The 72,089-nt window shown below is 40.0% G+C and overlaps 4 protein-coding genes and 1 long non-coding RNA gene across 8 annotated transcripts; 3 read left to right on the forward strand and 2 right to left on the reverse strand.

Moving 5' to 3' along the window:
• The first annotated feature begins 14,457 nt into the window (after positions 1-14,457).
• On the forward strand, positions 14,458-16,554 carry LOC123450985 (non-specific lipid-transfer protein EPAD1-like). The gene is made up of 3 exons (XM_045127996.1): positions 14,458-14,794; positions 15,869-15,952; positions 16,059-16,554. Exons 1-3 carry the CDS (start codon positions 14,458-14,460, stop codon positions 16,283-16,285), a joined length of 648 nt encoding a protein of 215 aa, XP_044983931.1. The 3' UTR covers positions 16,286-16,554.
• Positions 16,555-20,017: 3,463 nt separating this feature from the next.
• LOC123450986 (non-specific lipid transfer protein GPI-anchored 15-like) lies at positions 20,018-20,966 on the forward strand. Its single transcript, XM_045127997.1, has 2 exons — positions 20,018-20,445; positions 20,563-20,966. The coding sequence occupies exons 1-2, from the start codon at positions 20,103-20,105 to the stop codon at positions 20,805-20,807; spliced, it is 588 nt and encodes a 195-aa protein (XP_044983932.1). The 5' UTR covers positions 20,018-20,102; the 3' UTR covers positions 20,808-20,966.
• Positions 20,967-22,024: 1,058 nt separating this feature from the next.
• LOC123446978 lies at positions 22,025-22,505 on the reverse strand. Its single transcript, XR_006631461.1, has 2 exons — positions 22,413-22,505; positions 22,025-22,317 (listed from the first exon to the last, which is right to left on the reverse strand). It is a non-coding gene; the product is annotated as an uncharacterized LOC123446978 (long non-coding RNA).
• On the forward strand, positions 22,504-23,611 carry LOC123446977 (non-specific lipid transfer protein GPI-anchored 5-like). Its single transcript, XM_045123527.1, has 2 exons — positions 22,504-23,023; positions 23,118-23,611. Exons 1-2 carry the CDS (start codon positions 22,696-22,698, stop codon positions 23,480-23,482), a joined length of 693 nt encoding a protein of 230 aa, XP_044979462.1. The 5' UTR covers positions 22,504-22,695; the 3' UTR covers positions 23,483-23,611.
• A 10-nt stretch (positions 23,612-23,621) lies between these two features.
• LOC123446975 (protein CDC73 homolog) lies at positions 23,622-28,717 on the reverse strand. Of its 4 annotated transcripts, none has more exons than XM_045123526.1 (4): positions 27,665-28,712; positions 27,140-27,222; positions 26,942-27,038; positions 23,622-24,034 (listed from the first exon to the last, which is right to left on the reverse strand). In XM_045123526.1, exons 1-3 carry the CDS (start codon positions 28,626-28,628, stop codon positions 26,952-26,954), a joined length of 1,134 nt encoding a protein of 377 aa, XP_044979461.1. In that variant the 5' UTR covers positions 28,629-28,712; the 3' UTR covers positions 23,622-24,034; positions 26,942-26,951. The 4 variants fall into 4 exon arrangements, with proteins under 4 accessions (XP_044979461.1, XP_044979460.1, XP_044979459.1 ...); XM_045123525.1 differs by having other exon boundaries at positions 26,918-27,038; XM_045123524.1 differs by lacking the exon at positions 23,622-24,034 and having other exon boundaries at positions 26,818-27,038.
• Between the last annotated feature and the right edge of the window lie 43,372 nt (positions 28,718-72,089).

Below are 72,089 nucleotides of genomic sequence, written 5' to 3' on the forward strand. Positions count from 1 at the left end.
GGACTCCGTTTTCGATGAACTCGAGCTTGTCACTAAGATGACCATAAGCTCTAAAACTCACAAAGAGAAACACCAAACAAGAACCAAGAAGTATGATGCAAGGATGCAAATGGTTTGAGCTCTCAACGAATGATACGATCAAGCTACTCACTTGAGAGCCCCCTTGATAGTACATCAATCTATCCTAAACAGAAAACCTATCAAGGGCAAACCTATACCTTGCACCTCGTCCTCTTGAGCTAGATGATGATGATCTTGGCTTCCTCAAGATGGACCGCCATTCTTGATTGTGTTGGCTTGATGAAGACTAGTTGATTGCTCCCCCATACTCACTATGGGTGAGCCACTCTTCAGCATATCTTCACAAGTACATTGCCATCACAATGGATGGCAAGCTTCAAGCATGATATCTTCGTGCTGATCCACTTGAACTTGCACATCGCAATCTTGATGATGATCACAACTTGACGTCATACTTCATGGGTTGTATGAGATCTTCCCTTTGACGCAAGCTCATGGAAACACACCTAACCCCCACATAGAACTCTCACGAAGACCATGGGTTAGTACACAAATACGTAATGGACAATGCTTACCATACCATGGGATCACTTGATCCCTCTCGGTACATCTTGTACGCTTTGTGTATTGATCATCTTGATTTACTCTTTGTCTGAGATCTTGATCAACCATGTGTCTCTATGACCATTCTTTGGATAATACCTTGAATACCATCTTGGTCATCATATAAACTCCTTGAACCCAACAGATGGACTTCAAGAAGTGCCTATGGACAAATCCTATAAATGTAACTTAAGGCAACCATTAGTCCATAGGAATTGTCATCAATTACCAAAACCACATATGGAGATATATGCTCTAACACGTAGGAATTTTTTTGTTTCACATGCCCCATTCCCCAACATTAGGACAACGTAGGGAATTTGTATATCAATATTGTGTAAACAATCCAGACACTTGACGTTTCTGTGATATTTAGGATTTTTTTCTACTGGATGCAAAAGTTTCAGTTTTTCAACAGGGTTAAAGCAACTAACACCCCACATGATCCAAAAGGCTTTACTTGGCACAAACACTAAATAAAACACAAAAAACACAATTATAACATTAGCATAATTGTGCAAACACTCAAGAATAGAAGGCAAACCTGAAAATAAATTTTATTCATTAGGTTGCCTCCCAACAAGCACTATCGTTTTACGCCCGTAGCTAGGCATACAACGTAGATTCAAGTAATATGGGCCTTAGTGATTGACCCATAGGTTGCCCTCATGATTGATTAATATGATAATTTAATCTTAGTTCTAGGGAAGTGTTCCATGCCTTTTGTTAGTGTAAACTAAAATTTAATATTCCCTTCTTTCATATCAATCATGACCCCTACAGTTCGCAAGAATGGTCTACAAAGAATTATTGGACAAGACGGATTGCAATCAATTCTTCCCATAGGTTTTTTAATAGTACAATCCGCCAAGTGTAAATTGAGAGAGCATTCTTCAATATTGGTAAGACCAAGCACATCACAAAGAGATTTTGGAATTGTGAAAACACTAGCACCCAAATCACATAAAGCATAGCACTCAAAATTCTTAATTTTGATCTTAATGGTGTGTCCCCATTCATCATGTAATTATCTAGGAATTGAAATATCTAGTTATAAATTTTCTTCCAAAGCTTTTATTACCGCATCCGAAATATGTTTAGTAAAAGCTTTATTTTTTTCATAGACATTGGGTGAAGTTATCACAAATTGCAATGTAGACATACACTCAATCAAAGAACATCTATCAAAATTAAAGTCTTTGCAATCCGAAATAGTGGGTGCATCACTAGCTAAATTTTGACCTCTTCAATTCCACTTTTATCGATTTTCTCAATAAGATTTTCACCATTCAAACCATGGGAACACCCTCTAGTTAAAGTTGACTCTTCTTCGGTTCCCTCATCATTAATTTTAATATTACTAAATAGGGAATCAATAGAAGAAACACCGATCATTTTAATCTCTTCATCATTTTTATGAAAGCAATCGGGAAAGCTATTTCTAGAAATACTCTTTTAGCTCTATGCATAGGGGTTCTTTTCTTACTTTCATCTGTGGAAACATATAAAGCCTTAATTGATTCATTAATATCAACCTTAGGAAAATTTTATTCTTGAGATTTTCTACATCATGCAAAATTTTACCAATGCTTCTAGACATATCATCAATCTTATTCAAATTTTCTTCTATCTTAGTATTTGAGGATTTTTTGTGCATTGATAAATTCCTTAATGTTACACTCAAGATCAGAGGGTATCCTAGCATTATTATGAGAATTACCATAGGAATTACCAAAATTAATTTAAGAACTTCCAGAATACGGCCTAGGATTAAAATTGTTCATATAAGCATTATTGTTAAAGTTGTTTCGCGAGACAAATTTCACATCTACGGGATAATTATTCTGCTCAATCAAAGTAGGCAAAGGAACGTCATTAGGATCAATAGGAGCATGCTTACTAGCAACCAATTTCATAAGAGCATCAACTTTTTCACTCAAAGCATCAATTTCTTCAATAGAATTAACTTTTTTATTAGTAGGAGCTCTTTCTGTATGCCATTGTGAATAATTAGCCATATTGTTATCAAGAAATTTAGTAGCATCACCGAAAGTAATTTCCATAAAACTACCACCCGTGGCGGAACCTTAAAGATTTCTAGAAACAAAATTCAACCCCGCATAAAAAATTGTATGATCGTCTACTAATTCAAACCATGAGTTTCGTAATTTCTTATCATCAATTTCATCCTTTTCCAAGATAGGGCAACATGCTCATGCTCAAGTTGTTTAAAATTCATAATATGATTTCTAAGAGAAATAATTTTCATGGGAGGAAAATACTTTGTGATAAAAGCATCTTTGCACTTGTTCCAAGAATCAATACTATTTCGTGGCAAAGATGAAACCAAATTTTAGCACGATCGGACAAAGAGAACGGAAATAATTTCAACTTGACAATATCATTGTCCACACCTTTCTTATTTTGCATATCACACAATTCTCCGATAACAATGCATTCAGGTGACTTTATCATTGTCAAGTTGACAATATCATTGTCCACATCTTTCTTATTTTTGGAAGAGTTTGCAATGGAGACACGGACTTGATTTAGAATAGTTAACTAGTCCCAATATATTCAGGTGAGAGGCAATGGTGAGAAGGATTCACAAAGCAAGCTATCATGATTCGAATTCAGGTGACAGGGGGCACCGATTGGGTGGCTTCCAACTTTTCGTGAACATGACAACAATTTTCCATCTAGTGCTACATATATCTCTAGATAATATAATCTAAGAGTGAAGAACCGATGTTGCCATAAGTTAAACTAGAACCAATTAAACTAGAGCCATATAGACTAGATTTCAAATATAACTACTCTGCCAACAATGAAATTAGGAATACAAGTGAGCACGCATATCTCAACTGAAAATTCAGTTACCACACAACACTAAACTGAACATTCAGTAGACAAACACTAAAAATTCAGTACACTAATTCAGTTACCACGCAACACTGAACTAGATTGTGAATATACAACGGTCTGAATACTGAACCAGAGCATTAACATTGAAAATTTAGTACACTAAAAATTGAGGATCAGTGGGCTGAAACTGAACTTACATTGCTGACATACAAAAGCAGAAACACATGGCAAAGATCAGTGCAAGCACTTGCTATTCTAAATCAGATCACAGACTGAAGAAATCACAAACAACATAATGCATCGTTATTCTAAATCGTATATTAGTTTGCATTCCGATCCATTGGCGCTAGAACTCGTAGACAACATACAACTAGGCCAGGCATGGCCGCGTTCAGTTGAGAAGAGTAAAAAGCCAGCGTTCAATTCATATGATACAGAACCACGACTTGTTGGCGACCTAGGAGGAGATGAACTTGGTGACGGCCTAGGTGCCCTCGGAGACATCGTGCTTGGTGAGCTCGCCGGGGAGGACGAGGCGGTCGCCATGGACGGGGTGCAAAGAAACCTAGATGCGAGGGGAAAGGAGGGGAGGGGAGGGAAGGGGAGTACTTACAGCCGGGGTATCAGTTTGCACACCGGCGTCGAGGCATTGGGCGGCGGCGTCTTAAGGAGGAGTCGGGCGATGCCTTATGTTGAGAGAGCAGCAGCGGCCTGTTGAGAGAGCATTGTCCGCGTCGTCTCCTCCGAGTGCTCGAGGGGGGGCTCGAGGGCTGAAAACCGCGTGGAAAGGGGGGTTCTGTGCGAGGAAAATCCTCAGAAAACCCTCCCGATTCACTTCTATCAAACAAGGCCTTAAGTTGATATCCTCACTAACATAGTCGAAAAAATGCTTGTGATCTTTTACTCCAAAAATACATAGTCCTGGCCCAAAGTCATGTGATTAATTCATATATACGAAAGGTTCTCCCGTTCGTTAGGGGGAAGGGCAACCCTTGCTCGCCTTCTTGTATCTACAACTTCTTCACGCCCAAGGTCGCCTCTCTTGAGTCCGCGTGCCATATAGAAACTTATTTACCAAACCGACCACCTTAATTGAGTTTACGGAGCCGCATGTTGTACCTATGAGATTGTCAACTAAAATGAGCATGGAAGAGAAGTTCGTGTACCAGTTGGCTAACTAACTCAAAGTAGAAAAAAAGAAAAAGAAGAAGTCAGTATTGCCATGCTATGACCGAGCTGATTGGAATGAAGATTGTAGGAACTTAAAATCGAACAATATTGTGTTTAAAAATAGAAAATGAATGAGTACGTAAAAAACTAAAAGTAATATTATTTTTTAGAATAACGTGCACACTCTTCCCAAAAAAGATAAGATTTTTTTTGAGAGGTAAGGCCAACTTTACTCATCAAAAGCCACAGACAGTGGGATACAATGAGGATCATGGGGTTGACCCAGCCATATATGGCGGCCCGGACCCAACCCTAGTGAAAACTTAGCTAATTTATGTGCTTCAAAATTTGCAGCACGGCCTTCAAAAGAAAAATTACAATTAAAAAGGGAAACTCTAAGTGAAATTTCAAGGACTATGGAACCGTTTCGCCCTCCTGCGCCCTTCTTAATATCCACGATAGTTTGTTTGGAATCAGAGGCTATGGCGATGTTTGTTATGTTGAGATCATCTGCTAGTGCCAAGGCCTCATGGCAAGCGATGGTTTCTAGAATTGTTGGGTCCTTCAAGCCTGCAATCACAAGCGCCGAACTCCCCATGTAATTTCCTTGCCTATCCCAACAAACAGCTGCAGCTGAGCCTCCTCTTCCCTTTCTGACGGCAGCATCGACATGTATCTTGGCATAGCCAACCGGAGGCGCTCTTGATCGAGGGACCCTTATAGACGACACACCCCTTGCTGGTGGTTGTTGCTCAATGGATTGCAGCTCCAATATATACCTTTTAATAAAGGTATTAGGCTCTGTTTGAAACCACAATAGATTATGATAATCTGGATTATGAAGATAGATTATACAATCTGGTTTATAAAAATAATCTAGGTGGACATGTTTGAAGACCAGATTATATAAACTATAATCCAGTTTTTACATTGCATAATGACCTATCCGCCCTCTGTTTTTTTAGAAAAGAGGAGGGTGACGGTGGTAGGAATGTAATTATCTCCAACTTTACAAGGGTAATGGGTCATTAGCAATCCATAATCTGATTTTAGTTGATGTAGAGTAGATTATGAGTTTTTAATAATCTGTTCATCTAGTTTTTATAATCTACATCATAATCTGTCCTGTTTGAAGACAGAATAGATTATAAAAACTGAATTATATAATCTGGGTGGTTCCAAACAGGGCCTTAGGCCCTGTTTGTTTCAGAAGTCCCGGGATTTTTTTTAGTCCCAACTTAAAAGTCCCTAGTCCCTACCCCTTTGTTTCCACGGACTAAATAGGGACTAGAGGTCATTAAATGACATGTAAAAAGATCATGTTACCCTTAGTAGTTTAGTAGTAGTTATTAAATGACATCCTAAAAGTAGGGGCATTGTTGGAAAAAGTGTCAAAAAGTCCAAAAAGACCCTCCCACATGGACTTCTCCAAATAGTCCCAAATACCCTCTTCTAGTTCCTAAAAGTCCCTCCCGTTTGTTTCACATGGGACTTTTTGGGACTTTTTTAGTCCCTACACCAAAAAGTCACTGGAAACAAACACCCCCTTAGTACCTGATGGTGACTGAAAAATACCTTCATGGATGGCCTTGCGCCTGGAAGTCCAGATCGCCCAAAGTGTTACAACAGAGATAAGAAGCTGCTCATGCGATAACGCCTCCATAAGTGCAAACAGCCATTACTTGGCGTTTGGTTCGGTCATTGCCACTATGGATTGTGCAAGGTCTTCATCAACTAACGCCCAAGTACACCGGGAGGTTATGCAATCAACCAGGGAGTGCCTCCATGAATCTTGTGAGCCACACAGGCCACATCGGGAGGTGTCGGTCATGTGATGAAGTTGTTTGAAATAGAAAGTAAAGAACGAGAGAGATGAATGAAAGATGATTCATTAGTCTTTATTTATGATAGCAATGGGGTATTTATACCCGGGCGGAAGTACACATATTGCTTGGGAGTCAAGTAACATGAAGTTACTTAAGGGCCAAGTTATTACATAGTTTCCTTGAGAGTCAAGGAAATGCATGGTTGCTTGAGGACTAAGTAACCTATCTAAGAATTAACTTAATCCTAATCAGCTTAATTAATAAGCAACTAATCTATTCTTAACACTCCCCCTTGTACAACGCCTCTTCTTAAGTATATGCATCATCTTCATAAATTCTTTGAATATTCTTGAAAGTCTCCTCCAAAAACCATGTGGGAAAAATATGAGGAGAATTGTGCAGAATATGTTGCTAAAACTCCTTTAAACCCAGTGGGAAAAATAATAAGGAGAAAATAATGCAACATATAATGATTATTGTCTCTTGTTAACTCATATGATAAAAACCTTTGAAGAAGGAGAAAACTCATTGGTGAGTTTAGAGAACAATTGATATGTCTTGAGTACTTTCTTTAAAACCCCAATAGGGAAAATAGAAAGTATGACATATGATCTTTGATAAGATATTGCCTCATTAAAAACCATTATGAGAAAATTTTGAGAGAAAAACTCATAAGGGAAAAGAGTGCATTTGACATGCCATTGAAAACTCCTTTAAAACCCAGTGGGAAAAATATAAGGAAAAATGATATGGCATATACAAACACTTGTGATTATATTGTCTCGTTAAAAACCTTTTATGAGAAACCATTAGGGGAAAACTCATCAAGGGAAAAAGAGTACAATATATGCAATCTGATGATTGTTAATAGGTTATAGTTTGGGAGATTACTCCCCCTGAACTTTGCAAATATGGTGGATGTCTCATACCAGTTTCATTGACATGAACATAAGATTGTGTATAATCTGTTGGATTTTCACATGATTTTGTTTGCAAATTATTTCCTCACTTTTCTATAATCCATGAGGATAAATAGTTTTCGAGCAATGTGATTTATGATATTTCTCTTCATATAACCTGTTGGTATTGAGTAACACAAGTGGAAGTAGCTTTATAAATCAAATAATGTGATTCTGATGAATCTCAACCACATGATTTTGAGTGTGGTTAATCATTCTGCCAAGCCATGCATATTTTTCAATGCTTTTAGATAAAGCAATTATGTCATAATGATAAGTCGGAATGACCATTAAAGTCCATTTAGATGACTTCCATATGAAGGCTATTCCAACAAATTCAGTCATTGATATGGCATCATTGGGATCAAATAAAGAGCCAATATCATCATATCATATCGTGGTCATATCTTGTATTTCTTGATGGAATTGTCCAATATTTATTCTGAGCTTAAGATATAAGATGATATTCCATATATCAAGCATGTACCTTTTGTTGGGGGTTGCACTCTGAACAAACATAGCAAATATGGTGTCAGGCCTGACATAGTTTGCAATCATATGAGTGCTTTGACATTAGTGAGATATAGAACTTCAGGTCTTTATGTCACTTCATTATCAACCCTAGGTATGTACCTTATCAAAGGTAGTACGACCATACATGTATTTTGTTGTTATGATATATCCACACTGAACTTCTCGTATATGTTTTGGATATATGTAGACTGATATGTATTCTTGAGAGAATACTCAAGTTGTAAGCTTAAGCTAAATTTGGTTGAATCCAAATTTTTCGTCTTGAGATGATTTTGTGTATGTTTATGTCTTGCAGAGACATTGATGATGAAATCAACGATATACACTGAGGTGATGTAAGGAAATAAGATTTTGGGATTCCTTTATTAACACATGAACAATCATCATCCTTTGAGTAATCCTCTGAAGAAGGAACTCGTCTAGTCAGTAGTACCATATGATTCACGACTATTTCTAGTCATAGAGTGACTTATGAAGTTTTACACAATACATGTTGCGATTTGTTTTTGGGTTCGGAAATGAAGCCCTTCAGGGACTTTAATATAGATTTCCAAAATGAGTGACTCATATGAGTATGTAGTCACTACATCCATTAACTGCATGGGTAATATTATTTGTACTGCCAACTGTATTTATTATCGAAACATAGTTCCACTCATACCAAGTAGGTATGTTACATCGTAATCGATGTTGGGTCTCTGCGTGAACCCTTTTGCTACAAGCCTCGCTTTTTCACCACCTCATTGACTTTGTCTATGAATGAGACGTTTTTATTATTCCATATGGAAGATATTTATGAGGAGTAGGTATTACTGTGGTATATACCACCCTTTGATTGGCGAGTGCTATTCTTCATTACTTGCTTCCTTTTATGTGAACCAATATGAGTACAAGAGGCACTCTACCATGGATTTTGGTTCAGGGCCCAAAAGGTTTTAGCAATTTTTAGAAGAAATATATATATGTCGACAAATGTAGACTTATGTTATATGATTCTAGAGGAATCGATGAAATTTGTGGAAATGTATTTATTCCTTTTAACTCCTTGTGATTTCCTACAACAATGGAGTCAAGGTGTTTCGATGTCCCGACACCAAAACATTTGTGCACACTTATGTCGGGCTTTGGATGATGAGCATCCAGTGAGGTGTCTTTCAACTTGATGTTGAATTACATTTACTGGTTGAGGATTTGATTTCCTCTATTTCCGCGGAAGCATATGTGAGATTATATCTCATGTGGTCAGATTTCTCCCCCTCTTGCTCTCATTTGGGGAGAAGAGTGTTTTATCAGGTACCTCCACTCTTTCTGACACTTTATTGCATGAATATAAAATTGAGTGACACCTTTGTCATGAGTAAATGTATCTGGCAGATTTGCAATGAGTTGCAAATATGTGATTCTAAACTTCTTGTTCAGATTATTTGAGTACGTGGATATAAGGACTGAATGTCAATAACATATCTAATTTATTTCTCGGCATTCTTTGTGGTACTAATCTCCCCCTAATGCCGGAAATGTCCTTATTGCTGATGCAATCAGCATACGGGCTGTGAATAATTTTGATTGACGGATAAATTGTTATTCCTCACATAGATCCCTAATTTTCCGTGAGGGCCCATTGATGCATGCTGGAGTGGTGATATCGGTATGTAACCGAGTTATCACAGGTAGGAAATACTTTGTTGATTTCCACGTAATTACTACAAGGGGAAAGTAATATGATATGCAGTCGGTATGATTTAGATCATACTTACGGTGTGTAAGGTCGTAGTTGTCCAGCAAGAGGCTGGTAAATTTACAATTCTATAAGTTTGGTCATGTTATTGATTTCATTATCTTTGATAAGATATTGAACTAAACCATTATGTGTATTACATAATGTATTATGTATAATCAGACATTGCTTGTGAAATGAGTTCAACGAAGTTGTCCATTCGAATAGATTTATCCCTTGTTTAGGATAACTTGCTCTTACTTTGAGAATTTGAGCAATTAATTTAGTTATATCATTCATGGTTTGTGTGACAAGAGACACACTCGAAATCATTTTATAAATGTTTCCATGAGTACCATGAAGTATCTATATAATACCACATAATGGTTGAGTAATCCACATATCTTCTGAATGTGTTCAAGGAAGAATGAGTGGCTCATTTACAATTGTAAGGTGAGAGTGCCTTCAATTAATTTCCGCTATGGCACATGTGGTGCACATAAAATCTGATGATTTGGAAAATTTTGCAACTTGTTAAGTTGTGACCAATAGAATTGTTAATAATTTTCTAATCATCCCCAAACCAGGATGGCTAAGGCTATTAAGCTTAATATTTAATTTAGTAATACTTAGAAAATCATTGTGTACGCAACAATATTGAGTATGAATTGATTCATACATTCAAAAAATATCAAATATAATGTCCAATAAGTAGGATATTGGACATTACACTACATGTAGTAGCACAAGTATAGGCTAATGTTATTTTGGGAATAATCATGCATGAGGTCTCCCATATTACTGAAAAAATAATTATGCAAACATATCATCGGCGCAAAAGAATTGATCATTTTTTTTTGCACTATATTTTTGGTTCTCCTTCTCATGAAGATTTGAGAACATCATTTACCAAAATATTTTCTGGTTGTATGTTTGTAAATTTTCAACTATCCCAATGAACTTATTTGCCTTCTTAATAAATTTATGGTTTGGTTTGACCATATGTTTGACGGTTTGGTAATCATATGTATGATATTTATATAACCACACATTTGACAAACTTGAGAGTTGTCTTTGTGATCATTTGAAAATGATCAATTACCAATTAAAAGGTAATTATGTCATTGGTTGTCTTTAGCCTCCACTTTACTTTGAATTCCTCATGGTTCTATTTTGTAACCACTGACTTGCATAGTATTCTTAATGCTAGCAAATATTTGAAGCACCCGTTGGGTGAATATGATGTTTTTATGAAATAACATGTTTCTTTACCATTAAAATGGTAATACCATCATAAGAGGATGTAAAGTGTATCATGGGCTTTTCAATCGGATTCAAATACGAAAAATATCTGATCATAAAATCTCAACTTAAAGTTGATTTTATAACTACCAAAATTGCAAGTTGCAATAGACTTGAGGCCTTGAAAAAAAAAATTGGGTTATCATTCCAAATGTGCTCAAGGCAGCATGTGTCTCTTAAGAGAAATATTCAAGGTGAATATATATTCATCCATTATGTACTTAGCTTGAGAACTAAGTGAACTTGGTGACACATGAAATACATATGAATATACTTAGCTATTAAGAGAATAGCCATGACACATATTCCGAAGGTGGAGTTATAGTGGCCACAAATGCCACATGTGGATGTAATGACTGATGTCATGAATCATCTTACGTTAAATACTCCCACCTAACATGAATTTAAAGCATTTGGAAATGCCAGCCATGTGTTACATGAAAGTGTTATTGCATTCATTTTAATTTACTTCTATGATTAAGAAATATATATTGATAAAATAATTTGTTTGAGAACAACAATGGCCAAGGTGATCCTTGGTGAACCTGGGTGTATCCTTCAATATAACACATGCGATGAAATTATTGATAATGTTTTGGACTTCATTCTTGAGGAAGTTTGTGATTTTAGAGTCACCGCCAAAACGTTTAGACTTGCATGTGCTTAACATTGGTTAGCCACTATGATAGTATAACCACGATGTGATGTGGTCCTTGTGAAAGTGTTGTGAGACTCAATCATTGCCATACGTTATGGGATCCATATTGATGGATGGACGACACTATAATTAGAAATAGTGGCGTAGGCTCCATTGCCATGTATTTTACCAATGTAATAGAAGGTAATCACAGTTATATGCAAATATTTTCATAGTTTCCTGTGACATATTCAAGAAAAATGTCCAAGAACAATATTTACTATGAGAGTAAAATATTTTAGTGAACAACAACAATAAATGCTTCGGAGGAGCAAATTTTAGTACGGCTGATGCCTTATAGCCATATGTGTAGACCTCAATTTATATAGGATACCACTTTGAAGATAATCACCAATATGGTATAGATCTCGCAGTAATAGAAAACATAGTCTAAATTTTGTCACTAGATGTTCATAATTCTATTACCTTATGTTATGCTATATTTTATAAAATCACTTCAAAGGTAATCATTTGTCAGACTGACATGATGTAGACCTTGCAGTAATAATGCATAATCTGCACACAAAAAATTACAGTAGATGCGAGTATTACCTTATGATATCTTGAGGTAGTCACATATTAAATATGGAAGAGCACTTTGAAGGTAGTCATCTTGTTAGTGATAAGATGTAGACCTCATAGTAATGGTGGATAATCTGCAAAATTATGCAGTAGATTCCACCAATACCTTGTGATTCACAAATAAAATTTGGTGTAGTCATATTGAGTATGACACTTTGTAATCATTGTTTGAATTACATTAAGTTTTGCAAGAGAAAAAAATCATTTGTAAAAAATAGTTGTTGCACTTATCATAAAGAATGCTAGTACCTTGGGGCACATTTCGTGTATTGAACAAAATTTGTATGGACATACACAAAATTACCATAGAGCTTGAGATCTATCATATGTATTTGCTCTGAAACCTTAGGCAAAAAACGCAAATACCAATAACCTTATGGTTATAGTACTGAAAACAGCAAGCCCGAGGGCTAAACTGCTAAGTCTAGTATGATGACTCGTTCATAAAATTCATTAGCCAGAGGGCTTAACCGCAAAGATCTGTTAACCCTTCGGTTCAACAAAAAAATGCAGGTGCTTGCATGGAATTAGGATAGAGCGTGAGGGTTATCCATATGGATAAGAAATCCCCAATTTCTTGCCCGTGCGGTTCGCTTCATGGAGCAACCGCTGTCGGAGTCCATGCTGTGGATGGCCTCAGTTGCCGCCACCGCACGGATGCGAGCGGCCGCCGGGGGCTTCGCCATAGTAGTGGCCTGGCGAGCGAGGGCACACCGATGAAGATTCATCCGTGCTGCTCTCGTGCTGCGTGCGCTTGTTCTCGTAGCAATTTAGATCTGGCGTTTGGTCTTTGCATGATTCTGTTATGGTAGATGGCCGTTGCGTCCAATACGGCTTCGGCGTCACACCCTGCCGCCAAAGTCTTCTTTTCTTCTTGCGTAGTACATTCAAGTGGAGATGATTCGGAGGAGTGCATTGTGTACGTGAGAAAATAATCAATTGTTAGATCGTTGATCAATCACAAGACTAGATCAAATGGACAGTTTCATCATTAATTCGCCTTGTGTACTATGTCTTGCTGTGAACAGGTCGGTCATCGATGCCATGCGGAACTACGCGTCGCGTCGTGAGCGCCTGTGGCCGTGGCCGCTGCTGGAAGCGCGGGCGCCGCACGTGGAGAGAGATCTCGTCGGGGATAGCAATTTGGCGTCGGCATCACTGTCGAGGGCTGGCCTGGGGCGTGGCCTCGAGCGCTACCGATCCGTGCGGGGAGCGTTGTTGTGTGGGCCGTGCTCTCGGTAGAGGCGTGCTGATAACGTGTTTGAAATAGAAAGTAAAGAACGAGAGAGATGAATGAAAGATGATTCATTAGTCTTTATTGATGATAGCAATGGGGTATTTATACCCGGGCGGAAGTACACATATTGCTTGGGAGTCAAGTAACATGAAGTTACTTAAGGGCCAAATTATTACATAGTTTCCTTGAGAGTCAAGGAAATGCATGGTTGCTTGAGGACTAAGTAACCTATCTAAGAGTTAACTTAATCCTAATCAGCTTAATTAATAAGCAACTAATCTATTCTTAACAGAAGTTTTCAAAGAAACAAACGTACTATACATGGGCCTAGTTGCCACTTGCCATTCCGGCTACCAATACATGGGCCTCGCTTGCTCGCGCTAAACAAAGTCAGTACAGTGCGAGAATCCATGGGCCGGTGGAGAGCTACCTAGTTTTGGCGGGAATCCAATGCCAGAAATCACTCACAGTGCGAGAATCGTCCTTCTGACGCCTTCCAGACCCTTCCACACGCTCCCACAGGCCCTACCCAGCCGTCGGATCTGATCAGCACGAAAGTTAAAGCGCAGGATATTCCTCCCATTTCCCGTCGCTCGAAGACAGCTCACGCACTGTAGCCCCGTTTCAAAAATCAAAATCAAAATCAAGAAAATCTCCTTTGCCTTTCTCTCCTCCCGAGGAGGCGGTTACGAGCGCCAGGAGTGCCACCCACCCTCACGTGCCCAGCGCGGCCCCATCTCGACCGTCCAACCCGACAGCTGGCCCCAACCGACGCGCAGGATCGACACACCCATCGCTGGCTTAGCGTCCACGGCTCCACCGGCTGGCTATATAGCCCACCACCCGCTCACCACCGGCATTCCATTCCTCCCTCCCTCCCTCCCTCCACCGCGCCACCAGCAGCGCGCCCCAAACCCTAGCGAGCGAGAGAGCCCGCCTCGCCCATGGAGAGAACACACCGCCTGCTGCTCGTCGCGGGGCTCCTCGCCGCGCTGCTCCCGGCGGCGGCCGCCACCTTCGGGCCGCAGCCGGGGGCGCCGTGCGACCCCGCGCTCCTGGCGACTCAGGCCGCGCTCTTCTGCGCCCCCGACATGCCCACCGCCCAGTGCTGCGAGCCCGTCGTCGCCGCCGTCGACCTCGGGGGCGGCGTCCCCTGCCTCTGCCGCGTCGCCGCCGAGCCGCAGCTCGTCATGGCCGGCCTCAACGCCAGCCACCTCCTCAAGCTCTACACCTCCTGCGGCGGTCTCCAGGACGGTGCCCGCCTCGCCGCCGCCTGCGAAGGTACGCGCCCCACCACCGCCTCCCTCTCTCCCTCCCTCTCTGCCTGCCTTCCTCGAAATTTCTCATGGTTTCTCCGAGTTGGTAGGGTTCCGATTTGGGTTGGTTTCCTTGCGTTGTCCGCCAGATCTGCCGGTCCGGCGCGCGGGCGTCGGGCTCTCGTCGTGTCCCGTGGCGAGCAGCCCGCACCCGCGCACGGCCTAGTTCATCGTCGACGAATTAATGCATGTGGCATGCTCGATTATTGTTTCATCGATTTTGGATCTGTGCCGCTCGATATATATAGATAGACCTGCGAGTTATTTCTTGTCCCTGTGCTGCATCTAGTGCATAACCCTCCTCCGTTATTTTTTTCCATTTATATATGATTACTTGTGAAAACGCGATGGATCTAGCGCCGTACGTGCAGATGCAGAGGTCCTATATTTTTATTTTTTCCATTTATATATGATTACTTGTGTGAATTTGTTCATCTGCAAGTCTTGAGGTTTTTGTTGCTCGACTTACTCTTCCTGCTGACGCTATAGTAATCGATCATGTCCACGCGTTTGCTGCTAGTACTGTTAAATGTTAATCACCTGCTCCATCCCGTTCGTGATAGTCGTCTTTTGTCTTGTTTGTCCTGCGCGGTCTTGGTCAAAACTGAAAACGCTCCTTGCTACTCATATTTGATCGATCAACCGACGCCAGAGGCAGAGCAAAAGCATGCGTGCTTTTCGCTGTGCAGTGCATCGTCTCTTCCTCTTTTGCACGTGGTTGATCCTCTGGCAGTCTACTTTTATGCATGCAGTTTCCGTAGCCTTCCTCAATCGTGAAAAAAACGTAGGGTCAAATGAATCGCCTACCCTATCCTACTGTCAGAGCATTGCGCGGCAACCGATAGCTGGCTAGCTGCTGCAGCTTTAACAGAGTCAGTCTGTGGCGATAACCCTCTGTTTTTATGATATTTGTTTATGCCACTGCGTTTCTTTTCTTGTTGCGCACGTCATCACCTCCTTCTTGTTTTTTCATTCTCGATTTCTTTTGAACGCAGTAACTAACTTTTCTTGTTGTTTTTACTGTGGGTTTTGGACGCAGGACCCGCACCCCCGGCCGCCGTCGTCAGCAGCCCACCACCACCCCCGCCACCATCGCCAGCACCTCGCCGCAAACAGGCAGCACGTACGAACCTCTCCCTCTCTCTCTCTCGCCTGCATCTCGCTCTGTACATAACTGATTGGGTTCATCTTTCTACATACTAACATCTGTCTTTGATTGGTTGTCGCAGACGACGCGCCTCCACCGCAGCCGTCGAGCGAGAAGCCATCGTCCCCGCCGCCCCAGGAGCATGCCGGCAACGCCAAGGCCGCACCCAACCAGGCGGCTACTTCCCCGCTCGCGCCCGCTGCCGCCACCGCCCCGCCGCCCCAGGGGCCACACTCCGCCGCGCCGTCGTCCGAGACGGCCTTCATCTTCGCCGCCACGGCCATACTCGCCATCTACATCATCCTCTGAAGGGCCTACCCCAAATGCAGTAGCCTACTTGTCGTCTGATTCCGTTTCATGCTTGTCCCCATTTGTTGAGGTTCGTTTCTGCAGTCCGAACAAGACGGTGGGATTTTGACCGGGTACCCATATTTCTATGTCGCGCGTACTAGTACTAGTAGTAGCTGTCAGCAGACGAATGAACATTGGGTTTTGGGATTCCTCTAGCTGATGAACCACTGCTATTTGCTATGTTATCGATGGATATGATCTGAATGGATGGGTGAAGTTTTGGTTTCTGATGCTGATGTTGTGATGCTTCTTCATTTGCATGCTCGATCTATCTGCCTTCAATCCCTTTAAATTTCTGGAGCAACAGTTAGTTTTTGTACTTTGTATATCTTTTCTTCTGCTATGAATCAATGAATACCTCTTGCATGTTGCCTGTGCTAGCTTTGTACAGAATGCAGACATTGGTACCGTCCCAAATAATCTGTTGCTTGCCATGTTATGCACACCTTCACACAACAACAGAAGCTGAAGCTTTCTATTGATTTTTATGCCGGTACAAATCCAGGGTGCGGTTTGATTTGATCCCGGCCGGTAACTTGATGCGAGCTTCTCTGTCCCTTGACCACTTCATTCCGTGGTACTAGTACGTAACAAGTAGAACCACAGGGAATTGGAAAAAATGCATTGATTTTCAGAAAAATTAAATCAATATTTTACAAAAAGAAAAAACCTTGAACATGAGAATAGTTTTGAATTTCCGCACATTATTTTGGAAAACCAAACATTCTTTTGAAATTGTCATAAAAAATCACATGTGAATCATTAAATGAAATTCCAGAATATTTTTAAATTTGTGAAATTTTTTGAAAGCAGGAAACTTTCGAAAATCACGATCATTTTTTGGGATTGTAATAGTTTTTCAAATCACGAACATTTTCTGGAATCTGTGAACATTTTTTCAAAACCCAAACATTGTTCAAATTTGCGGAATTTTTTAAGATCGTGAAGTTTTTTTTGGAATACATGAACATTTTTGGAAATTCAAAACAAATGATAAAAACAAAAGCTGCAACTAATCTTCTTGCTTCATCTCATCTCTGTTAGAGTCAACGTGTATGTCTATTCCAATTTCATGTCAATCAACAAGCAGGACGGACTAGAGCCGCCGATGCGTCGGCATGCGCGGTCCTCCTCCGGCTCGACACACAATCTCCTTCAAAATGGACATGCTCATCCTCCTCTGGTTCCTCCTATTTCAAATCTTTGACAAGCGGCCACCTATACAATGTTGACACCCCTCGGGATTGCATGAGCCGCCATACGTGTGTTCCGTGTTCTTGTCAACTCATGTGGCCCAAGAACAATCTCCCACCGGATCATTGTATCATTTATCTCACTCACCGTAGCCATGTTCAGAAAATGGGTCACTGGATTGCAGGGCTATTAAGAATGAACCTATCAGGATGGTGCCAGCACATCTTCACCAGGACATCGACATGCATTGTTATTGGAGTTTTTTTACTTTAGTTTACAATCCATTTAAGCGAGTATTATTTTGCTGGTGTTATCCTCATGCACCTGAGTTAGGTTGCCCTTCACACATGTGCCAAGGAACTGGGCCAGCCCATAGCGCTCTAGAAATTCAGCCCGTGTAATGTAGTAGCTCAGGCTTGATGCATGTGGCGGAGTGTTAAAAAATGCATTCAATTAAAAAGTAATATTTTAAGAAGAACAAAAAATTGAAAATGTGAATATTTTTCAAACCGTGAAAGTTTTGAAATTTCCGAACATTATTTTGGAAAAAAAAACATTCTTTTGAAATAGAGAAAAAAATCAAATTTCAAACATTACTTGAAATTTCTGAACATTTTAAAGTTTGTGCAAACAATTGAAAGCATGAATGTTTCGCAAAAATCATGCATTATTTGGAATTTTTAAATAATATCTTAAATCACAAACATGTTTTGGAATTTCAGAAAATTTTTTGGAAAACCGAACTTTGTTCATATTTGCGAATATTTTTGTAAGTCATGAAGATTTTTGGAATACATGAACATTTTTGGAAATTAAAAAAAATGGAAAAATACAAAACTTACGACATAAACACTAAAGCTGCAAGTAATCTTCTTGCTTCATCTCATCTCTGTTAGAGTCAACATGTATATCTATTAATTATGTCCAATTTAACATCAACGTCGAGCACGATGGACTGGAGCCACTGACGCGTGGGCGTGCGCGCTCCTTCTCCGGCTCGGCACACGGTCTCCTTCAAAATGGATTGAAGCCACATGCGCGTTGGTCCTCCTCCGCTTCCACCTATTTCAAATCTGCGACAAGCGATCACCTACACGATGTTGACATAGAGTTGGGCCTAGAGATCACCCTCGAGATTGCGTGAGCCACCATGCGTATCTCCCTTCATCTTGTCAACTCATGTGGCCCGAGAACAATAGGCCACTAGATCATTGTATCATTTATCTCACTCGCCATGTCTACATGCTGAAAAATGGGTCACTGCATCGCAAGGCTATTAAGGCACTTCACTTTGTAGGTCAAAATAGGTGTCAAATTCACTTTCCAGCATTTTGACACCGATACCCTGCATTATTCAGCCGGAGCCAAAAAAACAAAGCTGGCCATCGGAGCAACTACTTGCTTTGATGCCAAGGACTTTTTTATTCCTTATTTTACACTGAGTGATGCCGTCCACTGTGAAGCTGGTGTCATAAATTCTTCTTTGGACACCGGTGATGATATGGCATCTGTTTTATTAGTATGTCAGCGAAAACATAATGAAATGCCTAAGAAATGACTCATCAGGATGGTGCGAGCACATCTTCACCGTACCGCTTGTGTGGTGCTCGTCTCCGCATCACTGTAATTTTCTTTAATTGAAATACGCAGCTCTCCCCTCCAGTTTCAAAACTCTCTCTCCCTTCCTTTTCATAAATCTTGCATCAAGTACTCCCTCCGTCTTAAAATATGTGTTTTTTTAATATTCATTGGGAGAGGAGGGGAAGCCCCTCGACCACCTGAATATATTACCCAAAAAAAGGCCCTTGAAGAATCAGATTACAAGAGAGAACTTATCAACCCCCCCTCCCCTCTCCCGCCAAAAAAAAAGGAAGCGAGCCTCTTAAATAGGCCTAAGAACCGTGAGCCAGGCATCAACGTGGGGGCGGTCCTCCATTTTGAACCGAGTACGCGAGAGCCCAGCATCATCCTTGCAATCCTTGAGGGTAGCAGTGAGAGACGGCGAGTCGTTTCTGAAAAGAACCACATTTCTGTGCTTCTAGAGCCGCCAGCAGCATAGGAGGACCAAGGACCCCGCGGAGGCAGCCCCAACCACGGGGAAAGCGTCAAAGCTCTGAAGAGGCCCCACCGAAGCACCGTCAACGGAGAGGCCCCCCCTACGTTGATTTTAGCATTTTGACACCGATACCCACGTATAAAATACATGCTTTAACTTTATACAAATCTTAGCATGAAGTTATATTAAAAATGAGACGTTTATTTTACGACGGAGGGAGGGAGTACTAGGCCACTGGTTGATCGAGATTGTTGTGAGAGAGATAAGTGTGTTCCTGTCAGTTTTCTCACCAACACGGTAACATCCCTGGAAACATGTGCGGAAAAAGCTGCTTTTGGACGTTAGATAGGGCAGTCGATCTGCCCGTCGCCACCGAGCCACCGGCCGTTCGTCCAACAATGACACCCGAGCACCTACAAATTCAACCACGAGCCCACCACACAGACGGCACGTCCACCGGCCGATCGCACACAGTGCACCACGAAACAAACCCGGCTCACTCCGATCATCATCCTCCATCCACCGATGGCTCGACGCTCGTCCACGATGAGCCTGTGGCTCGCCGTGCTGGCCGCGGCATGGACGGCGTCCACGGCGCAGCAGCAGCAGCAACCGCCTGCCGTGCCGGGCCAGGGCGTGAGCGCGCCGAGCTGCCCGCCGGTGCAGGCCTCGCTGTCGCCGTGCGTGAGCTACTTCATCGGCAACTCCTCGTCGCCGTCCGACGCGTGCTGCGGCCAGATGAAGGCCATGTTCCAGTCGCAGGCGCCCTGCCTCTGCGCTGCCGTGGCCGCCGTGCCCTCCCAGCTCGGGTCCGTCGTCGGGCAGGTGCTCCCCAACGCCTGCAACCTGCCCCCCAACGCCTGCTCCGGTACGCGCACGTACGCTGCATGCATGCCGGCGACATGCTCCGACATGTAGAGACACTGAAATAGGGTGAGAGTGACTAACCACTTCTTTTGGTGTGTGTGTGCGTGCGTGTGTGCAGCTGTGACAGGGACCTCGAGCTCCGCTCCGGCGGGCGGCGCAACGGCGCCGTCGGCGGCGGCGACACCTACTGATGCTGCTGCTGCTGCGCCGGCTGATGCGAACCCGGCTGGCACGCCTTCCGGTGGTGGGGTGAAGTCGGTTCCGGGGACGGTTGATTCGGCTGCCGTTGGGTGCAAGGGGACCTCCGCCGCCGTCGCCGTCCTGGCCATGGCTGCCTCGTTCATGGCTGCTTATGTTTTCTGATCTCACCATGTGGTTCCTGCCAGGGCTTGTTGTGAGTTTGTCACACGGTTAGTTAGATGGATGTTCCGCTTGTTATCACTCAGATCGTCATTGATCTGATCCAGTGTCACTTGGTGGTTTGATATAGTGCTATATTCTTCTGAAAAAGCTTTCGATCCATTCATCGACTGATGACATGACAGTATAAAAACACCAAAATTAACAAAATTACATCTGGATTCGTGCCGGATTTTGAACATGTTCTTTGGTCTAAATTTCATCATAATTAGATGGATGTGGGTAAAATTCAAATATAAGAGAAGGAGATCGGAATCTTACCGGCTCCCCAGAAGAAGAGAGAGGGTCATCTTTTGTGATCCCGTCGCTCAAGTATTGTATAAATATGCAAAGGGGGGAAGGGGGGGGGGGGGGGGGGATCATATATCTGTGACGGAATCGGACCATGTCCACCCGTCAAAAAATGAAGCAACCTTGTAGGATATATTCTAGGACATATGAGAACCCATCAAAAAATTGCTACTTATTTTTTGTAGCACCTCGCGCATGTGAGAACCCGGTGATTTTTTTCGCATCGACAAGATAAAGGTTTCTTGGTCTTGGATGGGTAACCATGGCGACAAAGTCGAGGAAACAAATCATTTGCCTCCGTTTCAAGAAGAGTTCGAAGAAGAGTTAAAATGGAAAACAAGCACGAGAGACTCGACTAATTCGGTGTGCACCAGAATCCAGATGGAAAGACGCCATTGGCGAAGCGAGAGCCTCCAGGGATTAGGAGATTCTCCAAACTTCTCAATGAAACAAATTTGATGCAGCCTGAATCTGGACCAGGTTTAAACAGAGCTTTGGGGTAAAAAATTGACGACTATTTGTCAAATTCAAATTTCAGAGGAGACCATACCCTGACCAAATTAAAACCAGGAGTTGTAGTAAAACCTGATGACACCGTGTATGTTAAACCGAGAGGCCATTATATGGCTCTTGTGCCAATCCGCAAAGTACGTTTGCCGGAAATTCCCACGATGGTCACCTCGCACCATCTATTTCGCAGCACCTCGTGTCATCGTCGTCGTCGTGCGTAGACCTCTGGTGCAGAGTTGCCAAACATCTAGTGGCGAGCTGTGCAGGATCAACAGGGGGCGGGCCGCACCCCGTGGCAAAAGACTAGTGCATTGCCATTGCGTCGCTGACGTTTTCTAGAAATCAATAGATGTCCATGGTAATTTGAATAAATAGCATAAAACCGCCACACTGTGGTTATGGTTTAAAAAGAACATCAATTTCGAACTTTTGCACAAAAAACTACCGGTGTCATGCCTAATTTCCCCTAAAATATACCGACTGGGCAACCGCTCACCTGGTTAAAACTAGGCACAATTATGACAGCTTGAGCCCGCATGTAAGCCGTGACGCGGCGCAAATGCCCAACTCTGTTTGTTCGACTTTTATGTCAGACGTTTCAGATCGATTCAAGACGGCCATGGCGGTTCTTCTGAACCTCAATAAAACAGATCTGCAAAAAAAAAAAAAAAACAGATTGAACGTTTAGGACAGATGGGTCTCACCAGGCAAACATGAGAACTGAAGCCATTGCGGTTGGTCACCAACCATCCAAGCGGAGCTCATCCCAAATCACGTTCTGCAGGAAAGCGGTCCGGTAGGATAGACCTCTCACTGTCTCAGTCACGGAGCGCCGGCAGCGGGTGGCATTCTCCGGTCAGTTCACCGGCGAGCCTCCAAAAAGCCACAGGCAGCAGTTAGATAGACCGGCTCATCCACCCGGCCACCGTTTCCGAGCTTTTTCCCAACAGTTTCTCGTATAAACCCTGCCTGCTTCCTCAGATCGTCCGAATCAATCCAATCCAACCCATTCCACCAAGAACTGTCCAAGATGGCGGGGCGCATGCTCGGGGTGGTTGCCGTCCTCGTCGCGACGGCGACCCTCTGCTCGGCACAGACGACAACGACGGTGCAGCCGATGATGATGCCGACGTGCGCGCCGGTGCCGCTCAGCCTGTCGCCGTGCATCGGCTACCTGTTCGGCTCCGGGACGGCGGCGCTGCCGTCGTGCTGCTCGCAGCTCCAGGCCTTCTTCCAGTCCCAGGGGCCCTGCCTGTGCGCCATGTCCAAGCTCGCGCCCAGCTCCTTCGGCCTCGTCCTCGGCCAGGTCCAGGGCATGATCCCCAACGTGTGCAACCTGCCCACCGACCCATGCCATGGTGCCTCCCTCACCTCCCCTCCTCCTTTCCTTTCACGTTTCACAGCTACAACAGGGATTTCACTGACGAAAATGTGATGATGATGATGATGCAGATGTCGCCGGGGCGAGCAATTCGACCGACGACTCGACGCCGACAACCACAAAGGCCGCCGCGGCTCCAGAAGCGGCACCTCCGGCAGCGGCCACTCCTGCCGAGCCTGAGCCTGCAACCACGACATCGACGACCCCGGAGAGTGCTGCTGCGGCTGAAGCTCCGCCGGCAGCAGCAGGTGACGATTCTCCGGCTGTTACCACGGCCACAGGGCAGGTTGCTCCCCAAGGCGCAGGAGCCAGCACCGATTCACAGGGAATATCAAAGCTCCCAGAACTGCTGCACGCAGCAGGGGCGCCGAGCTCTGCCGCAGCCACCGTGCTCATCAGTGTGTTCCTTGCCTATGCTTCGGCCATGTTTCTGTAACCTAGCCATAGACATTACCAGCAAATGTATCGCTGTACCATACGATGCGGCGTAGATTCACGCGGCTGCGCCGTGTTCATACCATGTTGCAGTGATAATGTTACAGTTCATGTGTTGAAGCAAAGCAAATACTCTGGAGTTTCAGGTCCTGATTGGCTCGCGTTGCTACAACAATGGAATCAGACAATGTTCATTTGGTGGATAACCACTAACTGCCGCAATTCCCTCCATTTTCACCAAAGGAAATGGTGAAAAAACACCGACATCGACAATGCTGCGGGTGAAGTAGCCTAGCACCATGTCACCAGTCTAAAGTTAATATGTTAAGATTCAATAGAAGACTACATCATAGCTTAGCGAATGAAATGCACATAAGATGCAAATCCTCGTGAGCGCAGGAAGGTAGGTTCCTGGCATCTCATTCTGCCATCGACCGGCACCTGAAATAGGCTGGGATCTAGGGGTGATTGTTTCCCCGGTCGACAACTCAACCAGCATAAGTCCACTTCCATCACTCAACATGGTATTTGAGTGTTTGGGTCACAACAGCGACTGAAAAACGAAATCAAGAAGAAAATGTCACCGAGGGATGATGAGGCCATGAAAAACGCTTGCTAAAGTTGATTTAAAATCTAATGAAAAATATCCAACACTAACTCAAAACAAGTAAGGTTAATATCCTAAGCAAAATGCAGGGTAGAAAGCTGACAGTTAACAAATATGGTATGAGGAATGATATTAATAAACAGTAAGACGTAACCTATGCCTCTCCACTGCGATTACGCGCTCCCACCCGTACGATTCGGACATGCATGGCCTGGATCACCCCTGTCATCCACCCCTGCCCCACTTCTACCACGACACAGCTACCAAATGTAAACTGGGCCACTACTCTGCAGAACTGCAGAACGACTTCAGCGATTTCCTATGAACTGAGCCAACACACTGTGGGCCAGGGTAACCACATGCCCAAACCCAGCCCAGCGCCGTGGCCTCCGCACCCCCCTCCTGTTTTTCTCCATTAACGACATCTCTCCCCTCGCCGTGATGGAAGCCTCCTCTCTCCCCCTCACCGATGATGATGCTTAAGGGTTCCGCCTGCACCTGATTGCTGCAACATGGGAGGCCATGCGTAACAGCGTTACTGTGGAGAGGAGATCATCAGCAAGGGAGGTGACCTTAATAATCTAGGAGTGAGACTGATATTAAGGTAGGCATTCTTTCTCCGCTTCTCAACTCCATCAATCTCCTCCTGAGATCCCCTTCCAGATTTCACAACCACAACTCTCGCTCTCTCATCTTGCTTATATTTATGATTTGGTAACAAGTAGCCCTGGTGTTTGCTTAAGTTTCCCCTGATTTTGTTTGCTTTTGTTTCTATACTCGTTAAGTTATGAGGGTTACACCTAGGAACAAATCTTAACAGGGACTAATCTTCTTGGGATGCAAAGAATGAAGTTAAATTGGTCTTTCTTAATCAATTAAACAACAGATCTGGAGGGTTAGAAGAGATTGAGACCACAGAGTTATGCTGGAGCTGGTGTGCGGGCAGGATGATGGACAGTTAATCTGCAAAATTTCTGTATTTGAGAGATTGTGTCGGCTGTGAGTTCATGCAGATTTTGCTTCTATCATGCACGGTCAAAACTTATCTGCTCACATACGTTCAGCTGCTGCAGATGACACATGGGTATTGCACTAAACATGTTAAAAGTATAAACTGAACAATTGATTCGGTAACTCTACTTTTGGTTTGACGGATCGGTAGCTTATGGAGAATTCATGCAATAGATATCTAAAGTTGGAACTTGGAGATCATCTTATATTCTCATGTTCACCTCTCAGTTCTTTTTTTTTTTCGAGAAAACGCAAAGACTTTGCGTTTCATTTCATTGAACAGAAGGAGAGTTTAGCAGTACATGTCTCCGAGCAGGAGAGATACTTGGAGTTCACCTCTCAGTTCTCATCCTTTTTTTTGTATCATTACTTCATTTAAGCATAAGGTCAGTTTGATTTGCTCAAGGTAGCTGCAAGTCACACGTATGTTTTCTTCACTAAGGCCCCCCAGAGAAGAAAATTGTTGTGTTTTAGACGAAATAATTCCTATGAAGAATGTGTGTCATACCCAAATGCGTTACATGCTTTTCATTCTTGTCAGTATGATGATCATGCATGGCTAGGATACTTCAGATCAAGCATATGAGTTGGGGTTGGGGTGCACTCCGGATGAGTAATACTGTTGAGAGTAGATCAGTGAACTGAACAAGCTGTGGGCTAAGTGGCATGACCAAATGCCAGTGACGATACAGCTCTTCACCACTTGAATACTGGCAGCATATCACACTGAGCAAGGAGGAAACGACACTTGGATGTTCCTTGCAAAATTGTTTAAGATGTGAAGCTACATTCCAGCTAATCAATTACTGTTAATCTGAAATTGTCTTGGGAATAGTGACCTAAAGATTTGCAAACATATACTCCCTCTGTACCTAAATAATTGTAGTTGGGGAGAGCTAGTCTAGTTCTCCCCAACTACAAGTATTTAGGTACCGAGGGAGTATAAGAAACATGTTTAAATCAACTATATGGACTGGTTCATGCAAATTTAACCTATATAGGCATTGTGACTATTATAGACCGGATCATGTCAATTAAGATAATTCTATCACCGAAATGACCGGGTGCGGCAAAACGCATCATCATGGACTAGTTCAACTATATATCCTAGCCCAGTTGCCACCACGGTCTCATTATCAGGGTTATATCTGACAGACCATAAAAATTACTACATGTAAGCTCAATGATAACATTACAGGCCCACTTCTGGCAAGAAGTTGAAACAGTTTAACTTGCATAAAGGCAAAACCTACTATGAGCGTAGTAGAACTGAAAAGGTTGCACTTAGCAAATCTTCAACCATTGTATTTAAACAATATACAGAAACATGTGAATCCCAAATCGACAAAATAACAATGTCAAGATTCTAGTAGCTGAACTTGAAACCATTTTTGGATTCTTCTAACAATTAATATGGAAATAGCAAGAAGCCAACAACTAAAACTACCAGTGTGAATTACTGAAACATGACAACACGGGAAGTTACACAGTATGATGGCTTCTCTTGTTAGAATTGCCTGCACTATGATTAACTTGAATAGCACAATCTGATATCATCATGCATACTTGAAGTGAAGCCTTGGTCCTAATTGCCTGCAGGACTACCCCTACACTATACTCTAGGTCATGAAATGTTTGATAAGTTCATAGCACAAACAACATTGAACTTTCAGTAAACACAAATGTATCGCTAAGGTTACTGCAAAGACACTTAAAAGTTAAGAAAACACATGATAACAAATCTCAAAAACCCAGTTGTTAAATTCACCAGAAATTCACAGTGTCCATATCAAGTAAAAAATAAAAGAGACAGCTTACAAGATCACACAGTTAGATACGCACGATGGTTCACCTATGTGCGTGCCCGCACAAATTCATCCAACCGGTCCCACACCTCAAGAGCAGCTGGTCTGTCTTGATGCCTTTTATTCTTGCTTATCTGCGCCATAATTCCGTAACACAATAAAGCAGCTGTAACTGGGAGCAAAATAGAATTTGTTTACAATAACCAAAAGAATACGACAAATTCCTCCCACTCACAGATATGATTTTGACATTCCACTGCTTGACCACTTTTGCTGAATCCACACTATCATCTTCAAAGCGTACATAGAAACCAATAACTGAAACGAGTTTAAGATGTTAGGCCACAGATGGTATCGACTTGCCATGCTGAAAGAGAAACAGAGCAATCTAATGTTTCATGTTGCATTACAAATAGTTAGTGTGATGCTTTGCTAGGAACAGAAACAAAAGGCGCAGGCAGCAAGATATGATTTGGTTAGTCATAGCAGCAGTTATTTCTTGCTCAACAGTTAATGTCAATGCCAAAAACAAGCATTTCAACCCAATTGTGTTAACAAATTAAGCACCCAAAGTGTACTCCCGATACAGACCAACCGTATCCTGCAATGTTAAAGGATAATTGAGCAATTCCTATGAACCTCGGTACAAATATCTTGAATCACTGATGTGATTATTTCTATAGTTCTTGAGCAAAAACTACTGAACCTCTGAGATACTAACACATATCGTAGATATACAAACAGACAAGCACTAGAATACCTTTGTTGAAGATGTCCACATGATCCTTGAAGGGCCAGTCCTTGAATTGCCACTCCTTTCCGAGCACAAACACGGCCACCACCCGCGCCCAATCGTCGGCCTTGAGCGAAGCCGGCTTGTCCCTCACCTCGAAGGCCGCGGGACCCCCAGCCCCGCGGACGTGCTTCTTCTGCACGGTCACGCACTCCGGCTTGGGGCTGCCCTTCATCGCCCGCATCTTCTCGTCGCTGGGCACGAACACGAAGTCCTCCAGGAAGTCCTTCACGTTGTAGATTGTAATGAGCGTCTGCGACGCGCTGGGCACCAGAATGATGGGCACGAAGCCGTCGCCGAAGGACTTGTCGGCCTTGGGGTTGGCGAGGGCAGCGGCGGCCGCGGCGGAGGGCTCGTGCCGGCCGGCCGCGGAGGAGGGCGCGCTGTCCTTGTTGCGCACGCGGTCCTCCTCCCGGCGCAGCGCGGCGTGGTAGGCGGCGAGGAAGTCGCGGCCGCGGGCGTCGAGGACGGCGTTGCGGTCCTTGAGGGGCCGCTCGAGGGCGCGGACGTGGGCGGTGGAGGCGTCGTCGGCGTCGGGGTCGTCGTCCGCGTCCCCGGGCGGCGGCGGCGGCGGGTGGTGGTGGTGGGCGTCGTGGGGGAGGGAGGAGGGGAGGAGGGTCTCGGAGGGGAGCGAGGTGTCCCCGAACTGGAGGAAGTCGAGGAAGGTCTTGCGGTCCGGGAGGGAGACGGGCGGGATCCGGCGGAGGCGGGCGGCCTGGAGGAAGTCGGTGTGCTTGAGGTCGTTGTGCTGGGCGAGGAAGACGGCGGCGGAGAGCGGGTAGGGCCGACCCGACTGCTTGGATGCGAAGGCGGTGGGGGCGTTCGCCGGGAAGGTGTAGTCGTCGCCGAACTGTACGTCGTCGCCGTTGAAGATGATCTTGTCCAGGTCGCCGCGGGCGGCGTAGTCCCGGAGCACGGCGAGGGGATCCATGGCGACGCCGCCTGAGCTCGGGTTCCCGCTGGATCTGGTGGCTCTGGGGTTTGCGTTTTTTTCTTTCTCTTGAGGGTTTGTGAGCGAGCAGCTAGCCCATTTAACTAAAGGCCCAAGATATATGGGCTCGGAAACTTATGTGCGATTTAATTTTAACGGTAAGTAAGCCAAAGATGTGTCTTGGTGAACTGTATGTTTTTTTTTTAAAGTCCTAGGTGCTTGGATGTGCTAGGAGTGTGCAAATTTTTAGGAAAACGATTAAAATCTACCGACAGATTAACCACTCGCGTAAACCTCCTTGGTAGCATGCCTAGTGCCCAAACACGCTTGCGTCCTCTACCTTATTTTTTTATCTCCATCCCATCTTTCCTTTTTCCCAAAGCCGCTAGTGGTTGATTAAGTGAGCGGCCATATCGTCGTAGTACGCAACCACGCCACCGGTGTTGCAAGCCCGGCTGCGTCGCTTGCACGCTGCTCCTGCAACTTTACTTGGCCACCATGGCTTGCCGTGGTCCATGATGCAAGCGGACGTGGATGCAACTGCTTTGTGGTTCCACAGACCACCGCCATTTCAATAGGGTCGCCTTGAGATGCTGCAATGGAGGGCCGTCATGCTATGCCGGAGCTGCGTGGTGCTGCCTCTCATGGAATTTCAATTGAGCATCGTCGGGTTGTGTTGTGTTGCTATGGAGCTTCAATGGAGCATCGTGGGGTCGTGTAATGCTGCCATGGAGCTACAATGGTGCTTCACCGGAAGCCGTCAGTGCTATGATGCAACTATAATGGAGCACCACCGGGGGACGTCGGTGCAGCGATGGAGCCCCACTTGGCTACCGGTGCTGCCATGCAGCACACACCAGCACTGCGATGCAGCCCTCGTCAGTGTCACCGGCGCTGCAAGTTTCATGGGTGTGTCGGTGCTGCGATGTAGCCCTCATCGGCGCAGCCAGTGCTACAAGCCGGGTGGGCGGCGCGACCTGTAGGGGCACCGGTGCTACGATGCAGCACTCCTGATGCTACCAGTCGGCGTCATTGTGACATCTTGCGACGATGTTGCTTTGCCGACGGTGACTACTGCCACAGGAGACGATGGGTGTGGCTGGTGTTGCGAACGACTAGCTCCGCTGGAAAGTGCGGCAGCTGTGAGCGAGGCGGCGACATGAACTAGAGTTGTTTGTGTTGCTGCGCCCAGATGAGAGAATGAAGTACGATGAGAGGAGAAAGACATGGAATACGTTGACTGATCCAACAGTTGTGAGTGGACGTATCGAATGGCTCGCGACCCGACTGATTTCTCAAGGAAATCAATCGGTTGATGCGTAGCACCCGCCAATTTTTTATGGTGAAATGATATCCAAGGAGCTCGTGGCAAACAAAAAAATCTGAAACAAAAACCGATCTACATCCTGCTTTCTTCTGAAGCTTCTTTGCTAGTCAATTTTCTTTTGCGTATCAACATATTTAGGTGGGATCTTCGATCAAACCACTGCCGGCGCCGAGCGCGCCCTCCACCTCATTGTGGACGACGTATTGCAGGATGCATTACCGCCGAGCCATCCTTGAAGCTTTCAAGCATGCTACGGTGCCCTTTTTACTATACTCTTTTCGAGAGCTCTTTCTCATTTATAGCAGAAAAATCTATCAAGAATCAAATGTCGGTGTCCTTTCACCAACAGTTATGCACGAACATGTTTTTCTGTCTAGGACATAGTAGAGTTGTTGCATCTCTTTAGAAACTTCATGAATATTTTTTGAAATGATGATTTTTAAAATTGTTTGGTAAAATCAAATTTGAAAACATATTTTGAATTTTGTGAAACATGAATTCGCATGAATTTATTAAATTCGGAACATTTTTTAATTTTGTGATTTTTTACATCCAGGAACATTTTTCAAGTTCGTGACCATTTTCAAATTCCATTTTTTTATTTTTGAAAATTTAAAATATTATTCAACTTCCCAAAAAAATTCAAAACATATTTTATATCCATGTTTTTTAAATCAGAAATATTATTTGAAACTCAAATAAAATGTTAAAATCCTTCCATGTTTTCGAAATCTTGTCAGTTTTAGTTGAATTTGAGTTTGGTGACCATTTTTCAAACATTCTAAAAACGAAAAACAAAAATTAACAAGAAGAAAAAGGAGAGAAAAAAGGGCATCTCGTCCCACATACAGAACAAGAACAAAAATAAACAATTCGGCATTGTTTGGTACTAGTGTTTTTGAGGAGATTGGTAGGGATAATCCCCCAAGGGATTGGGTGAAACCCCAACCTTCACCCAATCCCTTCAAATCCCCATTTATCCCCAATACACTAGGTAGGGGTAGTGTATTGAGTATTGAGAAAAATGCACTATAATTTGGGGATTTGAGGGGAAATGTGGGAATGAAACATGTCAAATACACAAGAACCAAATGGTGTTATGGAATGTGTGGGGATTGAGGGGTTTGACCGGGATAATCCCCACAAATTCCCTAAAATACACTAGTACCAAACAAGGCCTTCCTGTATTTTCCCCGTGCAGGGCGGGGAATATCAGGTCTCGTGAGCAATCAGAGATGGACCGTTCGCTGTGGGTCAACACATGAAATTCGACCAAGACTCGAAGGGAAATCGATTGAATTCACAGTTTAGAAATCTAACTTTTTGCCATGAGATATGTGCAATGACCGGTGTCTTGTAGTTGAAACTCAAATAAAATGTTAAAATCCTTCCATGTTTTCGGAATCTTGTCAGTTTTAGTTGAATTTGAGTTTGGTGACCATTTTTCAAACATTCTAAAAACGAAAAAACAAAAATTAACAAGAACAAAAAGGAGAGAAAAAAGGGCATCTCGTCCCACATACAGAACAAGAACAAAAATAAAAACTTTCTGTGTTTTCCCCGTGCAGGACGGGGAATATCAGGTCTCGTGAGGAATCAGAGATGGACCGTTCGCTGCGGGTCAACACATGAAATTCGACCAAGACTCGAAGGGAAATCGATTGAATTCACAGTTTAGAATTCTAACTTTTTGGCATGAGATATGTGCAATGACCGGTGTCTTGTAGTTGAAACTCAAATAAAATGTTAAAATCCTTCCATGTTTTCGGAATCTTGTCAGTTTTAGTTGAATTTGAGTTTGGTGACCATTTTTCAAACATTCTAAAAACGAAAAACAAAAATTAACAAGAACAAAAAGGAGAGAAAAAAGGGCATCTCGTCCTACATACAGAACAATAACAAAAATAAACACTTTCTGTGTTTTCCCCGTGCAGGACGGGGAATATCAGGTCTCGTGAGGAATCAGAGATGGACCGTTCGCTGCGGGTCAACACATGAAATTCGACCAAGACTCGAAGGGAAATCGATTGAATTCACAGTTTATAAATCTAACTTTTTGGCATGAGATATGTGCAATGACCGGTGTCTTGTAGTTGAAACTCAAATAAAATGTTAAAATCCTTCCATGTTTTCGGAATCTTGTCAGTTTTAGTTGAATTTGAGTTTGGTGACCATTTTTCAAACATTCTAAAAACGAAAAACAAAAATTAACAAGAACAAAAAGGAGAGAAAAATGGGCATCTCGTCCTACATACAGAACAAGAACAAAAATAAACACTTTCTGTATTTTCCCCGTGCAGGACGGGGAATATCAGGTCTCGTGAGGAATCAGAGATGGACCGTTCCCTGCGGGTCAACACATGAAATTCGACCAAGACTCGGAGGGAAATCGATTGAATTCACAGTTTAGAATTCTAACTTTTTGGCATGAGATATGTGCAATGACCGGTGTCTTGTAGTTGAAACTCAAATAAAATGTTAAAATCCTTCCATGTTTTCGGAATCTTGTCAGTTTTAGTTGAATTTGAGTTTGGTGACCATTTTTCAAACATTCTAAAAACGAAAAACAAAAATTAACAAGAACAAAAAGGAGAGAAAAAAGGGCATCTCGTCCTACATACAGAACAATAACAAAAATAAACACTTTCTGTATTTTCCTCGTGCAGGACGGGGAATATCAGGTCTCGTGAGGAATCAGAGATGGACCGTTCGCTGCGGGTCAACACATGAAATTCGACCAAGACTCGAAGGGAAATCGATTGAATTCACAGTTTAGAAATCTAACTTTTTGGCATGAGATATGTGCAATGACCGGTGTCTTGTAGTTGAAACTCAAATAAAATGTTAAAATCCGTCCATGTTTTTGGAATATTGTCAGTTTTAGTTGAATTTGAGTTTGGTGACCATTTTTCAAACATTCTAAAAACGAAAAACATAAATTAACAAGAACAAAAAGGAGAGAAAAAAGGGCATCTCGTCCTACATACAGAACAAGAACAAAAATAAACACTTTCTGTGTTTTCCCCGTGCAGGGCGGGGAATATCAGGTCTCGTGAGCAATCAGAGATGGACCGTTCGCTGCGGGTCAACACATGAAATTCGACCAAGACTCGAAGGGAAATCGATTGAATTCACAGTTTAGAAATCTAACTTTTTGGCATGAGATATGTGCAATGACCGGTGTCTTGTAGTTGAAACTCAAATAAAATGTTAAAATCCTTCCATGTTTTCGGAATCTTGTCAGTTTTAGTTGAATTTGAGTTTGGTGACCATTTTTCAAACATTCTAAAAACGAAAAACAAAAATTAACAAGAACAAAAAGGAGAGAAAAATGGGCATCTCGTCCTACATACAGAACAAGAACAAAAATAAACACTTTCTGTATTTTCCCCGTGCAGGACGGGGAATATCAGGTCTCGTGAGGAATCAGAGATGGACCGTTCCCTGCGGGTCAACACATGAAATTCGACCAAGACTCGGAGGGAAATCGATTGAATTCACAGTTTAGAATTCTAACTTTTTGGCATGAGATATGTGCAATGACCGGTGTCTTGTAGTTGAAACTCAAATAAAATGTTAAAATCCTTCCATGTTTTCGGAATCTTGTCAGTTTTAGTTGAATTTGAGTTTGGTGACCATTTTTCAAACATTCTAAAAACGAAAAACAAAAATTAACAAGAACAAAAAGGAGAGAAAAAATGGCATCTCGTCCCACATACAAAACAAGAACAAAAATAAACACTTTCTGTGTTTTCCCCGTGCAGGACGGGGAATATCAGGTCTCGTGAGGAATCAGAGATGGACCGTTCGCTGCGGGTCAACACATGAAATTCGACCAAGACTCGAAGGGAAATCGATTGAATTCACAGTTTAGAATTCTAACTTTTTGGCATGAGATATGTGCAATGACCGGTGTCTTGTAGTTGAAACTCAAATAAAATGTTAAAATCCTTCCATGTTTTCGGAATCTTGTCAGTTTTAGTTGAATTTGAGTTTGGTGACCATTTTTCAAACATTCTAAAAACGAAAAACAAAAATTAACAAGAACAAAAAGGAGAGAAAAAAGGGCATCTCGTCCTACATACAGAACAATAACAAAAATAAACACTTTCTGTATTTTCCTCGTGCAGGACGGGGAATATCAGGTCTCGTGAGGAATCAGAGATGGACCGTTCGCTGCGGGTCAACACATGAAATTCGACCAAGACTCGAAGGGAAATCGATTGAATTCACAGTTTAGAAATCTAACTTTTTGGCATGAGATATGTGCAATGACCGGTGTCTTGTAGTTGAAACTCAAATAAAATGTTAAAATCCGTCCATGTTTTCGGAATCTTGTCAGTTTTAGTTGAATTTGAGTTTGGTGACCATTTTTCAAACATTCTAAAAACGAAAAACATAAATTAACAAGAACAAAAAGGAGAGAAAAAAGGGCGTCTCGTCCTACATACAGAACAAGAACAAAAATAAACACTTTCTGTGTTTTCCCCGTGCAGGACGGGGAATATCAGGTCTCGTGAGGATTCAGAGATGGACCGTTCGCTGCGGGTCAACACATGAAATTCGACCAAGACTCGAAGGGAAATCGATTGAATTCACAATTTAGAAATCTAACTTTTTGGCATGAGATATGTGCAATGACCGGTGTCTTGTAGTTGAAACTCAAATAAAATGTTAAAATCCTTCCATGTTTTCGGAATCTTGTCAGTTTTAGTTGAATTTGAGTTTGGTGACCATTTTTCAAACATTCTAAAAACGAAAAACAAAAATTAACAAGAACAAAAAGGAGAGAAAAAAAGGGCATCTCGTCCTACATACAGAACAAGAACAAAAATAAACACTTTCTGTATTTTCCCCGTGCAGGACGGGGAATATCAGGTCTCGTGAGGAATCAGAGATGGACCGTTCGCTGCGGGTCAACACATGAAATTCGACCAAGACTCGAAGGGAAATCGATTGAATTCACAGTTTAGAATTCTAACTTTTTGGCATGAGATATGTGCAATGACCGGTGTCTTGTAGTTGAAACTCAAATAAAATGTTAAAATCCTTCCATGTTTTCGGAATCTTGTCAGTTTTAGTTCAATTTGAGTTTGGTGACCATTTTTCAAACATTCTAAAAACGAAAAACAAAAATTAACAAGAACAAAAAGGAGAGAAAAAAGGGCATCTCGTCCTACATACAGAACAAGAACAAAAATAAACACTTTCTGTATTTTCCTCGTGCAGGACGGGGAATATCAGGTCTCGTGAGGAATTAGAGATGGACCGTTCGCTGCGGGTCAACACATGAAATTCGACCAAGACTCGAAGGGAAATCGATTGAATTCACAGTTTAGAAATCTAACTTTTTGGCATGAGATATGTGCAATGACCGGTGTCTTGTAGTTGAAACTCAAATAAAATGTTAAAATCCTTCCATGTTTTCGGAATCTTGTCAGTTTTAGTTGAATTTGAGTTTGGTGACCATTTTTCAAACATTCTAAAAACGAAAAACAAAAATTAACAAGAACAAAAAGGAGAGAAAAATGGGCATCTCGTCCTACATACAGAACAAGAACAAAAATAAACACTTTCTGTATTTTCCCCGTGCAGGACGGGGAATATCAGGTCTCGTGAGGAATCAGAGATGGACCGTTCCCTGCGGGTCAACACATGAAATTCGACCAAGACTCGGAGGGAAATCGATTGAATTCACAGTTTAGAATTCTAACTTTTTGGCATGAGATATGTGCAATGACCGGTGTCTTGTAGTTGAAACTCAAATAAAATGTTAAAATCCTTCCATGTTTTCGGAATCTTGTCAGTTTTAGTTGAATTTGAGTTTGGTGACCATTTTTCAAACATTCTAAAAACGAAAAACAAAAATTAACAAGAACAAAAAGGAGAGAAAAAAGGGCATCTCGTCCTACATACAGAACAATAACAAAAATAAACACTTTCTGTATTTTCCTCGTGCAGGACGGGGAATATCAGGTCTCGTGAGGAATCAGAGATGGACCGTTCGCTGCGGGTCAACACATGAAATTCGACCAAGACTCGAAGGGAAATCGATTGAATTCACAGTTTAGAAATCTAACTTTTTGGCATGAGATATGTGCAATGACCGGTGTCTTGTAGTTGAAACTCAAATAAAATGTTAAAATCCGTCCATGTTTTCGGAATCTTGTCAGTTTTAGTTGAATTTGAGTTTGGTGACCATTTTTCAAACATTCTAAAAACGAAAAACAAAAATTAACAAGAACAAAAAGGAGAGAAAAATGGGCATCTCGTCCTACATACAGAACAAGAACAAAAATAAACACTTTCTGTATTTTCCCCGTGCAGGGCGGGGAATATCAGGTCTCGTGAGCAATCAGAGATGGACCGTTCGCTGTGGGTCAACACATGAAATTCGACCAAGACTCGAAGGGAAATCGATTGAATTCACAGTTTAGAAATCTAACTTTTTGGCATGAGATATGTGCAATGACCGGTGTCTTGTAGTTGAAACTCAAATAAAATGTTAAAATCCTTCCATGTTTTCGGAATCTTGTCAGTTTTAGTTGAATTTGAGTTTGGTGACCATTTTTCAAACATTCTAAAAACGAAAAACAAAAATTAACAAGAACAAAAAGGAGAGAAAAAAGGGCATCTCGTCCTACATACAGAACAATAACAAAAATAAACACTTTCTGTATTTTCCTCGTGCAGGACGGGGAATATCAGGTCTCGTGAGGAATCAGAGATGGACCGTTCGCTGCGGGTCAACACATGAAATTCGACCAAGACTCGAAGGGAAATCGATTGAATTCACAGTTTAGAAATCTAACTTTTTGGCATGAGATATGTGCAATGACCGGTGTCTTGTAGTTGAAACTCAAATAAAATGTTAAAATCCGTCCATGTTTTTGGAATATTGTCAGTTTTAGTTGAATTTGAGTTTGGTGACCATTTTTCAAACATTCTAAAAACGAAAAACATAAATTAACAAGAACAAAAAGGAGAGAAAAAAGGGCATCTCGTCCTACATACAGAACAAGAACAAAAATAAACACTTTCTGTGTTTTCCCCGTGCAGGGCGGGGAATATCAGGTCTCGTGAGCAATCAGAGATGGACCGTTCGCTGCGGGTCAACACATGAAATTCGACCAAGACTCGAAGGGAAATCGATTGAATTCACAGTTTAGAAATCTAACTTTTTGGCATGAGATATGTGCAATGACCGGTGTCTTGTAGTTGAAACTCAAATAAAATGTTAAAATCCTTCCATGTTTTCGGAATCTTGTCAGTTTTAGTTGAATTTGAGTTTGGTGACCATTTTTCAAACATTCTAAAAACGAAAAACAAAAATTAACAAGAACAAAAAGGAGAGAAAAATGGGCATCTCGTCCTACATACAGAACAAGAACAAAAATAAACACTTTCTGTATTTTCCCCGTGCAGGGCGGGGAATATCAGGTCTCGTGAGCAATCAGAGATGGACCGTTCGCTGTGGGTCAACACATGAAATTCGACCAAGACTCGAAGGGAAATCGATTGAATTCACAGTTTAGAAATCTAACTTTTTGGCATGAGATATGTGCAATGACCGGTGTCTTGTAGTTGAAACTCAAATAAAATGTTAAAATCCTTCCATGTTTTCGGAATCTTGTCAGTTTTAGTTGAATTTGAGTTTGGTGACCATTTTTCAAACATTCTAAAAACGAAAAACCAAAAATTAACAAGAACAAAAAGGAGAGAAAAAATGGCATCTCGTCCCACATACAAAACAAGAACAAAAATAAACACTTTCTGTGTTTTCCCCGTGCAGGACGGGGAATATCAGGTCTCGTGAGGAATCAGAGATGGACCGTTCGCTGCGGGTCAACACATGAAATTCGACCAAGACTCGAAGGGAAATCGATTGAATTCACAGTTTAGAATTCTAACTTTTTGGCATGAGATATGTGCAATGACCGGTGTCTTGTAGTTGAAACTCAAATAAAATGTTAAAATCCTTCCATGTTTTCGGAATCTTGTCAGTTTTAGTTGAATTTGAGTTTGGTGACCATTTTTCAAACATTCTAAAAACGAAAAACAAAAATTAACAAGAACAAAAAGGAGAGAAAAAAGGGCATCTCGTCCTACATACAGAACAATAACAAAAATAAACACTTTCTGTATTTTCCTCGTGCAGGACGGGGAATATCAGGTCTCGTGAGGAATCAGAGATGGACCGTTCGCTGCGGGTCAACACATGAAATTCGACCAAGACTCGAAGGGAAATCGATTGAATTCACAGTTTAGAAATCTAACTTTTTGGCATGAGATATGTGCAATGACCGGTGTCTTGTAGTTGAAACTCAAATAAAATGTTAAAATCCGTCCATGTTTTCGGAATCTTGTCAGTTTTAGTTGAATTTGAGTTTGGTGACCATTTTTCAAACATTCTAAAAACGAAAAACATAAATTAACAAGAACAAAAAGGAGAGAAAAAAGGGCGTCTCGTCCTACATACAGAACAAGAACAAAAATAAACACTTTCTGTGTTTTCCCCGTGCAGGACGGGGAATATCAGGTCTCGTGAGGATTCAGAGATGGACCGTTCGCTGCGGGTCAACACATGAAATTCGACCAAGACTCGAAGGGAAATCGATTGAATTCACAATTTAGAAATCTAACTTTTTGGCATGAGATATGTGCAATGACCGGTGTCTTGTAGTTGAAACTCAAATAAAATGTTAAAATCCTTCCATGTTTTCGGAATCTTGTCAGTTTTAGTTGAATTTGAGTTTGGTGACCATTTTTCAAACATTCTAAAAACGAAAAACAAAAATTAACAAGAACAAAAAGGAGAGAAAAAAAGGGCATCTCGTCCTACATACAGAACAAGAACAAAAATAAACACTTTCTGTATTTTCCCCGTGCAGGACGGGGAATATCAGGTCTCGTGAGGAATCAGAGATGGACCGTTCGCTGCGGGTCAACACATGAAATTCGACCAAGACTCGAAGGGAAATCGATTGAATTCACAGTTTAGAATTCTAACTTTTTGGCATTAGATATGTGCAATGACCGGTGTCTTGTAGTTGAAACTCAAATAAAATGTTAAAATCCTTCCATGTTTTCGGAATCTTGTCAGTTTTAGTTGAATTTGAGTTTGGTGACCATTTTTCAAACATTCTAAAAACGAAAAACAAAAATTAACAAGAACAAAAAGGAGAGAAAAAAGGGCATCTCGTCCTACATACAGAACAAGAACAAAAATAAACACTTTCTGTATTTTCCTCGTGCAGGACGGGGAATATCAGGTCTCGTGAGGAATTAGAGATGGACCGTTCGCTGCGGGTCAACACATGAAATTCGACCAAGACTCGAAGGGAAATCGATTGAATTCACAGTTTAGAAATCTAACTTTTTGGCATGAGATATGTGCAATGACCGGTGTCTTGTAGTTGAAACTCAAATAAAATGTTAAAATCCTTCCATGTTTTCGGAATCTTGTCAGTTTTAGTTGAATTTGAGTTTGGTGACCATTTTTCAAACATTCTAAAAACGAAAAACAAAAATTAACAAGAACAAAAAGGAGAGAAAAAAAGGGCGTCTCGTCCTACATACAGAACAAGAACAAAAATAAACACTTTCTGTATTTTCCCCGTGCAGGACGGGGAATATCAGGTCTCGTGAGGAATCAGAGATGGACCGTTCGCTGCGGGTCAACACATGAAATTCGACCAAGACTCGGAGGGAAATCGATTGAATTCACAGTTTAGAATTCTAACTTTTTGGCATGAGATATGTGCAATGACCGGTGTCTTGTAGTTGAAACTCAAATAAAATGTTAAAATCCTTCCATGTTTTCGGAATCTTGTCAGTTTTAGTTGAATTTGAGTTTGGTGACCATTTTTCAAACATTGTAAAAACGAAAAACAAAAATTAACAAGAACAAAAAGGAGAGAAAAAAAGGGCGTCTCGTCCTACATACAGAACAAGAACAAAAATAAACACTTTCTGTATTTCCCCGTGCAGGACGGGGAATATCAGGTCTCGTGAGGAATCAGAGATGGACCGTTCGCTGTGGGTCAACACATGAAATTCGACCAAGACTCGAAGGGAAATCGATTGAATTCACAGTTTAGAATTCTAACTTTTTGGCATGAGATATGTGCAATGACCGGTGTCTTGTAGTTGAAACTCAAATAAAATGTTAAAATCCTTCCATGTTTTCGGAATCTTGTCAGTTTTAGTTGAATTTGAGTTTGGTGACCATTTTTCAAACATTGTAAAAACGAAAAACAAAAATTAACAAGAACAAAAAGGAGAGAAAAAAAGGGCGTCTCGTCCTACATACAGAACAAGAACAAAAATAAACACTTTCTGTATTTTCCCCGTGCAGGACGGGGAATATCAGGTCTCGTGAGGAATCAGAGATGGACCGTTCGCTGCGGGTCAACACATGAAATTCGACCAAGACTCGGAGGGAAATCGATTGAATTCACAGTTTAGAATTCTAACTTTTTGGCATGAGATATGTGCAATGACCGGTGTCTTGTAGTTGAAACTCAAATAAAATGTTAAAATCCTTCCATGTTTTCGGAATCTTGTCAGTTTTAGTTGAATTTGAGTTTGGTGATCATATTTCAAACATTCTAAAAACGAAAAACAAAAATTAACAAGAACAAAAAGGAGAGAAAAATGGGCGTCTCGTCCTACATACAGAACAAGAACAAAAATAAACACTTTCTGTATTTTCCCCGTGCAGGACGGGGAATATCAGGTCTCGTGAGGAATCAGAGATGGACCGTTCGCTGCGGGTCAACACATGAAATTCGACCAAGACTCGGAGGGAAATCGATTGAATTCACAGTTTAGAATTCTAACTTTTTGGCATGAGATATGTGCAATGACCGGTGTCTTGTAGTTGAAACTCAAATAAAATGTTAAAATCCTTCCATGTTTTCGGAATCTTGTCAGTTTTAGTTGAATTTGAGTTTGGTGACCATTTTTCAAACATTGTAAAAACGAAAAACAAAAATTAACAAGAACAAAAAGGAGAGAAAAAAAGGGCATCTCGTCCTACATACAGAACAAGAACAAAAATAAACACTTTCTGTATTTTCCCCGTGCAGGACGGGGAATATCAGGTCTCGTGAGGAATCAGAGATGGACCGTTCGCTGCGGGTCAACACATGAAATTCGACCAAGACTCGAAGGGAAATCGATTGAATTCACAGTTTAGAATTCTAACTTTTTGGCATGAGATATGTGCAATGACCGGTGTCTTGTAGTTGAAACTCAAATAAAATGTTAAAATCCTTCCATGTTTTCGGAATCTTGTCAGTTTTAGTTGAATTTGAGTTTGGTGACCATTTTTCAAACATTCTAAAAACGAAAAACAAAAATTAACAAGAACAAAAAGGAGAGAAAAAAAGGGCGTCTCGTCCTACATACAGAACAAGAACAAAAATAAACACTTTCTGTATTTTCACCGTGAAGGACGGGGAATATCAGGTCTCGTGAGGAATCAGAGATGGACCGTTCGCTGCGGGTCAACACATGAAATTCGACCAAGACTCGGAGGGAAATCGATTGAATTCACAGTTTAGAATTCTAACTTTTTGGCATGAGATATGTGCAATGACCGGTGTCTTGTAGTTGAAACTCAAATAAAATGTTAAAATCCTTCCATGTTTTCGGAATCTTGTCAGTTTTAGTTGAATTTGAGTTTGGTGACCATTTTTCAAACATTGTAAAAACGAAAAACAAAAATTAACAAGAACAAAAAGGAGAGAAAAAAAGGGCGTCTCGTCCTACATACAGAACAAGAACAAAAATAAACACTTTCTGTATTTTCCCCGTGCAGGACGGGGAATATCAGGTCTCGTGAGGAATCAGAGATGGACCGTTCGCTGTGGGTCAACACATGAAATTCGACCAAGACTCGAAGGGAAATCGATTGAATTCACAGTTTAGAATTCTAACTTTTTGGCATGAGATATGTGCAATGACCGGTGTCTTGTAGTTGAAACTCAAATAAAATGTTAAAATCCTTCCATGTTTTCGGAATCTTGTCAGTTTTAGTTGAATTTGAGTTTGGTGACCATTTTTCAAACATTCTAAAAACGAAAAACAAAAATTAACAAGAACAAAAAGGAGAGAAAAAAGGGCATCTCGTCCTACATACAGAACAAGAACAAAAATAAACACTTTCTGTATTTTCCTCGTGCAGGACGGGGAATATCAGGTCTCGTGAGGAATCAGAGATGGACCGTTCGCTGCGGGTCAACACATGAAATTCGACCAAGACTCGAAGGGAAATAGATTGAATTCACAGTTTAGAAATCTAACTTTTTGGCATGAGATATGTGCAATGACCGGTGTCTTGTAGTTGAAACTCAAATAAAATGTTAAAATCCGTCCATGTTTTCGGAATCTTGTCAGTTTTAGTTGAATTTGAGTTTGGTGACCATTTTTCAAACATTCTAAAAACGAAAAACAAAAATTAACAAGAACAAAAAGGAGAGAAAAAAGGGCATCTCGTCCTACATACAGAACAAGAACAAAAATAAACACTTTCTGTGTTTTCCCCGTGCAGGACGGGGAATATCAGGTCTCGTGAGGAATCAGAGATGGACCGTTCGCTGCGGGTCAACACATGAAATTCGACCAAGACTCGGAGGGAAATCGATTGAATTCACAGTTTAGAATTCTAACTTTTTGGCATGAGATATGTGCAATGACCGGTGTCTTGTAGTTGAAACTCAAATAAAATGTTAAAATCCTTCCATGTTTTCGGAATCCTGTCAGTTTTAGTTGAATTTGAGTTTGGTGACCATTTTTCAAACATTCTAAAAACGAAAAACAAAAATTAACAAGAACAAAAAGGAGAGAAAAAAGGGCATCTCGTCCTACATACACAACAAGAACAAAAATAAACACTTTATGTATTTTCCCCGTGCAGGACAGGGAATATCAGGTCTCGTGAGGAATCAGAGATGGACCGTTCGCTGCGGGTCAACACATGAAATTCGACCAAGACTCGGAGGGAAATCGATTGAATTCACAGTTTAGAATTCTAACTTTTTGGCATGAGATATGTGCAATGACCGGTGTCTTGTAGTTGAAACTCAAATAAAATGTTAAAATCCTTCCATGTTTTCGGAATCTTGTCAGTTTTAGTTGAATTTGAGTTTTGTGATCATATTTCAAACATTCTAAAAACGAAAAACAAAAATTAACAAGAACAAAAAGGAGAGAAAAATGGGCGTCTCGTCCTACATACAGAACAAGAACAAAAATAAACACTTTCTGTATTTTCCCCGTGCAGGACGGGGAATATCAGGTCTCGTGAGGAATCAGAGATGGACCGTTCGCTGCGGGTCAACACATGAAATTCGACCAAGACTCGGAGGGAAATCGATTGAATTCACAGTTTAGAATTCTAACTTTTTGGCATGAGATATGTGCAATGACCGGTGTCTTGTAGTTGAAACTCAAATAAAATGTTAAAATCCTTCCATGTTTTCGGAATCTTGTGAGTTTTAGTTGAATTTGAGTTTGGTGACCATTTTTCAAACATTCTAAAAACGAAAAACAAAAATTAACAAGAACAAAAAGGAGAGAAAAAAAGGGCATCTCGTCCTACATACAGAACAAGAACAAAAATAAACACTTTCTGTATTTTCCCCGTGCAGGACGGGGAATATCAGGTCTCGTGAGGAATCTGAGATGGACCGTTCGCTGCGGGTCAACACATGAAATTCGACCAAGACTCGAAGGGAAATCGATTGAATTCACAGTTTAGAATTCTAACTTTTTGGCATGAGATATGTGCAATGACCGGTGTCTTGTAGTTGAAACTCAAATAAAATGTTAAAATCCTTCCATGTTTTCGGAATCTTGTCAGTTTTAGTTGAATTTGAGTTTGGTGACCATTTTTCAAACATTCTAAAAACGAAAAACAAAAATTAACAAGAACAAAAAGGAGAGAAAAAAGGGCATCTCGTCCTACATACAGAACAAGAACAAAAATAAACACTTTCTGTATTTTCCTCGTGCAGGACGGGGAATATCAGGTCTCGTGAGGAATCAGAGATGGACCGTTCGCTGCGGCTCAACACATGAAATTCGACCAAGACTCGAAGGGAAATCGATTGAATTCACAGTTTAGAAATCTAACTTTTTGGCATGAGATATGTGCAATGACCGGTGTCTTGTAGTTGAAACTCAAATAAAATGTTAAAATCCTTCCATGTTTTCGGAATCTTGTCAGTTTTAGTTGAATTTGAGTTTGGTGACCATTTTTCAAACATTTTAAAAACGAAAAACAAAAATTAACAAGAACAAAAAGGAGAGAAAAAAGGGCATCTCGTCCTACATACAGAACAAGAACAAAAATAAACACTTTCTGTATTTTCCCCGTGCAGGACGGGGAATATCAGGTCTCGTGAGGAATCAGAGATGGACCGTTCGCTGCGGGTCAACACATGAAATTCGACCAAGACTCGAAGGGAAATCGATTGAATTCACAGTTTAGATTTCTAACTTTTTGGCATGAGATATGTGCAATGACCGGTGTCTTGTAGTTGAAACTCAAATAAAATGTTAAAATCCTTCCATGTTTTCGGAATCTTGTCAGTTTTAGTTGAATTTGAGTTTGGTGACCATTTTTCAAACATTCTAAAAACGAAAAACAAAAATTAACAAGAACAAAAAGGAGAGAAAAAAAGGGCATCTCGTCCTACATACAGAACAAGAACAAAAATAAACACTTTCTGTGTTTTCCCCGTGCAGGACGGGGAATATCAGGTCTCGTGAGGAATGAGAGATGGACCGTTCGCTGCGGGTCAACACATGAAATTCGACCAAGACTCGAAGGGAAATCGATTGAATTCACAGTTTAGAAATCTAACTTTTTGGCATGAGATATGTGCAATGACCGGTGTCTTGTAGTTAAAACTCAAATAAAATGTTAAAATCCTTCCATGTTTTCGGAATCTTGTCAGTTTTAGTTGAATTTGAGTTTGGTGACCATTTTTCAAACATTCTAAAAACGAAAAACAAAAATTAACAAGAACAAAAAGGAGAGAAAAAAAGGGCATCTCGTCCTACATACAGAACAAGAACAAAAATAAACACTTTCTGTATTTTCTCCGTGCAGGACGGGGAATATCAGGTCTCGTGAGGAATCAGAGATGGACCGTTCGCTGCGGGTCAACACATGAAATTCGACCAAGACTCGAAGGGAAATCGATTGAATTCACAGTTTAGAATTCTAACTTTTTGGCATGAGATATGTGCAATGATCGGTGTCTTGTAGTTGAAACTCAAATAAAATGTTAAAATCCTTCCATGTTTTCGGAATCTTGTGAGTTTTAGTTGAATTTGAGTTTGGTGACCATTTTTCAAACATTTTAAAAACGAAAAACATAAATTAACAAGAACAAAAAGGAGAGAAAAAAGGGCATCTCGTCCTACATACAGAACAAGAACAAAAATAAACACTTTCTGTGTTTTCCCCGTGCAGGACGGGGAATATCAGGTCTCGTGAGGAATCAGAGATGGACCGTTCGCTGCGGGTCAACACATGAAATTCGACCAAGACTCGAAGGGAAATCGATTGAATTCACAGTTTAGAATTCTAACTTTTTGGCATGAGATATGTGCAATGACCGGTGTCTTGTAGTTGAAACTCAAATAAAATGTTAAAATCCTTCCATGTTTTCGGAATCTTGTCAGTTTTAGTTGAATTTGAGTTTGGTGACCATTTTTCAAACATTCTAAAAACGAAAAACAAAAATTAACAAGAACAAAAAGGAGAGAAAAATGGGCATCTCGTCCTACATACAGAACAAGAACAAAAATAAACACTTTCTGTGTTTTCCCCGTGCAGGACGGGGAATATCAGGTCTCGTGAGGAATCTGAGATGGACCGTTCGCTGCGGGTCAACACATGAAATTCGACCAAGACTCGAAGGGAAATCGATTGAATTCACAGTTTAGATTTCTAACTTTTTGGCATGAGATATGTGCAATGACCGGTGTCTTGTAGTTGAAACTCAAATAAAATGTTAAAATCCTTCCATGTTTTCGGAATCTTGTCAGTTTTAGTTGAAATTGAGTTTGGTGACCATTTTTCAAACATTCTAAAAACGAAAAACAAAAATTAACAAGAACAAAAAGGAGAGAAAAAAGGGCATCTCGTCCTACATACAGAACAAGAACAAAAATAAACACTTTATGTATTTTCCCCGTGCAGGACGGGGAATATCAGGTCTCGTGAGGAATCAGAGATGGACCGTTCGCTGCGGGTCAACACATGAAATTCGACCAAGACTCGAAGGGAAATCGATTGAATTCACAGTTTAGAAATCTAACTTTTTGGCATGAGATATGTGCAATGACCGGTGTCTTGTAGTTGAAACTCAAATAAAATGTTAAAATCCTTCCATGTTTTCGGAATCTTGTCAGTTTTAGTTGAATTTGAGTTTTGTGATCATATTTCAAACATTCTAAAAACGAAAAACAAAAATTAACAAGAACAAAAAGGAGAGAAAAATGGGCGTCTCGTCCTACATACAGAACAAGAACAAAAATAAACACTTTCTGTATTTTCCCCGTGCAGGACGGGGAATATCAGGTCTCGTGAGGAATTAGAGATGGACCGTTCGCTGCGGGTCAACACATGAAATTCGACCAAGACTCGGAGGGAAATCGATTGAATTCACATTTTAGAATTCTAACTTTTTGCATGAGATATGTGCAATGACCGGTGTCTTGTAGTTGAAACTCAAATAAAATGTTAAAATCCTTCCATGTTTTCGGAATCTTGTCAGTTTTAGTTGAATTTGAGTTTGGTGACCATTTTTCAAACATTCTAAAAACGAAAAACAAAAATTAACAAGAACAAAAAGGAGAGAAAAAAAGGGCATCTCGTCCTACATACAGAACAAAAACAAAAATAAAAACTTTCTGTATTTTCCCCGTGCAGGACGGGGAATATCAGGTCTCGTGAGGAATCTGAGATGGACCGTTCGCTGCGGGTCAACACATGAAATTCGACCAAGACTCGAAGGGAAATCGATTGAATTCATAGTTTAGATTTCTAACTTTTTGGCATGAGATATGTGCAATGACCGGTGTCTTGTAGTTGAAACTCAAATAAAATGTTAAAATCCTTCCATGTTTTCGGAATCTTGTCAGTTTTAGTTGAATTTGAGTTTGGTGACCATTTTTCAAACATTCTAAAAACGAAAAACAAAAATTAACAAGAAAAAAAAGGAGAGAAAAAAGGGCATCTCGTCCTACATACAGAACAAGAACAAAAATAAACACTTTCTGTATTTTCCCCGTGCAGGACAGGGAATATCAGGTCTCGTGAGGAATCAGAGATGGACCGTTCGCTGCGGGTCAACACATGAAATTCGACCAAGACTCGAAGGGAAATCGATTGAATTCACAATTTAGAAATCTAACTTTTTGGCATGAGATATGTGCAATGACCGGTGTCTTGTAGTTGAAACTCAAATAAAATGTTAAAATCCTTCCATGTTTTCGGAATCTTGTCAGTTTAGTTGAATTTGAGTTTGGTGATCATATTTCAAACATTCTAAAAACGAAAAACAAAAATTAACAAGAACAAAAAGGAGAGAAAAAAGGGCGTCTCGTCCTACATACAGAACAAGAACAAAAATAAACACTTTCTGTATTTTCCCCGTGCAGGACGGGGAATATCAGGTCTCGTGAGGAATCAGAGATGGACCGTTCGCTGCGGGTCAACACATGAAATTCGGCCAAGACTCGGAGGGAAATCGATTGAATTCACAGTTTAGAATTCTAACTTTTTGGCATGAGATATGTGCAATGACCGGTGTCTTGTAGTTGAAACTCAAATAAAATGTTAAAATCCTTCCATGTTTTCGGAATCTTGTCAGTTTTAGTTGAATTTGAGTTTGGTGACCATTTTTCAAACATTGTAAAAACGAAAAACAAAAATTAACAAGAACAAAAAGGAGAGAAAAAAAGGGCATCTCGTCCTACATACAGAACAAGAACAAAAATAAACACTTTCTGTGTTTTCCCCGTGCAGTACGGGGAATATCAGGTCTCGTGAGGAATCAGAGATGGACCGTTCGCTGCGGGTCAACACATGAAATTCGACCAAGACTCGAAGGGAAATCGATTGAATTCACAGTTTAGAAATCTAACTTTTTGGCATGAGATATGTGCAATGACCGGTGTCTTGTAGTTAAAACTCAAATAAAATGTTAAAATCCTTCCATGTTTTCGGAATCTTGTCAGTTTTAGTTGAATTTGAGTTTGGTGACCATTTTTCAAACATTCTAAAAACGAGAAACAAAAATTAACAAAAACAAAAAGGAGAGAAAAAAGGGCATCTCGTCCTACATACAGAACAAGAACAAAAATAAACACTTTCTGTATTTTCTCCGTGCAGGACGGGGAATATCAGGTCTCGTGAGGAATCAGAGATGGACCGTTCGCTGTGGGTCAACACATGAAATTCGACCAAGACTCGAAGGGAAATCGATTGAATTCACAGTTTAGAATTCTAACTTTTTGGCATGAGATATGTGCAATGATCGGTGTCTTGTAGTTGAAACTCAAATAAAATGTTAAAATCCTTCCATGTTTTCGGAATCTTGTGAGTTTTAGTTGAATTTGAGTTTGGTGACCATTTTTCAAACATTCTAAAAACGAAAAACATAAATTAACAAGAACATAAAGGAGAGAAAAAAGGGCATCTCGTCCTACATACAGAACAAGAACAAAAATAAACACTTTCTGTGTTTTCCCCGTGCAGGACGGGGAATATCAGGTCTCGTGAGGAATCAGAGATGGACCGTTCGCTGCGGGTCAACACATGAAATTCGACCAAGACTCGAAGGGAAATCGATTGAATTTACAATTTAGAAATCTAACTTTTTGGCATGAGATATGTGCAATGACCGGTGTCTTGTAGTTGAAACTCAAATAAAATGTTAAAATCCTTCCATGTTTTCGGAATCTTGTCAGTTTTAGTTGAATTTGAGTTTGGTGACCATTTTTCAAACATTCTGAAAACGAAAAACAAAAATTAACAAGAACAAAAAGGAGAGAAAAATGGGCATCTCGTCCTACATACAGAACAAGAACAAAAATAAACACTTTCTGTATTTTCCCCGTGCAGGACGGGGAATATCAGGTCTCGTGAGGAATCAGAGATGGACCGTTCGCTGCGGGTCAACACATGAAATTCGACCAAGACTCGAAGGGAAATCGATTGAATTCATAGTTTAGATTTCTAACTATTTGGCATGAGATATGTGCAATGACCGGTGTCTTGTAGTTGAAACTCAAATAAAATGTTAAAATCCTTCCATGTTTTCGGAATCTTGTCAGTTTTAGTTGAATTTGAGTTTGGTGACCATTTTTCAAACATTCTAAAAACGAAAAACATAAATTAACAAGAACAAAAAGGAGAGAAAAAAGGGCATCTCGTCCTACATACAGAACAAGAACAAAAATAAACACTTTCTGTGTTTTCCCCGTGCAGGACAGGGAATATCAGGTCTAGTGAGGAATCAGAGATGGACCGTTCGCTGCGGGTCAACACATGAAATTCGACCAAGACTCGAAGGGAAATCGATTGAATTCACAATTTAGAAATCTAACTTTTTGGCAGGAGATATGTGCAATGACCGGTGTCTTGTAGTTGAAACTCAAATAAAATGTTAAAATCCTTCCATGTTTTCGGAATCTTGTCAGTTTTAGTTGAATTTGAGTTTGGTGACCATTTTTCAAACATTCTAAAAACGAAAAACAAAAATTAACAAGAACAAAAAGGAGAGAAAAAAGGGCATCTCGTCCTACATACAGAACAAGAACAAAAATAAACACTTTCTGTATTTTCCCCGTGCAGGACGGGGAATATCAGGTCTCGTGAGGAATCAGAGATGGACCGTTCGCTGCGGGTCAACACATGAAATTCGGCCAAGACTCGAAGGGAAATCGATTGAATTCACAGTTTAGATTTCTAACTTTTTGGCATGAGATATGGGCAATGACCGGTGTCTTGTAGTTGAAACTCAAATAAAATGTTAAAATCCTTCCATGTTTTCGGAATCTTGTCAGTTTTAGTTGAATTTGAGTTTGGTGACCATTTTTCAAACATTGTAAAAACGAAAAACAAAAATTAACAAGAACAAAAAGGAGAGAAAAATGGGCATCTCGTCCTACATACAGAACAAGAACAAAAATAAACACTTTCTGTATTTTCCCCGTGCAGGACGGGGAATATCAGGTCTCGTGAGGAATCAGAGATGGACCGTTCGCTGCGGGTCAACACATGAAATTCGACCAAGACTCGAAGGGAAATCGATTGAATTCACAGTTTAGATTTCTAACTTTTTGGCATGAGATATGTGCAATGACCGGTGTCTTGTAGTTGAAACTCAAATGAAATGTTAAAATCCTTCCATGTTTTCGGAATCTTGTCAGTTTTAGTTGAATTTGAGTTTGCTGACCATTTTTCAAACATTCTAAAAACGAAAAACAAAAATTAACAAGAACAAAAAGGAGAGAAAAAAAGGGCATCTCGTCCTACATACAGAACAAGAACAAAAATAAAAACTTTCTGTATTTTCCCCGTGCAGGACGGGGAATATCAGGTCTCGTGAGGAATCTGAGATGGACCGTTCGCTGCGGGTCAACACATGAAATTCGACCAAGACTCGAAGGGAAATCGATTGAATTCATAGTTTAGATTTCTAACTTTTTGGCATGAGATATGTGCAATGACCGGTGTCTTGTAGTTGAAACTCAAATAAAATGTTAAAATCCTTCCATGTTTTCGGAATCTTGTCAGTTTTAGTTGAATTTGAGTTTGGTGACCATTTTTCAAACATTCTAAAAACGAAAAACAAAAATTAACAAGAAAAAAAAGGAGAGAAAAAAGGGCATCTCGTCCTACATACAGAACAAGAACAAAAATAAACACTTTCTGTATTTTCCCCGTGCAGGACAGGGAATATCAGGTCTCGTGAGGAATCAGAGATGGACCGTTCGCTGCGGGTCAACACATGAAATTCGACCAAGACTCGAAGGGAAATCGATTGAATTCACAATTTAGAAATCTAACTTTTTGGCATGAGATATGTGCAATGACCGGTGTCTTGTAGTTGAAACTCAAATAAAATGTTAAAATCCTTCCATGTTTTCGGAATCTTGTCAGTTTTAGTTGAATTTGAGTTTGGTGATCATATTTCAAACATTCTAAAAACGAAAAACAAAAATTAACAAGAACAAAAAGGAGAGAAAAAAGGGCGTCTCGTCCTACATACAGAACAAGAACAAAAATAAACACTTTCTGTATTTTCCCCGTGCAGGACGGGGAATATCAGGTCTCGTGAGGAATCAGAGATGGACCGTTCGCTGCGGGTCAACACATGAAATTCGGCCAAGACTCGGAGGGAAATCGATTGAATTCACAGTTTAGAATTCTAACTTTTTGGCATGAGATATGTGCAATGACCGGTGTCTTGTAGTTGAAACTCAAATAAAATGTTAAAATCCTTCCATGTTTTCGGAATCTTGTCAGTTTTAGTTGAATTTGAGTTTGGTGACCATTTTTCAAACATTGTAAAAACGAAAAACAAAAATTAACAAGAACAAAAAGGAGAGAAAAAAAGGGCATCTCGTCCTACATACAGAACAAGAACAAAAATAAACACTTTCTGTGTTTTCCCCGTGCAGGACGGGGAATATCAGGTCTCGTGAGGAATCAGAGATGGACCGTTCGCTGCGGGTCAACACATGAAATTCGACCAAGACTCGAAGGGAAATCGATTGAATTCACAGTTTAGAAATCTAACTTTTTGGCATGAGATATGTGCAATGACCGGTGTCTTGTAGTTAAAACTCAAATAAAATGTTAAAATCCTTCCATGTTTTCGGAATCTTGTCAGTTTTAGTTGAATTTGAGTTTGGTGACCATTTTTCAAACATTCTAAAAACGAGAAACAAAAATTAACAAAAACAAAAAGGAGAGAAAAAAGGGCATCTCGTCCTACATACAGAACAAGAACAAAAATAAACACTTTCTGTATTTTCTCCGTGCAGGACGGGGAATATCAGGTCTCGTGAGGAATCAGAGATGGACCGTTCGCTGTGGGTCAACACATGAAATTCGACCAAGACTCGAAGGGAAATCGATTGAATTCACAGTTTAGAATTCTAACTTTTTGGCATGAGATATGTGCAATGATCGGTGTCTTGTAGTTGAAACTCAAATAAAATGTTAAAATCCTTCCATGTTTTCGGAATCTTGTGAGTTTTAGTTGAATTTGAGTTTGGTGACCATTTTTCAAACATTCTAAAAACGAAAAACATAAATTAACAAGAACAAAAAGGAGAGAAAAAAGGGCATCTCGTCCTACATACAGAACAAGAACAAAAATAAACACTTTCTGTGTTTTCCCCGTGCAGGACGGGGAATATCAGGTCTCGTGAGGAATCAGAGATGGACCGTTCGCTGCGGGTCAACACATGAAATTCGACCAAGACTCGAAGGGAAATCGATTGAATTTACAATTTAGAAATCTAACTTTTTGGCATGAGATATGTGCAATGACCGGTGTCTTGTAGTTGAAACTCAAATAAAATGTTAAAATCCTTCCATGTTTTCGGAATCTTGTCAGTTTTAGTTGAATTTGAGTTTGGTGACCATTTTTCAAACATTCTGAAAACGAAAAACAAAAATTAACAAGAACAAAAAGGAGAGAAAAATGGGCATCTCGTCCTACATACAGAACAAGAACAAAAATAAACACTTTCTGTATTTTCCCCGTGCAGGACGGGGAATATCAGGTCTCGTGAGGAATCAGAGATGGACCGTTCGCTGCGGGTCAACACATGAAATTCGACCAAGACTCGAAGGGAAATCGATTGAATTCATAGTTTAGATTTCTAACTATTTGGCATGAGATATGTGCAATGACCGGTGTCTTGTAGTTGAAACTCAAATAAAATGTTAAAATCCTTCCATGTTTTCGGAATCTTGTCAGTTTTAGTTGAATTTGAGTTTGGTGACCATTTTTCAAACATTCTAAAAACGAAAAACATAAATTAACAAGAACAAAAAGGAGAGAAAAAAGGGCATCTCGTCCTACATACAGAACAAGAACAAAAATAAACACTTTCTGTGTTTTCCCCGTGCAGGACAGGGAATATCAGGTCTAGTGAGGAATCAGAGATGGACCGTTCGCTGCGGGTCAACACATGAAATTCGACCAAGACTCGAAGGGAAATCGATTGAATTCACAATTTAGAAATCTAACTTTTTGGCAGGAGATATGTGCAATGACCGGTGTCTTGTAGTTGAAACTCAAATAAAATGTTAAAATCCTTCCATGTTTTCGGAATCTTGTCAGTTTTAGTTGAATTTGAGTTTGGTGACCATTTTTCAAACATTCTAAAAACGAAAAACAAAAATTAACAAGAACAAAAAGGAGAGAAAAAAGGGCATCTCGTCCTACATACAGAACAAGAACAAAAATAAACACTTTCTGTATTTTCCCCGTGCAGGACGGGGAATATCAGGTCTCGTGAGGAATCAGAGATGGACCGTTCGCTGCGGGTCAACACATGAAATTCGGCCAAGACTCGAAGGGAAATCGATTGAATTCACAGTTTAGATTTCTAACTTTTTGGCATGAGATATGTGCAATGACCGGTGTCTTGTAGTTGAAACTCAAATAAAATGTTAAAATCCTTCCATGTTTTCGGAATCTTGTCAGTTTTAGTTGAATTTGAGTTTGGTGACCATTTTTCAAACATTGTAAAAACGAAAAACAAAAATTAACAAGAACAAAAAGGAGAGAAAAATGGGCATCTCGTCCTACATACAGAACAAGAACAAAAATAAACACTTTCTGTATTTTCCCCGTGCAGGACGGGGAATATCAGGTCTCGTGAGGAATCAGAGATGGACCGTTCGCTGCGGGTCAACACATGAAATTCGACCAAGACTCGAAGGGAAATCGATTGAATTCACAGTTTAGATTTCTAACTTTTTGGCATGAGATATGTGCAATGACCGGTGTCTTGTAGTTGAAACTCAAATGAAATGTTAAAATCCTTCCATGTTTTCGGAATCTTGTCAGTTTTAGTTGAATTTGAGTTTGCTGACCATTTTTCAAACATTCTAAAAACGAAAAACAAAAATTAACAAGAACAAAAAGGAGAGAAAAAAAGGGCATCTCGTCCTACATACAGAACAAGAACAAAAATAAAAACTTTCTGTATTTTCCCCGTGCAGGACGGGGAATATCAGGTCTCGTGAGGAATCTGAGATGGACCGTTCGCTGCGGGTCAACACATGAAATTCGACCAAGACTCGAAGGGAAATCGATTGAATTCATAGTTTAGATTTCTAACTTTTTGGCATGAGATATGTGCAATGACCGGTGTCTTGTAGTTGAAACTCAAATAAAATGTTAAAATCCTTCCATGTTTTCGGAATCTTGTCAGTTTTAGTTGAATTTGAGTTTGGTGACCATTTTTCAAACATTCTAAAAACGAAAAACAAAAATTAACAAGAAAAAAAAGGAGAGAAAAAAGGGCATCTCGTCCTACATACAGAACAAGAACAAAAATAAACACTTTCTGTATTTTCCCCGTGCAGGACAGGGAATATCAGGTCTCGTGAGGAATCAGAGATGGACCGTTCGCTGCGGGTCAACACATGAAATTCGACCAAGACTCGAAGGGAAATCGATTGAATTCACAATTTAGAAATCTAACTTTTTGGCATGAGATATGTGCAATGACCGGTGTCTTGTAGTTGAAACTCAAATAAAATGTTAAAATCCTTCCATGTTTTCGGAATCTTGTCAGTTTTAGTTGAATTTGAGTTTGGTGATCATATTTCAAACATTCTAAAAACGAAAAACAAAAATTAACAAGAACAAAAAGGAGAGAAAAAAGGGCGTCTCGTCCTACATACAGAACAAGAACAAAAATAAACACTTTCTGTATTTTCCCCGTGCAGGACGGGGAATATCAGGTCTCGTGAGGAATCAGAGATGGACCGTTCGCTGCGGGTCAACACATGAAATTCGGCCAAGACTCGGAGGGAAATCGATTGAATTCACAGTTTAGAATTCTAACTTTTTGGCATGAGATATGTGCAATGACCGGTGTCTTGTAGTTGAAACTCAAATAAAATGTTAAAATCCTTCCATGTTTTCGGAATCTTGTCAGTTTTAGTTGAATTTGAGTTTGGTGACCATTTTTCAAACATTGTAAAAACGAAAAACAAAAATTAACAAGAACAAAAAGGAGAGAAAAAAAGGGCATCTCGTCCTACATACAGAACAAGAACAAAAATAAACACTTTCTGTGTTTTCCCCGTGCAGGACGGGGAATATCAGGTCTCGTGAGGAATCAGAGATGGACCGTTCGCTGCGGGTCAACACATGAAATTCGACCAAGACTCGAAGGGAAATCGATTGAATTCACAGTTTAGAAATCTAACTTTTTGGCATGAGATATGTGCAATGACCGGTGTCTTGTAGTTAAAACTCAAATAAAATGTTAAAATCCTTCCATGTTTTCGGAATCTTGTCAGTTTTAGTTGAATTTGAGTTTGGTGACCATTTTTCAAACATTCTAAAAATGAGAAACAAAAATTAACAAGAACAAAAAGGAGAGAAAAAAAGGGCATCTCGTCCTACATACAGAACAAGAACAAAAATAAACACTTTCTGTATTTTCTCCGTGCAGGACGGGGAATATCAGGTCTCGTGAGGAATCAGAGATGGACCGTTCGCTGTGGGTCAACACATGAAATTCGACCAAGACTCGAAGGGAAATCGATTGAATTCACAGTTTAGAATTCTAACTTTTTGGCATGAGATATGTGCAATGATCGGTGTCTTGTAGTTGAAACTCAAATAAAATGTTAAAATCCTTCCATGTTTTCGGAATCTTGTGAGTTTTAGTTGAATTTGAGTTTGGTGACCATTTTTCAAACATTCTAAAAACGAAAAACATAAATTAACAAGAACAAAAAGGAGAGAAAAAAGGGCATCTCGTCCTACATACAGAACAAGAACAAAAATAAACACTTTCTGTGTTTTCCCCGTGCAGGACGGGGAATATCAGGTCTCGTGAGGAATCAGAGATGGACCGTTCGCTGCGGGTCAACACATGAAATTCGACCAAGACTCGAAGGGAAATCGATTGAATTTACAATTTAGAAATCTAACTTTTTGGCATGAGATATGTGCAATGACCGGTGTCTTGTAGTTGAAACTCAAATAAAATGTTAAAATCCTTCCATGTTTTCGGAATCTTGTCAGTTTTAGTTGAATTTGAGTTTGGTGACCATTTTTCAAACATTCTGAAAACGAAAAACAAAAATTAACAAGAACAAAAAGGAGAGAAAAATGGGCATCTCGTCCTACATACAGAACAAGAACAAAAATAAACACTTTCTGTATTTTCCCCGTGCAGGACGGGGAATATCAGGTCTCGTGAGGAATGAGAGATGGACCGTTCGCTGCGGGTCAACACATGAAATTCGACCAAGACTCGAAGGGAAATCGATTGAATTCATAGTTTAGATTTCTAACTATTTGGCATGAGATATGTGCAATGACCGGTGTCTTGTAGTTGAAACTCAAATAAAATGTTAAAATCCTTCCATGTTTTCGGAATCTTGTCAGTTTTAGTTGAATTTGAGTTTGGTGACCATTTTTCAAACATTCTAAAAACGAAAAACATAAATTAACAAGAACAAAAAGGAGAGAAAAAAGGGCATCTCGTCCTACATACAGAACAAGAACAAAAATAAACACTTTCTGTGTTTTCCCCGTGCAGGACAGGGAATATCAGGTCTAGTGAGGAATCAGAGATGGACCGTTCGCTGCGGGTCAACACATGAAATTCGACCAAGACTCGAAGGGAAATCGATTGAATTCACAATTTAGAAATCTAACTTTTTGGCAGGAGATATGTGCAATGACCGGTGTCTTGTAGTTGAAACTCAAATAAAATGTTAAAATCCTTCCATGTTTTCGGAATCTTGTCAGTTTTAGTTGAATTTGAGTTTGGTGACCATTTTTCAAACATTCTAAAAACGAAAAACAAAAATTAACAAGAACAAAAAGGAGAGAAAAAAGGGCATCTCGTCCTACATACAGAACAAGAACAAAAATAAACACTTTCTGTATTTTCCCCGTGCAGGACGGGGAATATCAGGTCTCGTGAGGAATCAGAGATGGACCGTTCGCTGCGGGTCAACACATGAAATTCGGCCAAGACTCGAAGGGAAATCGATTGAATTCACAGTTTAGATTTCTAACTTTTTGGCATGAGATATGTGCAATGACCGGTGTCTTGTAGTTGAAACTCAAATAAAATGTTAAAATCCTTCCATGTTTTCGGAATCTTGTCAGTTTTAGTTGAATTTGAGTTTGGTGACCATTTTTCAAACATTGTAAAAACGAAAAACAAAAATTAACAAGAACAAAAAGGAGAGAAAAATGGGCATCTCGTCCTACATACAGAACAAGAACAAAAATAAACACTTTCTGTATTTTCCCCGTGCAGGACGGGGAATATCAGGTCTCGTGAGGAATCAGAGATGGACCGTTCGCTGCGGGTCAACACATGAAATTCGACCAAGACTCGAAGGGAAATCGATTGAATTCACAGTTTAGATTTCTAACTTTTTGGCATGAGATATGTGCAATGACCGGTGTCTTGTAGTTGAAACTCAAATGAAATGTTAAAATCCTTCCATGTTTTCGGAATCTTGTCAGTTTTAGTTGAATTTGAGTTTGGTGACCATTTTTCAAACATTCTAAAAACGAAAAACAAAAATTAACAAGAACAAAAAGGAGAGAAAAAAAGGGCATCTCGTCCTACATACAGAACAAGAACAAAAATAAAAACTTTCTGTATTTTCCCCGTGCAGGACGGGGAATATCAGGTCTCGTGAGGAATCTGAGATGGACCGTTTGCTGCGGGTCAACACATGAAATTCGACCAAGACTCGAAGGGAAATCGATTGAATTCATAGTTTAGATTTCTAACTTTTTGGCATGAGATATGTGCAATGACCGGTGTCTTGTAGTTGAAACTCAAATAAAATGTTAAAATCCTTCCATGTTTTCGGAATCTTGTCAGTTTTAGTTGAATTTGAGTTTGGTGACCATTTTTCAAACATTCTAAAAACGAAAAACAAAAATTAACAAGAAAAAAAAGGAGAGAAAAAAGGGCATCTCGTCCTACATACAGAACAAGAACAAAAATAAACACTTTCTGTATTTTCCCCGTGCAGGACGGGGAATATCAGGTCTCGTGAGGAATCAGAGATGGACCGTTCGCTGCGGGTCAACACATGAAATTCGGCCAAGACTCGAAGGGAAATCGATTGAATTCACAGTTTAGATTTCTAACTTTTTGGCATGAGATATGTGCAATGACCGGTGTCTTGTAGTTGAAACTCAAATAAAATGTTAAAATCCTTCCATGTTTTCGGAATCTTGTCAGTTTTAGTTGAATTTGAGTTTGGTGATCATATTTCAAACATTCTAAAAACGAAAAACAAAAATTAACAAGAACAAAAAGGAGAGAAAAAAGGGCGTCTCGTCCTACATACAAAACAAGAACAAAAATAAACACTTTCTGTATTTTCCCCGTGCAGGACGGGGAATATCAGGTCTCGTGAGGAATCAGAGATGGACCGTTCGCTGCGGGTCAACACATGAAATTCGGCCAAGACTCGGAGGGAAATCGATTGAATTCACAGTTTAGAATTCTAACTTTTTGGCATGAGATATGTGCAATGACCGGTGTCTTGTAGTTGAAACTCAAATAAAATGTTAAAATCCTTCCATGTTTTCGGAATCTTGTCAGTTTTAGTTGAATTTGAGTTTGGTGACCATTTTTCAAACATTGTAAAAACGAAAAACAAAAATTAACAAGAACAAAAAGGAGAGAAAAAAAGGGCATCTTGTCCTACATACAGAACAAGAACAAAAATAAACACTTTCTGTGTTTTCCCCGTGCAGGACGGGGAATATCAGGTCTCGTGAGGAATCAGAGATGGACCGTTCGCTGCGGGTCAACACATGAAATTCGACCAAGACTCGAAGGGAAATCGATTGAATTCACAGTTTAGAAATCTAACTTTTTGGCATGAGATATGTGCAATGACCGGTGTCTTGTAGTTAAAACTCAAATAAAATGTTAAAATCCTTCCATGTTTTCGGAATCTTGTCAGTTTTAGTTGAATTTGAGTTTGGTGACCATTTTTCAAACATTCTAAAAACGAGAAACAAAAATTAACAAGAACAAAAAGGAGAGAAAAAAAGGGCATCTCGTCCTACATACAGAACAAGAACAAAAATAAACACTTTCTGTATTTTCTCCGTGCAGGACGGGGAATATCAGGTCTCGTGAGGAATCAGAGATGGACCGTTCGCTGTGGGTCAACACATGAAATTCGACCAAGACTCGAAGGGAAATCGATTGAATTCACAGTTTAGAATTCTAACTTTTTGGCATGAGATATGTGCAATGATCGGTGTCTTGTAGTTGAAACTCAAATAAAATGTTAAAATCCTTCCATGTTTTCGGAATCTTGTGAGTTTTAGTTGAATTTGAGTTTGGTGACCATTTTTCAAACATTCTAAAAACGAAAAACATAAATTAACAAGAACAAAAAGGAGAGAAAAAAGGGCATCTCGTCCTACATACAGAACAAGAACAAAAATAAACACTTTCTGTGTTTTCCCCGTGCAGGACGGGGAATATCAGGTCTCGTGAGGAATCAGAGATGGACCGTTCGCTGCGGGTCAACACATGAAATTCGACCAAGACTCGAAGGGAAATCGATTGAATTTACAATTTAGAAATCTAACTTTTTGGCATGAGATATGTGCAATGACCGGTGTCTTGTAGTTGAAACTCAAATAAAATGTTAAAATCCTTCCATGTTTTCGGAATCTTGTCAGTTTTAGTTGAATTTGAGTTTGGTGACCATTTTTCAAACATTCTGAAAACGAAAAACAAAAATTAACAAGAACAAAAAGGAGAGAAAAATGGGCATCTCGTCCTACATACAGAACAAGAACAAAAATAAACACTTTCTGTATTTTCCCCGTGCAGGACGGGGAATATCAGGTCTCGTGAGGAATCAGAGATGGACCGTTCGCTGCGGGTCAACACATGAAATTCGACCAAGACTCGAAGGGAAATCGATTGAATTCATAGTTTAGATTTCTAACTATTTGGCATGAGATATGTGCAATGACCGGTGTCTTGTAGTTGAAACTCAAATAAAATGTTAAAATCCTTCCATGTTTTCGGAATCTTGTCAGTTTTAGTTGAATTTGAGTTTGGTGACCATTTTTCAAACATTCTAAAAACGAAAAACATAAATTAACAAGAACAAAAAGGAGAGAAAAAAGGGCATCTCGTCCTACATACAGAACAAGAACAAAAATAAACACTTTCTGTGTTTTCCCCGTGCAGGACAGGGAATATCAGGTCTAGTGAGGAATCAGAGATGGACCGTTCGCTGCGGGTCAACACATGAAATTCGACCAAGACTCGAAGGGAAATCGATTGAATTCACAATTTAGAAATCTAACTTTTTGGCAGGAGATATGTGCAATGACCGGTGTCTTGTAGTTGAAACTCAAATAAAATGTTAAAATCCTTCCATGTTTTCGGAATCTTGTCAGTTTTAGTTGAATTTGAGTTTGGTGACCATTTTTCAAACATTCTAAAAACGAAAAACAAAAATTAACAAGAACAAAAAGGAGAGAAAAAAGGGCATCTCGTCCTACATACAGAACAAGAACAAAAATAAACACTTTCTGTATTTTCCCCGTGCAGGACGGGGAATATCAGGTCTCGTGAGGAATCAGAGATGGACCGTTCGGTGCGGGTCAACACATGAAATTCGGCCAAGACTCGAAGGGAAATCGATTGAATTCACAGTTTAGATTTCTAACTTTTTGGCATGAGATATGTGCAATGACCGGTGTCTTGTAGTTGAAACTCAAATAAAATGTTAAAATCCTTCCATGTTTTCGGAATCTTGTCAGTTTTAGTTGAATTTGAGTTTGGTGACCATTTTTCAAACATTGTAAAAACGAAAAACAAAAATTAACAAGAACAAAAAGGAGAGAAAAATGGGCATCTCGTCCTACATACAGAACAAGAACAAAAATAAACACTTTCTGTATTTTCCCCGTGCAGGACGGGGAATATCAGGTCTCGTGAGGAATCAGAGATGGACCGTTCGCTGCGGGTCAACACATGAAATTCGACCAAGACTCGAAGGGAAATCGATTGAATTCACAGTTTAGATTTCTAACTTTTTGGCATGAGATATGTGCAATGACCGGTGTCTTGTAGTTGAAACTCAAATGAAATGTTAAAATCCTTCCATGTTTTCGGAATCTTGTCAGTTTTAGTTGAATTTGAGTTTGGTGACCATTTTTCAAACATTCTAAAAACGAAAAACAAAAATTAACAAGAACAAAAAGGAGAGAAAAAAAGGGCATCTCGTCCTACATACAGAACAAGAACAAAAATAAAAACTTTCTGTATTTTCCCCGTGCAGGACGGGGAATATCAGGTCTCGTGAGGAATCTGAGATGGACCGTTCGCTGCGGGTCAACACATGAAATTCGACCAAGACTCGAAGGGAAATCGATTGAATTCATAGTTTAGATTTCTAACTTTTTGGCATGAGATATGTGCAATGACCGGTGTCTTGTAGTTGAAACTCAAATAAAATGTTAAAATCCTTCCATGTTTTCGGAATCTTGTCAGTTTTAGTTGAATTTGAGTTTGGTGACCATTTTTCAAACATTCTAAAAACGAAAAACAAAAATTAACAAGAAAAAAAAGGAGAGAAAAAAGGGCATCTCGTCCTACATACAGAACAAGAACAAAAATAAACACTTTCTGTATTTTCCCCGTGCAGGACAGGGAATATCAGGTCTCGTGAGGAATCAGAGATGGACCGTTCGCTGCGGGTCAACACATGAAATTCGACCAAGACTCGAAGGGAAATCGATTGAATTCACAATTTAGAAATCTAACTTTTTGGCATGAGATATGTGCAATGACCGGTGTCTTGTAGTTGAAACTCAAATAAAATGTTAAAATCCTTCCATGTTTTCGGAATCTTGTCAGTTTTAGTTGAATTTGAGTTTGGTGATCATATTTCAAACATTCTAAAAACGAAAAACAAAAATTAACAAGAACAAAAAGGAGAGAAAAAAGGGCGTCTCGTCCTACATACAGAACAAGAACAAAAATAAACACTTTCTGTATTTTCCCCGTGCAGGACGGGGAATATCAGGTCTCGTGAGGAATCAGAGATGGACCGTTCGCTGCGGGTCAACACATGAAATTCGGCCAAGACTCGGAGGGAAATCGATTGAATTCACAGTTTAGAATTCTAACTTTTTGGCATGAGATATGTGCAATGACCGGTGTCTTGTAGTTGAAACTCAAATAAAATGTTAAAATCCTTCCATGTTTTCGGAATCTTGTCAGTTTTAGTTGAATTTGAGTTTGGTGACCATTTTTCAAACATTGTAAAAACGAAAAACAAAAATTAACAAGAACAAAAAGGAGAGAAAAAAAGGGCATCTCGTCCTACATACAGAACAAGAACAAAAATAAACACTTTCTGTGTTTTCCCCGTGCAGGACGGGGAATATCAGGTCTCGTGAGGAATCAGAGATGGACCGTTCGCTGCGGGTCAACACATGAAATTCGACCAAGACTCGAAGGGAAATCGATTGAATTCACAGTTTAGAAATCTAACTTTTTGGCATGAGATATGTGCAATGACCGGTGTCTTGTAGTTAAAACTCAAATAAAATGTTAAAATCCTTCCATGTTTTCGGAATCTTGTCAGTTTTAGTTGAATTTGAGTTTGGTGACCATTTTTCAAACATTCTAAAAATGAGAAACAAAAATTAACAAGAACAAAAAGGAGAGAAAAAAAGGGCATCTCGTCCTACATACAGAACAAGAACAAAAATAAACACTTTCTGTATTTTCTCCGTGCAGGACGGGGAATATCAGGTCTCGTGAGGAATCAGAGATGGACCGTTCGCTGTGGGTCAACACATGAAATTCGACCAAGACTCGAAGGGAAATCGATTGAATTCACAGTTTAGAATTCTAACTTTTTGGCATGAGATATGTGCAATGATCGGTGTCTTGTAGTTGAAACTCAAATAAAATGTTAAAATCCTTCCATGTTTTCGGAATCTTGTGAGTTTTAGTTGAATTTGAGTTTGGTGACCATTTTTCAAACATTCTAAAAACGAAAAACATAAATTAACAAGAACAAAAAGGAGAGAAAAAAGGGCATCTCGTCCTACATACAGAACAAGAACAAAAATAAACACTTTCTGTGTTTTCCCCGTGCAGGACGGGGAATATCAGGTCTCGTGAGGAATCAGAGATGGACCGTTCGCTGCGGGTCAACACATGAAATTCGACCAAGACTCGAAGGGAAATCGATTGAATTTACAATTTAGAAATCTAACTTTTTGGCATGAGATATGTGCAATGACCGGTGTCTTGTAGTTGAAACTCAAATAAAATGTTAAAATCCTTCCATGTTTTCGGAATCTTGTCAGTTTTAGTTGAATTTGAGTTTGGTGACCATTTTTCAAACATTCTGAAAACGAAAAACAAAAATTAACAAGAACAAAAAGGAGAGAAAAATGGGCATCTCGTCCTACATACAGAACAAGAACAAAAATAAACACTTTCTGTATTTTCCCCGTGCAGGACGGGGAATATCAGGTCTCGTGAGGAATCAGAGATGGACCGTTCGCTGCGGGTCAACACATGAAATTCGACCAAGACTCGAAGGGAAATCGATTGAATTCATAGTTTAGATTTCTAACTATTTGGCATGAGATATGTGCAATGACCGGTGTCTTGTAGTTGAAACTCAAATAAAATGTTAAAATCCTTCCATGTTTTCGGAATCTTGTCAGTTTTAGTTGAATTTGAGTTTGGTGACCATTTTTCAAACATTCTAAAAACGAAAAACATCAATTAACAAGAACAAAAAGGAGAGAAAAAAGGGCATCTCGTCCTACATACAGAACAAGAACAAAAATAAACACTTTCTGTGTTTTCCCCGTGCAGGACAGGGAATATCAGGTCTAGTGAGGAATCAGAGATGGACCGTTCGCTGCGGTGCAACACATGAAATTCGACCAAGACTCGAAGGGAAATCGATTGAATTCACAATTTAGAAATCTAACTTTTTGGCAGGAGATATGTGCAATGACCGGTGTCTTGTAGTTGAAACTCAAATAAAATGTTAAAATCCTTCCATGTTTTCGGAATCTTGTCAGTTTTAGTTGAATTTGAGTTTGGTGACCATTTTTCAAACATTCTAAAAACGAAAAACAAAAATTAACAAGAACAAAAAGGAGAGAAAAAAGGGCATCTCGTCCTACATACAGAACAAGAACAAAAATAAACACTTTCTGTATTTTCCCCGTGCAGGACGGGGAATATCAGGTCTCGTGAGGAATCAGAGATGGACCGTTCGCTGCGGGTCAACACATGAAATTCGGCCAAGACTCGAAGGGAAATCGATTGAATTCACAGTTTAGATTTCTAACTTTTTGGCATGAGATATGTGCAATGACCGGTGTCTTGTAGTTGAAACTCAAATAAAATGTTAAAATCCTTCCATGTTTTCGGAATCTTGTCAGTTTTAGTTGAATTTGAGTTTGGTGACCATTTTTCAAACATTGTAAAAACGAAAAACAAAAATTAACAAGAACAAAAAGGAGAGAAAAATGGGCATCTCGTCCTACATACAGAACAAGAACAAAAATAAACACTTTCTGTATTTTCCCCGTGCAGGACGGGGAATATCAGGTCTCGTGAGGAATCAGAGATGGACCGTTCGCTGCGGGTCAACACATGAAATTCGACCAAGACTCGAAGGGAAATCGATTGAATTCACAGTTTAGATTTCTAACTTTTTGGCATGAGATATGTGCAATGACCGGTGTCTTGTAGTTGAAACTCAAATGAAATGTTAAAATCCTTCCATTTTTCGGAATCTTGTCAGTTTTAGTTGAATTTGAGTTTGGTGACCATTTTTCAAACATTCTAAAAACGAAAAACAAAAATTAACAAGAACAAAAAGGAGAGAAAAAAAGGGCATCTCGTCCTACATACAGAACAAGAACAAAAATAAAAACTTTCTGTATTTTCCCCGTGCAGGACGGGGAATATCAGGTCTCGTGAGGAATCTGAGATGGACCGTTCGCTGCGGGTCAACACATGAAATTCGACCAAGACTCGAAGGGAAATCGATTGAATTCATAGTTTAGATTTCTAACTTTTTGGCATGAGATATGTGCAATGACCGGTGTCTTGTAGTTGAAACTCAAATAAAATGTTAAAATCCTTCCATGTTTTCGGAATCTTGTCAGTTTTAGTTGAATTTGAGTTTGGTGACCATTTTTCAAACATTCTAAAAACGAAAAACAAAAATTAACAAGAAAAAAAAGGAGAGAAAAAAGGGCATCTCGTCCTACATACAGAACAAGAACAAAAATAAACACTTTCTGTATTTTCCCCGTGCAGGACAGGGAATATCAGGTCTCGTGAGGAATCAGAGATGGACCGTTCGCTGCGGGTCAACACATGAAATTCGACCAAGACTCGAAGGGAAATCGATTGAATTCACAATTTAGAAATCTAACTTTTTGGCATGAGATATGTGCAATGACCGGTGTCTTGTAGTTGAAACTCAAATAAAATGTTAAAATCCTTCCATGTTTTCGGAATCTTGTCAGTTTTAGTTGAATTTGAGTTTGGTGATCATATTTCAAACATTCTAAAAACGAAAAACAAAAATTAACAAGAACAAAAAGGAGAGAAAAAAGGGCGTCTCGTCCTACATACAAAACAAGAACAAAAATAAACACTTTCTGTATTTTCCCCGTGCAGGACGGGGAATATCAGGTCTCGTGAGGAATCAGAGATGGACCGTTCGCTGCGGGTCAACACATGAAATTCGGCCAAGACTCGGAGGGAAATCGATTGAATTCACAGTTTAGAATTCTAACTTTTTGGCATGAGATATGTGCAATGACCGGTGTCTTGTAGTTGAAACTCAAATAAAATGTTAAAATCCTTCCATGTTTTCGGAATCTTGTCAGTTTTAGTTGAATTTGAGTTTGGTGACCATTTTTCAAACATTGTAAAAACGAAAAACAAAAATTAACAAGAACAAAAAGGAGAGAAAAAAAGGGCATCTTGTCCTACATACAGAACAAGAACAAAAATAAACACTTTCTGTGTTTTCCCCGTGCAGGACGGGGAATATCAGGTCTCGTGAGGAATCAGAGATGGACCGTTCGCTGCGGGTCAACACATGAAATTCGACCAAGACTCGAAGGGAAATCGATTGAATTCACAGTTTAGAAATCTAACTTTTTGGCATGAGATATGTGCAATGACCGGTGTCTTGTAGTTAAAACTCAAATAAAATGTTAAAATCCTTCCATGTTTTCGGAATCTTGTCAGTTTTAGTTGAATTTGAGTTTGGTGACCATTTTTCAAACATTCTAAAAACGAGAAACAAAAATTAACAAGAACAAAAAGGAGAGAAAAAAAGGGCATCTCGTCCTACATACAGAACAAGAACAAAAATAAACACTTTCTGTATTTTCTCCGTGCAGGACGGGGAATATCAGGTCTCGTGAGGAATCAGAGATGGACCGTTCGCTGTGGGTCAACACATGAAATTCGACCAAGACTCGAAGGGAAATCGATTGAATTCACAGTTTAGAATTCTAACTTTTTGGCATGAGATATGTGCAATGATCGGTGTCTTGTAGTTGAAACTCAAATAAAATGTTAAAATCCTTCCATGTTTTCGGAATCTTGTGAGTTTTAGTTGAATTTGAGTTTGGTGACCATTTTTCAAACATTCTAAAAACGAAAAACATAAATTAACAAGAACAAAAAGGAGAGAAAAAAGGGCATCTCGTCCTACATACAGAACAAGAACAAAAATAAACACTTTCTGTGTTTTCCCCGTGCAGGACGGGGAATATCAGGTCTCGTGAGGAATCAGAGATGGACCGTTCGCTGCGGGTCAACACATGAAATTCGACCAAGACTCGAAGGGAAATCGATTGAATTTACAATTTAGAAATCTAACTTTTTGGCATGAGATATGTGCAATGACCGGTGTCTTGTAGTTGAAACTCAAATAAAATGTTAAAATCCTTCCATGTTTTCGGAATCTTGTCAGTTTTAGTTGAATTTGAGTTTGGTGACTATTTTTCAAACATTCTGAAAACGAAAAACAAAAATTAACAAGAACAAAAAGGAGAGAAAAATGGGCATCTCGTCCTACATACAGAACAAGAACAAAAATAAACACTTTCTGTATTTTCCCCGTGCAGGACGGGGAATATCAGGTCTCGTGAGGAATCAGAGATGGACCGTTCGCTGCGGGTCAACACATGAAATTCGACCAAGACTCGAAGGGAAATCGATTGAATTCATAGTTTAGATTTCTAACTATTTGGCATGAGATATGTGCAATGACCGGTGTCTTGTAGTTGAAACTCAAATAAAATGTTAAAATCCTTCCATGTTTTCGGAATCTTGTCAGTTTTAGTTGAATTTGAGTTTGGTGACCATTTTTCAAACATTCTAAAAACGAAAAACATAAATTAACAAGAACAAAAAGGAGAGAAAAAAGGGCATCTCGTCCTACATACAGAACAAGAACAAAAATAAACACTTTCTGTGTTTTCCCCGTGCAGGACAGGGAATATCAGGTCTAGTGAGGAATCAGAGATGGACCGTTCGCTGCGGGTCAACACATGAAATTCGACCAAGACTCGAAGGGAAATCGATTGAATTCACAATTTAGAAATCTAACTTTTTGGCAGGAGATATGTGCAATGACCGGTGTCTTGTAGTTGAAACTCAAATAAAATGTTAAAATCCTTCCATGTTTTCGGAATCTTGTCAGTTTTAGTTGAATTTGAGTTTGGTGACCATTTTTCAAACATTCTAAAAACGAAAAACAAAAATTAACAAGAACAAAAAGGAGAGAAAAAAGGGCATCTCGTCCTACATACAGAACAAGAACAAAAATAAACACTTTCTGTATTTTCCCCGTGCAGGACGGGGAATATCAGGTCTCGTGAGGAATCAGAGATGGACCGTTCGCTGCGGGTCAACACATGAAATTCGACCAAGACTCGAAGGGAAATCGATTGAATTCATAGTTTAGATTTCTAACTATTTGGCATGAGATATGTGCAATGACCGGTGTCTTGTAGTTGAAACTCAAATAAAATGTTAAAATCCTTCCATGTTTTCGGAATCTTGTCAGTTTTAGTTGAATTTGAGTTTGGTGACCATTTTTCAAACATTCTAAAAACGAAAAACATAAATTAACAAGAACAAAAAGGAGAGCAAAAAGGGCATCTCGTCCTACATACAGAACAAGAACAAAAATAAACACTTTCTGTGTTTTCCCCGTGCAGGACAGGGAATATCAGGTCTAGTGAGGAATCAGAGATGGACCGTTCGCTGCGGGTCAACACATGAAATTCGACCAAGACTCGAAGGGAAATCGATTGAATTCACAATTTAGAAATCTAACTTTTTGGCATGAGATATGTGCAATGACCGGTGTCTTGTAGTTGAAACTCAAATAAAATGTTAAAATCCTTCCATGTTTTCGGAATCTTGTCAGTTTTAGTTGAATTTGAGTTTGGTGACCATTTTTCAAACATTCTAAAAACGAAAAACATAAATTAACAAGAACAAAAAGGAGAGAAAAAAGGGCATCTCGTCCTACATACAGAACAAGAACAAAAATAAACACTTTCTGTGTTTTCCCCGTGCAGGACAGGGAATATCAGGTCTAGTGAGGAATCAGAGATGGACCGTTCGCTGCGGGTCAACACATGAAATTCGACCAAGACTCTAAGGGAAATCGATTGAATTCACAGTTTAGAAATCTAACTTTTTGGCATGAGATATGTGCAATGACCGGTGTCTTGTAGTTGAAACTCAAATAAAATGTTAAAATCCTTCCATGTTTTCGGAATCCTGTCAGTTTTAGTTGAATTTGAGTTTGGTGACCATTTTTCAAACATTCTAAAAACGAAAAACATAAATTAACAAGAACAAAAAGGAGAGAAAAAAGGGCATCTCGTCCTACATACAGAACAAGAACAAAAATAAACACTTTCTGTGTTTTCCCCGTGCAGGACGGGGAATATCAGGTCTCGTGAGGAATCACAGATGGACCGTTCGCTGCGGGTCAACACATGAAATTCGACCAAGACTCGAAGGGAAATCGATTGAATTCACAATTTAGAAATCTAACTTTTTGGCAGGAGATATGTGCAATGACCGGTGTCTTGTAGTTGAAACTCAAATAAAATGTTAAAATCCTTCCATGTTTTCGGAATCTTGTCAGTTTTAGTTGAATTTGAGTTTGGTGACCATTTTTCAAACATTCTAAAAACGAAAAACAAAAATTAACAAGAACAAAAAGGAGAGAAAAATGGGCATCTCGTCCTACATACAGAACAAGAACAAAAATAAACACTTTCTGTATTTTCCCCGTGCAGGACGGGGAATATCAGGTCTCGTGAGGAATCATAGATGGACCGTTCGCTGCGGGTCAACACATGAAATTCGACCAAGACTCGAAGGGAAATCGATTGAATTCACAGTTTAGATTTCTAACTTTTTGGCATGAGATATGTGCAATGACCGGTGTCTTGTAGTTGAAACTCAAATAAAATGTTAAAATCCTTCCATGTTTTCGGAATCTTGTCAGTTTTAGTTGAATTTGAGTTTGGTGACCATTTTTCAAACATTCTAAAAACAAAAAACAAAAATTAACAAGAACAAAAAGGAGAGAAAAATGGGCATCTCGTCCTACATACAGAACAAGAACAAAAATAAACACTTTCTGTATTTTCCCCGTGCAGGACGGGGAATATCAGGTCTCGTGAGGAATCAGAGATGGACCGTTCGCTGCGGGTCAACACATGAAATTCGACCAAGACTCGAAGGGAAATCGATTGAATTCACAGTTTAGATTTCTAACTTTTTGGCATGAGATATGTGCAATGACCGGTGTCTTGTAGTTGAAACTCAAATGAAATGTTAAAATCCTTCCATGTTTTCGGAATCTTGTCAGTTTTAGTTGAATTTGAGTTTGGTGACCATTTTTCAAACATTCTAAAAACGAAAAACAAAAATTAACAAGAACAAAAAGGAGAGAAAAAAGGGCATCTCGTCCTACATACAGAACAAGAACAAAAATAAACACTTTATGTATTTTCCCCGTGCAGGACAGGGAATATCAGGTCTCGTGAGGAATCAGAGATGGACCGTTCGCTGCGGGTCAACACATGAAATTCGACCAAGACTCGAAGGGAAATCGATTGAATTCACAGTTTAGAAATCTAACTTTTTGGCATGAGATATGTGCAATGACCGGTGTCTTGTAGTTGAAACTCAAATAAAATGTTAAAATCCTTCCATGTTTTCGGAATCTTGTCAGTTTTAGTTGAATTTGAGTTTTGTGATCATATTTCAAACATTCTAAAAACGAAAAACAAAAATTAACAAGAACAAAAAGGAGAGAAAAATGGGCGTCTCGTCCTACATACACAACAAGAACAAAAATAAACACTTTCTGTATTTTCCCCGTGCAGGACGGGGAATATTAGGTCTCGTGAGGAATTAGAGATGGACCGTTCGCTGCGGGTCAACACATGAAATTCGACCAAGACTCGGAGGGAAATCGATTGAATTCACAGTTTAGAATTCTAACTTTTTGGCATGAGATATGTGCAATGACCGGTGTCTTGTAGTTGAAACTCAAATAAAATGTTAAAATCCTTCCATGTTTTCGGAATCTTGTCAGTTTTAGTTGAATTTGAGTTTGGTGACCATTTTTCAAACATTCTAAAAACGAAAAACAAAAATTAACAAGAACAAAAAGGAGAGAAAAAAAGGGCATCTCGTCCTACATACAGAACAAGAACAAAAATAAACACTTTCTGTATTTTCCCCGTGCAGGACGGGGAATATCAGGTCTCGTGAGGAATCTGAGATGGACCGTTCGCTGCGGGTCAACACAAGAAATTCGACCAAGACTCGAAGGGAAATCGATTGAATTCACAGTTTAGAATTCTAACTTTTTGGCATGAGATATGTGCAATGACCGGTGTCTTGTAGTTGAAACTCAAATAAAATGTTAAAATCCTTCCATGTTTTCGGAATCTTGTCAGTTTTAGTTGAATTTGAGTTTGGTGACCATTTTTCAAACATTCTAAAAACGAAAAACAAAAATTAACAAGAAAAAAAAGGAGAGAAAAAAGGGCATCTCGTCCTACATACAGAACAAGAACAAAAATAAACACTTTCTGTATTTTCCTCGTGCAGGACGGGGAATATCAGGTCTCGTGAGGAATCAGAGATGGACCGTTCGCTGTGGGTCAACACATGAAATTCGACCAAGACTCGAAGGGAAATCGATTGAATTCACAGTTTAGAAATCTAACTTTTTGGCATGAGATATGTGCAATGACCGGTGTCTTGTAGTTGAAACTCAAATAAAATGTTAAAATCCTTCCATGTTTTCGGAATCTTGTCAGTTTTAGTTGAATTTGAGTTTGGTGACCATTTTTCAAACATTGTAAAAACGAAAAACAAAAATGAACAAGAACAAAAAGGAGAGAAAAAAGGGCATCTCGTCCTACATACAGAACAAGAACAAAAATAAACACTTTCTGTATTTTCCCCGTGCAGGACGGGGAATATCAGGTCTCGTGAGGAATCAGAGATGGACCGTTCGCTGCGGGTCAACACGTGAAATTCGACCAAGACTCGAAGGGAAATCGATTGAATTCACAGTTTAGATTTCTAACTTTTTGGCATGAGATATGTGCAATGACCGGTGTCTTGTAGTTGAAACTCAAATAAAATGTTAAAATCCTTCCATGTTTTCGGAATCTTGTCAGTTTTAGTTGAATTTGAGTTTGGTGACCATTTTTCAAACATTCTAAAAACGAAAAACAAAAATTAACAAG

Source organism: Hordeum vulgare, chromosome 4H (assembly GCF_904849725.1).
Source record: "Hordeum vulgare subsp. vulgare chromosome 4H, MorexV3_pseudomolecules_assembly, whole genome shotgun sequence".
Lineage (NCBI taxonomy): Eukaryota > Viridiplantae > Streptophyta > Magnoliopsida > Poales > Poaceae > Hordeum > Hordeum vulgare.

Coding starts and splice junctions, on each gene's coding strand:
- LOC123450985 (XM_045127996.1), top strand. CDS start 14,458: ATGGAGAGAACACACCGCCTGCTGCTCGTCGCGGGGCTCCTCGCCGCG. Junction 14,795..15,868: donor CCTCGCCGCCGCCTGCGAAG/GTACGCGCCCCA, acceptor TTTTGGACGCAG/GACCCGCACCCCCGGCCGCC. Junction 15,953..16,058: donor TCGCCGCAAACAGGCAGCAC/GTACGAACCTCT, acceptor TGGTTGTCGCAG/ACGACGCGCCTCCACCGCAG.
- LOC123450986 (XM_045127997.1), top strand. CDS start 20,103: ATGGCTCGACGCTCGTCCACGATGAGCCTGTGGCTCGCCGTGCTGGCC. Junction 20,446..20,562: donor GCCCCCCAACGCCTGCTCCG/GTACGCGCACGT, acceptor GCGTGTGTGCAG/CTGTGACAGGGACCTCGAGC.
- LOC123446977 (XM_045123527.1), top strand. CDS start 22,696: ATGGCGGGGCGCATGCTCGGGGTGGTTGCCGTCCTCGTCGCGACGGCG. Junction 23,024..23,117: donor GCCCACCGACCCATGCCATG/GTGCCTCCCTCA, acceptor ATGATGATGCAG/ATGTCGCCGGGGCGAGCAAT.
- LOC123446975 (XM_045123523.1), bottom strand. CDS start 28,628: ATGGATCCCCTCGCCGTGCTCCGGGACTACGCCGCCCGCGGCGACCTG. Junction 27,223..27,664: donor TGTGGACATCTTCAACAAAG/GTATTCTAGTGC, acceptor AACTCGTTTCAG/TTATTGGTTTCTATGTACGC.